This window comes from Sceloporus occidentalis, unplaced genomic scaffold (genome assembly GCF_023333645.1).
Source record: "Sceloporus occidentalis isolate IW3139 unplaced genomic scaffold, rSceOcc1.0.p SCAF_23, whole genome shotgun sequence".
Lineage (NCBI taxonomy): Eukaryota > Metazoa > Chordata > Lepidosauria > Squamata > Phrynosomatidae > Sceloporus > Sceloporus occidentalis.
Window position 1 is genome coordinate 198,727 of NW_028317003.1, and position 72,089 is coordinate 270,815.

At 39.4% G+C, this 72,089-nt stretch overlaps 1 protein-coding gene and 1 pseudogene across 1 annotated transcript; one reads left to right on the plus strand and one right to left on the minus strand.

Annotated features, from left to right (window-relative positions):
* Positions 1–6,702: 6,702 nt before the first annotated feature.
* On the minus strand, positions 6,703–12,101 carry LOC149300651 (outer dense fiber protein 2-like). Its single transcript, XM_089484737.1, has 8 exons — positions 12,006–12,101; positions 11,035–11,138; positions 10,817–10,952; positions 10,356–10,466; positions 9,923–10,012; positions 9,503–9,631; positions 6,969–7,069; positions 6,703–6,784 (listed from the first exon to the last, which is right to left on the minus strand). The coding sequence occupies exons 1-8, from the start codon at positions 12,099–12,101 to the stop codon at positions 6,703–6,705; spliced, it is 849 nt and encodes a 282-aa protein (XP_089340863.1).
* A 16,059-nt stretch (positions 12,102–28,160) lies between these two features.
* LOC149300652 (outer dense fiber protein 2-like) lies at positions 28,161–37,419 on the plus strand (annotated as a pseudogene).
* Positions 37,420–72,089: the final 34,670 nt, after the last annotated feature.

The following is a 72,089-nucleotide window of genomic DNA, read 5'->3' on the forward strand; positions in this document are numbered from 1 at the left end:
CCAAAAAAAACCCTGCTGAGCTAGCGACTGGCAGTGAATAGATCATGTGGGCATGGTCAACATGTACGCGCTTTGTCATTAAGGGGTTAAAAGTAGCACCGTGCCTTTAAGACACAGAGCCCTGGGATATGACATCCTAGCTCTCCATTTCTTAAAGATACTGAATGTCCTGATCGCCCAAGAGAGTGATTTTCCTCCCTAGGCCTGCCACAATACATCACTGGGTAGCACATGAAAATGTAAAGACACCTCTAAAGTTATAATATGTATGGCTGGGGTGTACCTTTAACAATTGTCACACCAAACAGCATTTGTTAGTAGCAAAAGGTACATCAATCACAAAACACATTTAGAGGCATTAAAGCAAGGTAAACACTAGAAGCAAATGCTTGGAGATTGTTTTTGGAGTTTGTAGCTGTTTGGTTACTCAGTATGTTACCACAATTTAAAACTTAGATATGTTCAATTTTGTTATTATGACCTAAGGGCTAATGGACACTTGAGGTTTAGATAAAAAAATCTTGGGATCACTACATCCATTAAGCAAGATAAATCAATATGAATACACTATATAATATTAAAATTAACTGTTTTTTTTTTTGCATAAATAATACTCTTTGGAATTGTGTATGGATTCTCTGTCTAGGGCTGTGGCATTTCCCTTGCTAAAAACTACTTTGACTCCACAGACACTTTTACTCTTAGGTGATTGCAGTAAAGATACAGGCTTTCACCATCTCACATCATACACTCATACTAACCCTCTGCTAATTTCAGTAACTGGTGAGACACTTAAAATATAAAATGAAATTATGATATAAATATAATTAATTATAATATAACAAATATCACTGTACATGTGTAGTTGGGCTGTGGTTCTCTTGTCACACCAGCAGTTATAGAAATCTTTATGAAACGAATTGGTTATTCTAATTTTTGAAGAGAGGGCAAGCAGCCAGTTCCATTCTGAAGAGGTCCACAACACGTTCCTAATCACAGTTCCCTTTTGGAAATCACTTCCTTCAAACGTTGGTTAGAAAACTACAAGCTTCAAATTGAATTTGGAAGATAGAAAATAAAATTATCTTTTTTTTAGTTTTTGGTGCAACGAATCGCTGGGTTTTTTATCAGCTTTAGCCAGAGTTATCTACAAAACATCTATTATGGTCTGACACTGCCAGATCATTTTTATTTTTAATATGGCAATATCTGTGTGTACAAGGCTATTATTTTTTTTTAAATGGTACTTTCTGGTGTCAGGCAAAATAAGTAAACATTTTTTTTTTTTTTAAATGACATTAAGGAAAATAGTTAATAAAATTGTTTACCTCATTATATAATCAAATTGACCTTGGAGGAGCTATATTAATTTGCAGGTACCATAAAGTACATAAAAACGTTACCAATCCTTTTGGCCGACCAATAATATCCGACATCCAATCCACTTCATCTGATTTCTCACGAATATATAGATCAGTAATCACAACCTATAGCCGTCTCTATGAAAGCTTATTTAAGAGACACAAGAGATGTTTTAAAGTTATTGAATGATTTTATATGGAATAGAAGGATATATGTTAGTTACGTGTGACGTCAGTTCACTTTATATTATTAAACTATTAAAGGTCACTCTAAAGGGATAGAGACGGATCCCCAAATAACATTTGTTACTGATGGTAGCTAAATAATGTCCCAAAAATCAATTCTGCAGAATTATAATGAACTCCCTAAATAATACCCCAAGTTTGGGTAACGAATACTAAATAAAGGACACTATTAAAATAGTAACACTTTATTACAAATAAAAATAGGATATTATCTCCATACATATGCTAAACAAAGTGCTACAGTATGTTAGCAATGATTAACCCCATACATAAAAGGATACTTCTATTTTTTTAGTAATGTTTAAATAAGTGAGTGTTTAAGTAGGACTAAAATATTTTATAAATAGAACTAAAATTATTTATAAAGTGCTGCTTAAATAAATAAAGTGCCTATTTTTAATATAAATAAATAAATACATTGTATGAATACATTTCTGAACTTATTTATAAATATATAAATAAATAAATACCATATTGGCTCGATTATAGGCCGTACCCTTAAAGTTTGCTGCTCTTTTAAAGAAAAATTTATTTTTCGAGAAAAAAATGCATGCGTGGAATGGTAAAGCAGTATTTTATCTAATTAATACCGGAAAGGTAATGTCACGCCGGTGCTCCACCATAGAACCCCTGGCGGAAGTGCCGGCAGCGGAGGTTGTCTACTAAATCTTTAGTGAATAAATCTTCTTATAACAAATCAAACCCACAGAATACTATATACAGAACACCATATAAATATAAAAGATTATATAAATGTAGAAGATTAAATACAATTATTAACCTTTGCATAATTCTAATAGTGTATCACCTGATTACATTTGATGAAATGGTACCTAAGAAACTGATTGAATATATTATATATATATACGATGAAACCCCAATAATCGATCTAACAATTCTAAAGGGGAACAATAAAATACTGATGTCTTATTAAAGGAGAAGCAATCTGATGTCAGAAACTTTTTTCAACCATCTGGAAAGAGAAGATACAGTGTAAATAAATGTGTATCTACTGATTATCTTCAATGATACATGAATAACTGATCTTACAGATTTAATCATATTTGTAATTTCATGATAAAGAATAAAAAAGTGCACTTTGAGTGTCCTTGAGTTCCGGCCGATATATTGAATACCGCATTTGTATTCTAGTAAATAAACAGCATTATGGGATTTGCAATGAATAAAATGTCTTATTTTGTATTCTTTGCCGGTTATTGTGCATCTAAAAGTAGTGATCTTCTTATTTTGTAGACTACATATTTTGCACATTTTGCATCTGCCGCACCGATGAAAACCTGGGGTTTTCTTAGATAAAAAATGATCTTCCTTCATTGCGTCTAGATCTGGTAAAATACTTGGACCCACAGTTAGTGTCAAATTATTTTCTGCATTTCAGGGTGATAGTTTCCCAATATGTTATCTTGTCTAAAAATAGGCCAACGTTTATTTATCGCTTTCTTAATCTCACACGCATTTGTCATTGTATTTTGTTAAAAAAGGAAAAAACAAACCCCCTATTTTAATTTTAAATCTCTTTTTTTTTAGAAGATCTTCTCTATTAGTCTTCTTAATCTGTTCAAAAGTGTTTAAGAGTAACTCTTATGGGTAATGTCTTTCTTCAAACTTTTTTAATAGTTGTTGACTTTGATTAAAGAAGTCATTATCATTTGTGCAGTTTCTTCCAGTAGGCGCCACTTGTCCCTTCGGTGTGTCATGTAACCAATTGGTCCAAAAGATCTTTGGATCCTTCCCAAATAATTAGAATGTCATCTATCTAGCATTTCCAGAGCACCAGATTTGCACCAAACGGGTTGTTGGTCCAGATGGACTTGACTTGGCATAACTTGGTACAAACCTGGTGCCCATGGCTGTACCCCATAACTGCAAATAAAATTTGTGATTGAACCAAAAATAGTTTTGTTTCAAAATAAAACTAATGCAATCAAGAATAAATTTACTTTGTAATGGGTTTATGGTTGTGTCTCTTTGTAAAACTTCGCTGTGTATAAAGAGGAGACATCTATTGTCGCCCAAAGGTAATTAGATGTCTATTTTATGTCTTTTAAAATATTCAAAATGTGTTTTGTGTCTTGTACATACGAAGGAGAAAATGGGACATGTTACTGGTTAGTGAATTAATGCCACTTATAATGGGCCTACCGGGTGCATTTGTTAAACTTTTGTGGATCTTTGGCAAAAAATAAAAGACAGCTGTTTTAGGGAACTCAATATTATGAAAATTAAATTCATTTTTCTTTAAGATCACAGCATTTCTCCCTTCCTCTAATACATTTCTCAGTTTGCATCGAAACACTTTTGTTGGGTCTTCCCTTAACTTTTGGTATGTTGTGGTGTCACCCAGGATTTGATCTGCTTCATCAGATTATCTAAAAACTTCAATATACATAAGGAAACTAAAACATTATAAATATCCATGGAGATGGTTTATAAAGTCAAAATTGAATAGGTTGCTAGCATTCCATAAATTCGGCAACCTGGAGTCACACGTAAAGCCAATCCAGATCCCAACAGTGGCTTGTCTTGGAGACATAGGCAAAAATAAATAATAAAAAAAGCTTTTTCTAGAATTAAAAACACCAAAGGGAGATTAAAAATAATGAACAATTTAATAGAATTTTTTTAAGCATTTCTAGTTTTTGATTTAACAAGATTATCAAAAAACTACAATAACTACAGAAACTATCACAACAGTGGCTTGTCTCTGATGTTGTCTCTGATTTCTACTGTCAATGTTGTCAATTGGTTGATGCCAGAGGAGGACCCTGCAGGCGACCAATAAAGTCGTTCGCATGGCCCCTTAACCCCTGACGGCGAACCTACGGATTTCCGCTTCCGTCAACCCCTGTGATGCTGCATGGATAAGGTAGGCTAGATGGGCAGGGGACCAGGGAGATTAGTAGACGAAGACGAAGATTATTCGTTTTGTGCGTCTTCATCTTTGTGTACGTTTTACCGCCGCTTCTTCGTTTCTTCGGGACGAACATAAAAATGCACTCTTTGTGTTCGTTTTCATGTTCGCCTGAATACGAATGCACACGTCTAATCCCACCCACTGACTTGCTGATGGGTGAATAGATAGATAGATGTAATACCCAATAACTGAAAAAGAGAAAAATTGTTTAAGAAAAACATTGCTCTGGTCCTAGAGCATAAAAAAGCTGTCTTTAAGGGGTTAAATTAATAGTGTGCGTATATTAGAATGGTACATAATGAGTGTTGAAGGCAATGGAGAAAAATCATTTTTAAAATTTAGCGATTTAATGTTTCATCCCAGATTACCCTCAATCCAATACCATGCATTGGAACAATTAGTACAAATTAGCACCACCACAATCCTTTTACTCAGCACCACAAAATTTATTTTGTAAATGTCCGTAACAAATCACAATAAAAAATTAATTTCCAGTTTATTATAATAAAACATGAATCCACAGTACTGGTATAATTACATTTACCATACGATAAAAATTATTTATAAATCACACACTGTGAATTAGATTGTATCAAATTACAAAAACAAAAATTTAAAGAATTTAATCATTAGAACACGAAATATAAATATTAGATTTTCATACGTTTCTCTCTAGAAGATCTACATTAATTTTTAAAATTTTCTAGTTTTTGATTTAACAAGATTATCAAACAACTACAATAGCTACAAAAATCTCAACAGTGGCTTGTCATATATGATGTTATAGAGATATGGTGTTGTCTCTTAATTCCGGCGTTCTTCAAACTTTGGTTTATTTGGAAGAGTGACTTCCAAACCCTTTCTACATCAGAGATTGAGGGTGAATAAGAGTGCTGGAAAAGGCAGGCTCTCCGAATACATTAGAGTAAGAGGATTTCAGGAACTGAACGTAGGCCTGCATGCCGCGGTTGATGCTCTCGGACAGTTCCAATTTGTCTTTTAGATCCTGCAGGCAGCTCTAGAACCGGCATTCAGTCTGGTCGTGAAAAGAAAACCAAAATGAGTGGACAGCATTTGTTTAAATTAGTAGCTAGCAGTTAAAATAAAAAGTTGCATTGAGGTACACAAAAATAAATCACAAAAAACTAAATCATCTGCCAGAACTTTATCTACTGCAACATCCAGGGGAACAATGTATAGCAGAAAAGGGAGAAATGTGCATGAGGAATGAGTTCTGATATTAGCGCCACACAACTGTGTCAGACAGGACTTAAAATCGTTATGGACATTTCCTCATAGTCCCGATCTGTCACATGTTGCATGAGCCCATTCCAGATCTGGGGTGGTGACTGCAGTGTGACGATAGAGGTGTATAGGTAGGTCAAACAGGCATCTGCTAAGGATATAAAAAGACTCCTGCCCAAACAAATGCGCCTGGCAGATACTGCAAAGACCCACTTCTCCAAAAACAAGTTGGCATAGATATCCAACAAACTAGCACAACACTTAAATTTTTTTTTAAAAATCTATGCTTAGGCTTCCATAAACTCTTATTTTTAGATGACTTGGACCATATACTCACCTCTTCTTTGATGCAGAGGATTTCAATCAGTTCAGCTTTGGTTATGCTAAGCTGGGTCTCAAGATCCAGGATTTTAGACTGTCTTGCCCTTTCTTTACATGTCACACATTCTCTTGCTTGATTAACCTGCAAAAGTTTCAGATGCTTCCAATTTCCTGCTGTATTCCGGGGCAGCGGGTTGACGTCCACGCGATCCGCGTAGACAACTTCCGCTGCAGCCGGATGGAGGTGTGGCTAGCAGCGGGGGTTGTTTGCATCCATCGCGCAGACCTTCCCCGACTGTCAGAGATCAGAGTTCCCCTCATAGATACTGCAAAGACCCACTTCTGCAAAAACAAGTTGGCATAGATATCCAACATCCAGGATCCAGGATTTTAGACTGTGTTGCCCTTTCTTTACATGTCACACATTCTCTTGCTTGATTAACCTGCAAAAGTTTCAGATGTTAGGATGAAATTGCCTAAGGCGCTCTGTGACACTTTGGGTGTCCACCATATACATCCTACCTGTTCTGCAAAATAAGCATTCAGCTGGCGTGCCATAGCTGCGCAGTCACGATCCCTTCCTTCTAGCTTCCACTAGCTCTGCTGGAGAAAATCTTCTTGTTTGGCCACAATCTGCATAAGATCTTTCTGTTGGATTCCTGCATCATCCAGTTTGCTGGTAAAAAAAGAAGCCAATCAAGGATGCGTGGTCAGATTTTGTCCATCACCCACTTAGCAATAATTCAACACAAACACAAAGGAGAAAAGGAGAAAAATAGAAAGAAAGAATCGTTCTTCCAGAATAATAATCGTCATGATGTAAATCATTACTTAAGTGAAAAACATCCAGATCAACTTACCTTTCCAGATCTGCTAGTTTAGCAACTAAACAGTTGTTTTCTTCTAAAGCAGACTGGTACTTCTCTCTTGTTGACAAAACCTTTTCTTCTTGTTTCTCCATCTGCCAAAACAACATGTCTTAATATATATCATATACAAGAACAAGGAAGACATGAAAAACACAAACAAATAGAGGATATTAGTAGTCCAGTCCAATGCTCCATGATTTTGTATAAATAAATATGCCTTTAAAGGGTAACAAGACAAAACCCCTCTTTATTAACCTTTTATAGCCTGCAGTAACATCACACTAACTACTGGTCAACACCACATGACTGTCAGCCCCAGAAGAAGTGAAGCAGCTATGAATGTGTAAATAGAGCACACACGTTTTGAGATATGTTCAGGGATACAGAAAAAAAAAAAAAAGTTGGTTACTGTTCTACACACCCATAAAAACATTTAATTTGTTACTGGGGATTAAGTGGTTAGACAAAAGAAAAAAATACCCCCCCCCAAGAAAATCTATATATAAATAACAGACATATTTAACCCCTTCGTGACAAAGGCTGATTTTACTTTTTGTACCCTTCGTGACAATGGCCGTTTTAACATTTCTGCGCTGCTCGTGTTTAGCTATAATTTTCTTCTTCCCCGTTTACTGAACCCACACACATTAGATATTGTTTTTTTCAGGACAAGAAGGGCTTTCTTTAGATGACATTGTTTTGATTGTATCTTATTATTTACTATTAAAAAAAAGTATAAAATATGGTGAAAAATTTAGAAAAAAATTACTGTTTCTAACTTTTAGTTGAAAAATCTTTTACTCATCTAAAAAAGGTAATGAAAAAACCTGCTAAATAGATTCTACTATTTGTCCTGAGTTTAAAAATACCCAGTGTTTTTATGTTTTTTTGCTTTTTTCTACACATTATGGAGCAATAAGTACAAGTAGCGTTTTGCTATTTCAAAGCCATTTTTTCCAAATCTGGTAATTCTTCCTCCCATGTGCCATTTCGGGTATATTTGAAGCTGGCCCACGCAATTTACCCCATCAAATCATATATTTTTAAAAACTAGACAGCCCAGGGTATTCCAAATGCTAGTATTTTAACCCTTTCCAAGCACTAATTCTACCATCAGCCTTTGTCAAACTTTATGGTAGTAATTTTTTTTGCATTTGTTTTGTCACACACATTTTACTTCAGGTATGAATTAAAAGGTTCTCGTATATGTCACTATCACAAAACACCCCAATATGTGTTCAGCACAGAGATACCTCACATGAATGATTTTGCCTGGCTGTTTGGGGGCAAAAGGGCCACATTTGGGGCATGCGCATTTTTCAATGTTGAACTTTGGCATTTGGGGATCCACTGCCCATGCAGTGTTTGGTACATCTTTGAGCCGGGCCATTTCAGTGTGCCCAACAAAACCATATATTTTTGAAAAATAGACACCCCAGGGTATTTTAAATGCTGGTATTTTAACTCTTTGCATGCACACATTTTACCACCACACATTAAGTTTGCAGTAGTATTTTTTTGTGTGTATTTTTCCCCCACACACCTACTTTATGTATGAATTTACAGCTCCTGGTTTATGCCGCTGTCACACGACACCCCAATATGTGTTCAGCAACATCTCCTGAGTACAGTGATACTCCACATGCATGGGTTTGTCATTTTGTGGGGGAACTAAAAGGTCACATTTGGTACGTGTGCATTTTTCTAATTGGAAATTAGATGTGTGGCCATCCTTCCCCCCGTGTTATTTGGGACATTGTTGAACCCGGCCAATTCATTTTACCCCATCAAATCATACATTTTTTAAAAGTAGACACCCCATGGGCATTTAATATGCCAGTATTTTAACTCTTTCCATGCGAGAATTGTTTTAAGCTAATATGCTAATTTTAGGACTTGCTCACAAAAATATATTTTTTATATATATATTTTATTTTTTTTGCCTTTTTAAAAAAAAATTTAACATTTTTTTTTCAACTTGAAGGTTCCCCTGATAGTGACATCAGTGGGAAATTATTTTTACATTTTACTGTTTTTTTTACTATTTTTTTCTAATTATTATTAATTTTATTTTATTTTTTAATTTATTTTTACTAATCACACTGTGATTAGAAAGCTGGGCTCCATTGACTTGCATGGTTGAATGCAGTACCTGTATTTTCAACTTTTTCGTCTTTATTGTTTTTTACCCCACCATCTTGCTGATGGTGAAGATCACCGGCAGCGGCGGCTGTGACCGCTCTCCGGGGAGGGGCCAGAGATGGCCCCGAGTGACGATCGTGGCGTTGCTGAATGCCTCGAGGTCGAGGCATTACAGCAACACCGTTTGGGTGCAGAAAGCTAAAGTAGATCGCTTTCTGCACCCGTTTAAAGACGTGCTGGTCCTGGCATGTCAGTTGTCGTTAACGACTTGATTTTCCGTGACGTGCCCGGACCGGCAATTGTCATCAAGGGGTTTAAGGCAACAACAATGTCTTAGACCCAAATGCCTTGCTTGAAGAGTTATTGCTGTGCCAGTTCCTTACCCCAGTGCGCATGTCAAAGATGATACTGGTGAGCTCTATGTTCTTTCGCTCCTGATCCAGCAGCAGTTCTTGACAATCTTGAAGTTTCCTCTCTGATTGCTTTACCATCTCCACACATGCATGGTAACTCTAAAGTAAGATCAATGTTATACTCAGTTATGGAAGTGTCACTGGCTGAGTGCAGCTTAAATGAAGTATGGTAATAACATCCAGAACAAGTTTTAACTTTACTTACTTGAAGATGAAAAAGGAGGAGGAAAAATTATAGGAGATACAGTATAAAGCCATAAAAGGTGGGTTGCTCTATACCAGAGTCTCTCAGGTGCCCTGAACATCACAAGCTATGTCAACTCCCTTTGTCTTGTGATGGAACGGAAATGAAATCCCAAATCCAAGGAGGAAATAGGGTTAATATTTTACCTCTCCAACTTCCAGATCCTTTGGCGTTTTTTTGTCGCAATTTTCCAGCTGCTTGCAGACTTCACGAGCCTCCATCCGAGCCTTTTCAACCTGTAAGAGAATAGGGACTTCCATTTCAGGAGAGATTCTCATGCAAACTTATAAAGCATATTGTCTTTTCCATGTAAATGACCATCTCATTTAGCAGCAGAGGCCCTATTCTCTTTGTAATGTAATGTAAAATACCAACATGTTAGACACAAAGCTGGTGCAGATTTATTGATAACAAAATAGCAATTAGTGAAGACAATTACAAAGTTATTAGGTTGTATATGAAATGGCACAATTCAAATATTTTTCAGAACAGCAAAGGAGAAAACCCCAAGAAATGTAGATTGTGGCTAGAGGAAGCACAGTACTAGTGGTGTACCCGCAAAATATCCATATGACAAACCTGATCTTTGTAGGTATCAACCAGACCTTCATACTGATGCAGGGAACTCTGCAGCTGTTGTACTTCATTGTGAGAAAATGCCAGTTTCTCCTCCGCTGTGGCCAAAGTAGACTGCAAGTGACAGAAGGAGTGCTTTGTTTATTTAAACTGTTCACATACAAAATTCAGTGAGAGAGAGAGATTCACACAAGGCAAATTATTTTAGCCTCTTGCTTGGGCATCCATGGATATGTCCACCATGTTCTCACTTTAAAGGCACAGTCTAGCCACCATATGCACTTTAATCCACAATGGCCGATTAATCCCCCTTGCAAAAGCGTGGAGGCATTCTACAGAATCTCCCCATATGCATAGCAATCACAAGTAGTTTTAATCTTTTTTAAGAAAAGAAGATGTTTTTACTCATTTACAATAAATCACCCATATTGATCCCCTGCTGGTGAGAGGTACGAAGGACTAACCTTTAGTTTCTCATGCTCTTGTTTAAAAAAGGTGTTCTCTGTATTCTGCTGGTGAAGTTTCTCCATGAGTGATTCCTGATCTAGACGTGACATCTCCTCATTGGTCTGAATGTCTTCCAGCAGTTCTGTTATACGACTAGATAAGTGAGGAAGGACAATAGTAAAATTGTTCATGCATCATCCAAGGTTCCTGCTATGGACTTAGTGAATCCTCTTACTTGTTCAGTGTACCGATGACCTTCTCCATTTCACTCTTCTCATTCATATAGGCTCTGTGACGGCTTTTCCAGTTGTCGGACAGGGACCGATCCAGTTCTGCATTCTGCCAAAAAAACCAAATACATATGGAGCGGAATGAAAAACCAAAGAAAAACACAATTATTTTTATTTATTATACTTTTCTGTCTCTTCTTCTATCCCAAATTATTTGAATTCAGCAATAAAAGCTTCCCCAATATAACCTTTGAATGCTAAAGTACTACCCGATAAAAAAAATTACAAACATTCATTACTTTTTGGGGAAGGGCCAACTGATCTTTTAATAGTGTCAATTTTGTGACTGTTAAATAGCTATAGAGGATAATTACAGTAATAACATATACAACGCCTTACTACTGAAATATGTGCACGCCAAGTCATAGTGCCTACTTAGCACCTTGTGTTGACTTACTTTTTCTGCAAGCTGTGCGTTCAGTGTTTGCACCGTCTCCTCGCTGCGTTCTGCTCACTGTTTCAATGCTCTGGCGGATTTTTTGGTCTTCTCCATTTCTATCTTATTCTGGACTTCAGCACGCTCCAGATTCTGAAATACAACAAATGATCTAGAGTTAAAACGGACCAGGAAAGTTCTACATGCTAACAGGGCACCAACAAGGTAGATGGGAATGAAAAAGAATAATGATATACATATAATAAGATACATTCTGCGTCATGCAAAGAATCCTGAAAACAGATGAAAAATGAGGTGGATCAGACTATACCTTGAGCTGGACAGTTAGATGGTTGTTCTCTACCTCACAACTTCTGAGCTGCCCCTGCAAATGAGCTTTTGTTGCATCCAGAGACTTAGACAGTTCTGATGCTTTCTGAGCTTTATCCTAAAAAAAGCTAATTGTATCCAACATCAGTCACAATATAAGAAAATTCCTAACAAAACTGGCCTTGGAAGGCGAATGATGGATATCCAAACCTTTTCTGTCTGCAGTTGAAGAAGAAGGTCATCCACTTCATTCTCTTTCTCATAAAGCCTCAGCTGGAGATGCTGAATAGGAAGAAACGTTAACATGAATGAGAAAGGAAGCAGAGCCACAGTCAAAGAGAGGTCAGGGGAGCCCCGGGCGGAGGACCCCGGGCCCGGCTGCCTGCGGCGGAGGCGGCACGTGCGAGCCGGCTCCGGGCAACTTGAGCGGCTCCCCTAACAATCCGCCGGCGGGCCAGGGCGAAGGAGGGACTCCACCGGGAAAACCCGGCCCGTCAGTCCGAGGTCGACGGAGCCCGGGTCGGATGCGGCCAGCGAATCCGACCTCATTGACTTCCAGGGTTTTTCAAGCAACTTGGCATGCCAGAAACGGGGACTTGGCAAAAAACACGCCGGACGGCCGCGAGCAACTTGTGCGACGGGGAATGGGGACTCGGGCCGCAGCTGCGGGCGGCTCGCGGCTGGCCCGGAGGTGGGTTTGACGGCATGTGTGGCGCCCGGGGATTTTATTTATTTATTTATTTATTTTATTTTTTCTCAAGCAACTTGGCCGGCCAGAAACAGGGACCTGGAGCAACAACACCAGCCGGCCGCGAGCAACTTGCCGGGAACGGGGGAATATCCTCAGAAACACAGAAGTGTTGGTGAAAAAAGTGCACGAAATTAAAGCAATGGCTGACTTTGGCAGTGATTAGCGGCTAAATGGTTGCATGGAAATTGTCCAAATGCTCTTGATGAGATACTCTGGGTTTTCTGCTTTACAGAAATATATACTTTTATGGGGGTTTAGCGGCCCCAAATGAAACATAGGTCTACTAAAGCAAAATGTGAAAATTTCACGTTTGGAATCTATAACGCGCATGGTCCCGTTTGTGCCCTGTAAAGTCCAGAAAAACACAAAAAAACTAGGCATGTGGGGTATTTCCGTAATCAGGAGAGGTGGATGAACAATTTAGGATAGATTTCCCTGCCGTAAACACATACCCTGTACAAAAAATCCTAAGAATACTACAAAATACTAAGACGCGTTGGTGAAAAAAGTGCAGGAACTAATTTCTGTGGCCACCTTTGACAGTGATTGGTGGCCAAATACCTGCATGTAGAGTGCCCAAATACCCCTGATAGGATAGCCTGGATTGTCTGCTTTACAGAAATATATACCTTTGTGGGTGTTTTTGTTTTATTTGTTTCAAATTAGAGTTGCAGTCCCATCATACCTAATGTAAAAATTTGTATAAAGTAATGTACACCTTATAGTATGTTGCCTATATGTGCTGGGAAAATATGGAAAATCTATATAAATTAGGTATTTCTGAAATCAGGACACCTAAATTGATAAATCTGGATGGAATTTTCTGTCTCTTTACCTAATTTTGTGAGGATTCAGAGGGAAAATGAAAAAAAACTTAGATGTTTTTTTCTAATTTTTGCTAGCTTTTACTAAATTTCTAATTCAAAATTTTCAGCTAATCATCCAACTATGGTATCAAAAGAAAGCTCTATCTCTCCTTGAAAAAACAATATATAGTTTACAGGAAAAGAGAATCATCGCTGAACCGACATAGCGCAAAAATTGCAAAATTGCTCCAGGCTTTGAGGTACCAAAAACCCCTGGAATTGAAGGGGTTAAACTATTTCTCCTTTCTAAACAATCACAATATATCACAATATGGCATTATTAATTCATAGCAGGTGGCTCTTTGATAGGGGCGACAACGGGGCAATTGTCAGTCCCAACACCTGGACTTCTTTATCTATTGAATTTTTAGGCGTAGGTAGGGTCGAGCGAGATCACTTAGTGTAATTGCATGACCCTGCAAGAGTAGATGAGCTGCATTAAACACCTGTGAAAATATGTGTATTTTTAGCCTTAGCCCAATGTATACATACATTTAATATTCTTAGTCTGATTGCTATTTCTATGTTTAATTGAACAATTTTACCATGTACAGAAAACCTTGCATCCTCTATTTGATGCCATATTATAGGAACATTTGATGCTCCATAAAGAGTCTCAACATTTGTTCACACATGTATTGGTTTAATTACCACAGTATAATATTTTTCCTACTGGGATATTGAGTTCTAGAATTGACCATAATTGAAGAACTGGAATTATCACAAAAATAAGGGGAATTATTGTGTTACTCTTCTGTCTTAATTGATGTGCACTACTATCTTCCTTTTTTGTTGATCTGCTGAGGCTGTACACAGTTTTTTTGTGTCTGAGTATGTTAATGTCTGTCTGGGTATGTTAGTGTTTTTCTGTCTGTATGGGGGTGTCTGTATGGGTATATTTGTGTGTATGGGTATATTTGTATGTTAGTGTGTCTGGGTACTTTTGTGTGTCTGTCTGGGTATGTTAGTGTGTGTCTAGGTGTGTTAGCTTGTGTCTGGGTGTATTTGTATGTGTGTGGGGGAATGTCAATGTGTAAACATGTGTCTGTCTGGGTATGTATGTGTGTGTGTCTGAGTAGGTTTGTGTGTGTCCGTATGTTAGTGTGTGGGGGTATTATAGTGAACCTGTGTCTTTGTGTATGTTAGTCTGTGTGTCTGGGTATATATAGTGGAGTGTGTGTTTGGTATATCAGTGTATGTGTCTGGGTATGTTAGCATGGCTGTCTGAGTATGTAAGTGAAAGTGTGTGTGGGTATGTCAATGTGTTCACATGTGTCTTTGGGTATGTTAATGTGTGCCTGGGTATTTTAGTGAAACGATGTGTCTGGGTATGTTAGTATGGAAACATGTATCTTTGAGTATGTTAGTGTATGAGTATTCTAGTGTTTTTGGTATGTTAGTTGGTAGTGTGTATGTGAGTGTGTGAGGGGGAATAAAGAAGATAGAAGAACAAGAATCACCAAGGGAATAAGCAGAGCTGTGGTAAAGTAGATAGTGTAGAAGGTAGGAAGACATCGAATGAGTGAGAGTGTGAGAGAGCATGAGGGTGGTTTTGGTGTTTGTGGGGGGCAGTATTTCATGCTTGTTGTGATACCTGCCGTGTCCGCCGCGGTCCCTCGCCGGTCTGCCGCTGGTGGGCGGCGCTTGCGCGCTGACGCGCTCCCATCCTCTCGGTGTGACGTGCCCGCGGCACGTACACTGAGAGGACGTGCCGCGCGCACGTCTTCTCGGTGTACTGTGCGCGCGGCACGAGCACAGACGGAGGGGCGCGTCGATGTGGCGCATCCACGACGGACGCATGATAACATGCGAGCCGCCGTGGCACGCCCACGACGCACCAGTCGTCATGAGCGAGCCGCCGCGACGAGTGCATCTGCCGGTGTGGCACACCCGCGGCGCTCGCGGGTGTAGCACATGTAGATGCCGGTTTGTTTATTGTTTTTTCGCGCCGACGCCATTAGTGTGCGCCGGTCGCGATGACGTCATCCTAATTGTTTCTTTTTGGTTGCTATGGTGTTTCCCGCCCTTCTTCCTATTTAAACCTCCTGTCCCATTAGTGCATTGCCCGTTCAAAGAGTCGCTGTTGTGTATCTCTGGGTTCGTGAGTTATTCTGATTGATCTACGTGTACCTGACCTTGGCTTTGTTTTCTGACTTCGATTCTGTGCCGCCTGCCCCGACCTTGGCTTGTTCCTCATCTCGTGATCCTGTGCTGCCTGCCCCGACTTTTGGCTTGTATACTGACCGTGATCCTGTGCTGCCTGCCTTGACCGTGGAACTTCCTAGACCCGTTGTGCTGTGCTACGCTACCGTCTCTGCATTGTGGGTGCATAATCCGTGTTGTCCTAGGTCCCGCATAACACTTGTGCCCAGGCAGCACAATGTCTTGGGCTGGTCCTGCACCCATGTAGGAAATATCTCAAATGAGATTTGAAACAGAAATCAATGTAAATGGTGCTTTACAAAGGACTTTGACAAGAGACTTGAGTAATACCGTATTTGCTCGATTATAAGACAAGGTTTTTTTCAGAGCAAATGCTCTGAAAAATACCCCTCGTCTTCTAATTGGGGTTGTCTTCTAATCAGACCTCAAATAGAGGTCTGATTATGAGACTAAGATCCAGATCCCCCGCACCGCTGCAGGGGACCAGGATCCTCCTGTCTACCCCCCCCACACACACACTTACCGGTGCTTCCTGCTGTATTGCCGGGGCAGCGGGTAGTGCTGTCCGGATCATGAACGAATCGTTCATTTGATCCGGTTCTTTTAAGTGATCCGGATGAATCGGTTCAGTAGACTGAACGATTCATTTGTAGGTTCAGTCTGTGAATCATGCAGCTGTAACCTGATTCTAGAGCTGTGAGTCATCTGCAGAGCACTCAGACACAGACTCTGGGGTCAGGTTACAGCTCATTAATTCACAGAGGAACGATGACTCATAGAGTCAGAGAGTCGTTCAAAGAGTCGAATGATCCGAAGAGTCGAATGATCCGAAGAGTCGAATGATCCGAAGAGTCGAATGATTCCAATGATTCGAATCTTACAGGGATCCGGATCTTACAAGGATCCGAATCTTACAGAGATTCGAATCATTCAGAGAATATTACTGATACCATACTTTTATAAATAAATACATTAATAATGTTCACACTGCCCCCAGGATTTAGATTCCCCTGAGTTTGCCCCCTTTTACCTATAACTGCACCTACAGTTAACTTTATTAAATTAATTAAATTAACCCTCAGTCATCAGCATAAAATTAACCCTTATACCCCATCAACCATAACTGCCCCTGAAATTAATCGTAAAGATCCCATTAACCATAACGGCCCCTGAAATTAACCCTAAAGACCCCATTAACCATAACGGCCCCTGAAATTAACCCTAAATACTCCATTAACCATAACTGCCCCTAAATTAATTGCATGTACTCCAGATAAATTACCTAATAAATTGGTATGGTTGATGGGGTCTTTAGTGTTAATTTAGGGGCAGTTATGCTTAATGGGGTGTTTAGGGATAATTTAGGGGCAGTTATGCTTAATGGGGTCTTTAGTGTTAATTTAGGGGCAGTTATGCTTAATGAGGTGTTTAGGGTTAATTTGGGGGCAGTTATGCTTAATGGGGTCTTTAGTGTTAATTTAGGGGCAGTTATGCTTAATGAGGTGTTTAGGGTTAATTTGGGGCAGTTATGCTTAATGGGGTCTTTAGTGTTAATTTAGGGGCATTTATGCTTAATGAGGTGTTAAGGGTTAATTTTGGGGCAGTTATGCTTAATGGGGTGTTTAGGGTTAATTTGGGGGCAGTTATGCTTAATGGGGTCTTTAGTGTTAATTTGGGGGCTGTTATGCTTAATGGGGTGTTTAGGGTTAATTTGGGGGCAGTTATGCTTAATGGGGTCTTCAGTGTTAATTTAGGGGCAGTTATGCTTAATGGGGTCTTCAGTGTTAATTTGTGGACAGTTATGCTTAATGGGGTGTTTAGGGTTAATTTGGGGGCAGTTATGCTTCATGGGTGTTAAGGGTTAATTTTAGGGGCAGTCATGGTTGATGGGGTGTTAAGGGTTAATTTTAGGGGCAGACATGGTTGATGGGGTGTTTAGGGTTAATTTAATGGTGAGGGTTAATTTAATTAATTTAATAAAGTTAGCTTAAGGTGCAGTTGCAGGTAAAGGGCAATGTAAATCCTGGGGGCAGTGATTATTAATGTATTATTTATAACAGTATGGTGATATTCTCTGAATGATTAGAATCCCAATGAAGGCAGAGAGTCGTTCAAAGATCCGGATCTTACAATGATCCGGATCTTACAGTGATCCGGATCTTACAGTGATCCGGATCACTGTAAGATTCGGATCCCTGTAAGATCCGAATCTTTGAACGATTCTCTGCCTTCATTGACATCACTGGAGGCAGGGGGGAGGATTCATAATGAAAGGGGCAGGGCCAATCGTTAGTGTGCCTGCACGGAGTTACTGGAAAACAGTAACTCCTGTGAGTCACACTGAGTGAGCCGAAGATTCGGATCATGAATCGGATCATTTCAGTGAACGAATCGAAATTATCCGATTCACTTTAATGATCCGAACTTCCCATCACTAGCAGCGGGTTGACGTCTACGCAATCCGCGTAGACAACGTCCGCTGCAGCCGGAAGGAGGTGTGGCTAGCAGCGGGGGTTGTCTGCGTCCGTCGCGGATACCTTCCCCGACTGTCAGAGATCAGAACTCTGATCTCTGACAGCCGGGGAAGGTATCCGCGATGGACGCAGACAAACCCCCGCTGCCAACTCCACCTCCTTCTGGCTGCAGCGGAAGGAGACGTCAACCCGCTGCCCCGGCAATACAGCAGGAAATTGGAAGCACTGGTAAGTGTGTGTGTGTGTGCGTGTGTGTTAAATGGGGGCATAGGGCATTTCTGGAATGCCTTATACCCCTATATGCCACTCTGGCACTTAGGGGGTTAAAAGGCATATTATGGGGCAGAGTGGCATATAGGGAGGTATAAGGCATTTCAGGAGGCAGAGTGGCGTTAAGGGGGCATTTAATAGAGCACTCTGCCTCCTGAAATGCCTTATACCTCCCTATATGCCACTCTGCCCCATAATATGCCTTTTAACCCCCTAAATGCCAGAGTGGCATATAGGGGTATAAGGCATTTCTGGAGGCAGAGTGCTCTATACAATGCCTTTTAACTCCCTTAATGCCACTCTGCCTCCTGGAATGCCTTATGCCTCCCTATATGCAACTCTGCCCCATAATATGCATTTTAACCCCCTAAATGCCAGAATGGGATATAGGGGTATAAGGCATTTCTGGAGGCAGAGTGGCACATAGGGGGTCAAAAGGAATACCATGGGGCACAGTGGCATATAGAGGGTTAAAAGGCATATCATGGGCCACAGTGCCATATTGGTGTGGCAAGCCTGGGGGCAGATGTGCGTAACTGGGGAACAGGTTGGAAAATACAAGGAAATAAAAACAAAAAAAATATTTTTCTCAATCATAGCTTTTATTTAAAAAAATAGTTTACATGAATTAACATTTACTGGTAAAACTTTTTTCCTTTAGGGTCGTCTTATATTCAGGCTTTTTCTTTTTTTCCTACGTTAATATTCAGATTTTGGGGGGTCGTCTTATAATCGAGCAAATACGCTACATAACAGCAATTATGACTTTTAAAATATATTTAAATGTATTAAGATATATTTACATGAATAGGATATAATAAACCCAGACATGGGTGTGTTAAGACAAGTAACAATCTATATTTTTCAAGTTCAAAGGGTCCTGTCAAGACAACAAAAGTAAGATAGAAAAAGTTATTATGGCGATTTTATTGAAGTTATTTCAGGAAATCTATAGTAAATTTAAGACATTTTCTTTTATATAACTGTCCTTTCTTTGTGGTCAACTGGGCGATTTCATTTTAGAATATGCTCTGATATTTTCCAAAAGGGGAGTACCCAATCAGTAGCTTTACAGCTATTAATTAACAACAACTCCCATGGTGTTTTTCATAATGTGACCTGCTATTTGTGCAGTCGGGTCTCTGTGCATGTGCTTGCTTTCATATACATTGGAACCGCAGGTTTACATACATACTACCGATGCATGTTCCCATAGTTTAACTGTAAACCGAGCAATGGATATGTTGCCTACTAGACAGGCTAACATGGATGGGAAAGATAAGGGGCTTAGTCATTCTGAAAAATGTTTTATATATATAAACCATCTGTTGGGCACAGGGATGCTGAGGAGGAATTACATTTTCATTTAAAAGGAGCAATTGTGTAAATATTGTTACTCTCTCTTTATTAAATAACTGCTACACATAGAACCTATATTCAGTTTCCTTGTTTAGGTCCAAGGGCAACATTTATTGCTTTCTCTGCTTTGTGATATTTATGACTAAGTGTAAATGGAAAATATCTTCACTGTATACAGCATTTAAAAGTATTGTGAAATAAAATACAGTGCTGTCACAGAGCCAAATGAGGTTAACCTCGCTAAAATTGTCCCGTGTCCAGCGAATTGCTTTTTAAAATTATATTTTCGGTCATAATTGTATATTTCTCATTGAAATACAAAGAACAAACCCTGTCATCATGAAAAGGCATTATCTCATAATACACAACAGGAAGAGTTTGATGACAGCTTTGATACAGGACTTTGGACACAGAACCAGAAGGATCAGTGTTATAACCACTACATATTGGATCAGCCCTAAACAAGGAGAATGTGAGGTGTGCTCAACACTTTTCAATTTTTTTAGTGGGCCATTCCCATCTTTAGCCTTTTTCAGTAAGCATGAATTAAATTGGTAAATAGATGGCTTCAGTCTATCATCACAACAAAATTTGAAAACTTTGTTAATCAGTAAGAATAGCTGAAAACCAGGAGGGATCACTGTTGTGGACATGGATTGCATCGTCCATTATTAGTGATTCGCGTCACAGACGCAATATCTGTATCTCCCTTTGGATAAACCACTCCTCTAACTGTGGCATACATTACAATACCAATTAGTTCTATTGTTTAAGAAGTGCATTACCTCTACCACCAGGTAGCACTAGAGAGTGAGTGATGTGTACATCTATTGTTTATCTAAGACCATAGATAATGGCTACCTACATGAAAAGCCATGTGGGCTATGCCAGGAACAATGGGATATCAGGAACAGAGGAGACTGGAAGGACAGGAAGGAAGCAGCATGGCAGAAGCTAAGGGAGCTGTAAAAGTTTGCCAGAGAAAAGTATGAAATAGAAAGCTGCTCTTCCATCTTGGGCTAGTTAAGTGCCAAGAAGCTAGGACTAGTTACGTGCCTAGTATTGTAACTAAGAATTAGGAAACAACTACTGAAAGAATCCTTTAAAGTCTTCTATATGATCCTGGTATCTAGAGCCATTTTGGAAACTGAACACCAAAGGAGTCATTTGATATGCTGATACTCTCTGAAGTTAAGTACATATGTTATTACAATGTTATTAGAATATAATTGTTGACTGTCTGTAACTTTGTTATGGTAACCTTTTTCGATATATTGTTTTTACCGCTAGAGGTATTAATAAAGTATATCATTATACATCATAACATCTGTTGGTATTCGTCTTTACATAATTTAACTGTATTCCTGAATCAAATTTATTGTTGTATTGTTAGATGTGTTTTGTCTAAATTGTGTATTTAAATATTAGCATAATTTTGCATAAAACAGGCCACGACCACAACAATTGGCGTAGTCGGCAGGATACAGTAAAGATTATTAATGAGAATACCGTGTATTTACTCTGCATTTATCGCATAAAGTTACAGATTTGTATGTTTACGCTCTAGTGCTCTAAAGCCATGTGTTTGTGTGTTTAAACTCTAGTGCATAACCCCTATATTACAGTAGAGAGTCTAGTGCATTGAACTCGCTTGTAATAGTGTGTAAAGATGTTCAGAACACTCAAACAGAAAGCAGCTGTAGCAGGGCAAGGAAGATCAAAATATGGAACAATTCCTGTATGGGCAGAATTTGGTAGTTGGAAAGCCATTGCTGAGGAACTGATAAAATATGCAGCTCCAGTCTATCCTGATGCTGGTACTGAACTTGGTGTGCAGGCATTACGTTTAGACCTAGGAGTTTACTCCAAGAAAGAGCGGAAAGCCGCTGCCACCACAGGCTGGATAGTTGTGCAGGCCCTTAGCCGCGAGGTGCAGAGAAATGAAGCATTGAAGACAGAGTTGCAGGAAGTCAAAGATTCTTTAGTTATGACCAAAGAATGTATGCGTAGTAATGCGTGCCATTTGGCTGCTCTAGAAGAGAAATGTACTAACTTAATGGTAAGCAAGATCAAGCACAGGAGGTTGCAGAGATGTAGAAAACTAGAGCCTGTAAGTAAGGTGCGAGCAATGGTGGCAGATCCCACATGGGATCCTGCAGAGACTCTCCGGTCATCCGATGATGCTTATGTGTCCTTTTCTGAAGATGATAATGAACTGGACCGACGACAGGCCTGTCCTATCATTATACAACAGCAGAAAAGGAGAAATGGTGCACGTGATGAGATGAAGGAAGTGGTAAAGAGTTACACACATATGGAGCTCATTGAGCTGGCTAAGACACATAAACAGCAAGTGGGTGAAAATGTGGGCGAGTGGTTACTACGCATGTGGGATGGAGGAGCTGACAGTGTGCTGTTGAGTGCAAGGGAAGCCATAAGTATGGGGCAGCTGACACTGAATCTGCAGCTCATGCAGGCATTACGGAGGGTGAGAGAGATTAGGGGGAACTTTTCATTGGTAGACATGGTTCGCCATGCTTTATTACAAGTTTATCCATCACACTCAGATATTGAGCCATCGACCCCATGCGTAACAATTAAAGATGCCATAAATCATGTAAGGATTATGGGTTGTGTTGCAGGATTGAACAAGGGTAATTGGGAAGGCCCTGATATGGAGGATTTTACAGCTAGCATGCGGTCAAAGCTTCTAAAGACTGCACCGCCATATCTAAAAGTTCCCCTGCTATCTCTGCTCTATGGAATGGGAAACAATAGAAAAATACACCATGTAACCACCCTATTGGCTGAGATAGAAGAGTTAAACATGGAAACCAAGGACACTAAGAGGGTTTATAAATCAGAAAAGGCTAGAGTGCAATTTTCAGCACAAAAGTCGGATGGGAATCCGAGTAGGATGACTAGAAGGCAAATGTGGCATGACTTGTTACAGAATGGTGTACCCAGAGAAGAGATAAATGGTATTTCTACTGCAGAGATGTTTAAAAAGTGGAAATCGGTAGTGAGAAGGCTTAGGCAGGTACACAAAGTTGCTTACAACCCTTGTAGTATTAGTGGGTCACTGACACTTCTCCACATTTAAACATACATACCAATGTACATTTAGAAGAGCCACCCCTACCTAATGATAAAGATGGCAGGACGATTAACAGGGCCATGACCTCCCCATTATTACAAGATGGTGTGCTCCCAGTGGTAAATGTGGCAACAGTATCAACTAGAGATCGGTGCCAACAGGTTGCTGGGGGGAGGGATAAGGCAAGGAAACAGAATGGGGTATGGATAAGGGGGGCAGAAACTAAAGAGGTGTTGCAGGACAGCCCTTTGACAATTGAAGTGCCTGCAGGTGTTTTAACTCTTTCCAAATTTGCAAGTCAGAAGTCAGGGTTTAATCATATGAAGCGGGACAGTACGGAAACTATTAGTGAGGGGTGTTTGTTTTCGTGCGTCCCTAGTAAAAACCACTTAAGGGAACATGTAAAACCTGTAAATGTTTCTTCCTCAGCCATGGCGGTTTGCCATGTGCAGAACCGACAGCCTGGAGGACAGAAAAGAGGTAGATATTCGACCAGCTGACAGCTCTATTAACACGTTTGTCTTGCCTGTTTTAAATGTCGGATGACTCTGGGTTGACTGCTGACGATCTGGATGTGGATGCAGCAGCACCATTAGTGAGTGCTGCGGTTCAGAGTAAGTCAATGCAGATGAATGTATATGTAAACAGGCAGACACGTGGCAGGCTGGGATTGAATAAGCGAATGCTCTCTTTAATTCTCATTGCACCAGTGGTGAACAAACAAGTTGGCTCTGCCTGGAAGAAGAAATTGTATACATACAGGTAGTGCATCAAGACACAGTGGACTGAGTATATTTGAGCATAATGCAAGAACAATTAACAGTGGCAGATTATAAAGATACAAAGAAGAAACATCGAGCAAGGTTGCCAGTCACAGAGTACATTGTAATTCCGTACTCCTGCAGCTGCAAACCTGTTAAAAAATGGCTCACAGAACATGTGAATTTACTCAGAGAAAGAGAATGAGTAGTTGATTCCTCATGAAGAGGGTGGCCACACAAAGTAGCCCTAAAGAAAAAAAGATGGGCAGATTACGCAGTTCAGCTGTGGAGACTGAAGACCTAGAGGTGGATTGAATTGCCAGAAGAGTTGTGGATCCAGCAAGAAGAGACTGTTAAAAGAATTCAAGGAAGAACCAAAAGAGATGAAAGTTTGCATATATGGACTTTTGTATTATCCAATTACCACTAACCATATAGTGGTCCCTTGCCTACCACCTAAAGCTACTAGGATGGTAGAGTGGTGCAAAGAGTTTTTAGGAGAGCTCATTCGAGTACTGTCCCCAGTAGTGATAGAGAGTGGGAAAGGGTTTGCAACCATAATTCTTTAGTAAAGTACTGACTACAAAATATTATAGTGTGGGAATTTGGGTTGAAGAGGATGTCAGAGTATGAAACATGAGGGGTTGATGTAAAGAAATGAAACATTGATGTTTGCTTTGTGGAAGAGGGTTGTATTGTTTTCAGAACCCCGGGAACTGAATTGGATTAGAAATCCATTTGGATATCCAAATCAGCCCTGGTAGTATAAGGATGACCGAGGGATAATGCTATTATAGGAAGATATTAATGGAGGTTACTAGGCTTTAGTCAGGAAGGCAGCAAATGTACTGTTGTGCATGATTTGTAGTGGAATGATAAGTGTGATGCTTCACCGTGTCTTATTTTCTCTCTAGCAGATTGGTGTCCTTTTTAAGAGATCCTGGCTTTCTATTGAGGATAAGACACTTCAGGGAGCATGGAGTTCCACTTCCAGGGATTTTATTGGAATTGCTGTCTTGACAGGATCAAGATCGATCAAGATCAAGAGGAGTGTCACGAGGGAAAGATTCAGTTGGACAATCTTTTGGGAATAACATTTAGGGTTATTATAACTGTTATATTTTTTTTGTGTGTATAGCTATTATACTGTTTAGTTTTTGGTTTAGATATATATATATATATATATATATATGGTTTCTTCAGCAATGTATGTCTAAAACATTTGATTGATGTTTGTTGTTTATTTTTAGTAAAGGTTTGTTTATACTTTCATTGAGATTTTGCCTTGTCTGTTTATTCAAGATATTCACTGATATTTATGTGATTGACCAGTATACGTATCTATATTTAAATTTGGGTATTTGCATAACTGTTTACATTTACATATTCCCATAACAATCACCAACAAAACAAATTAAAATGTTGTAGTACTTCTGCAACAGGGCATGATGTGAATTTACTACACAGGCCAAAATAATGCAGAAAGGTCCGCGGACAATAGAAGCGTTTCTAAACCTCTGTTTCTCCCCGCAAATTCATTTTCATTATTCTGTCACACAGGGACAGCCTCTCCCCCACTTCTCCAATCAAAGAGGAAGAGGCTCTGTGCTTTTGCGGAAGTGCTCCTGGAGGTCAGGTTAACAAAGCAGATGGAGAGGAAATGCAGACCAAGAAAGAAGACAGAAGAACAAAAAGAGGCAAGACAGGAAGCAGACCTGCGGAAAAGGAAACAGCAACATGGAAGCGGTTGACGGAGAAGGTAGGAAGACGTAAGGCGAGAGTGAATGTGGATGAGTGACAATTAATTTTCTCTGAATTTTGCCAAACTCAAAAGACAGGAAACAAAATTAGTTGTCTGAAAACATATAGGCCAAAAATTGAACAAAAATTGTTTTTGGTCCATGTGCACAAGTATAATAAATACTACATGTTGTTTACTTTATCTTCATATATGCACATTTTGGAAGGCTCATGTAGGTCCAGCCTGGAGTGCACGTTAACTCTGTATGGTCTGAAAGGTAGGCCACAATCTATTGTGGTTCCCTTTCAGCTTGCAATTATTGATCCATATAACTTGTCTGAAGCTTGTGCCTAACATTGTTTCAAAAATCCATAGAAGGAGACACATGCTGGTAAATTTTAACCAACTTTTAAAATATATGATGGCTTTTTTATTAAAAAGTGATGTATTATTGTTTGGTGTTACAAAATAATGCCCAATGCGTCATCCTTTGCCATCATGTAACATGTTTGCTTTCATTTAGAACTTTTATTAGCAATAAATCAGCAGACTGATATAGTATAATCACAGCTCTCAACACCTCGTCATTCATTAGATTGACAGGACAAGAACATTACAGTCTAAGCTCATTTTCAATATAAGTTAAGGGTGAGTTAATATCTAACAAATGAAGTGGGGACCCCAGTGTAGTAATTATCCATTTAAATTATTCCTTCATAAATGTCAAATGTACTATTAAATTAATAGTGAGGTGGTAATTTTCAATATGCAATTAATGTACTTAGGTACTCAGGATCTATAATAGTATTTAAGGTACAGTGATTTCAAGAATCATTCATAGCACGCTGGATACCTGATGCAGCCAATTTAACTGGAATAGTTATTTTACCCCATACATTGTCTGAAATGCTTTGTGTGAAAAGTCTAATAATGTGCAAGTCAGAATAGTTAAATATTATTAACCTATGTAAAATCTCTGGTATAGTGTTAATTTCCTTCTCAATATATCATATGAAAAACATGAGATAACATTAAGACCTCCTGTACTATTGGGTCTCAATTATAGTGTATGCTATTTCCCAAGTTCATATTCAGCGACGTTCGCTAGCGAGGCCAGATCTCCTTTTTTGGGCAATTAAGCCCACCAGTGTGCTGGAGCTCAATGGGCCAGTTACAGGGGAGATCTCTGTTCTACCTTACTGGCCCATTTATACTATAGAAGACACAGAGTGCGGATATATGACATCATATCTCAGTACTTTGTAATGAGGATGTCGGCTGGGGAGGAATTGGCTAAGGTCGCTGTGCCAGAGGTAAATACAGTTTTATGCATACCTCTAGCAATTATAAATGGACCTTTGTTTTTGGGGAGAGTAGTTAGAGGCATTTATGTAATTGAATATGGTATTTAGAAAAATGTTTGTTATTTACAGAGACGTAGCTAGCTCCCTAATGATGGGACAGTTAGAGGGGGATTGTTATCTCCCCAACCAACTCCTCTGTGTCGCTATTTTGTTGGGAGACATTATGATCACAGATCAGTTGGTAAGTGTTGCCATGACAACGGCTCTAATGATGCTGGCGAATCAAAGAACAGAAAACTAAGGGAGTTTTTTTTGAAACCACCAATGAAATTCCTTGGTAGTTGCGTCTAAGGAAGAGCGGTTAAACTGACAGAAATACCGTTGTTGTTTTATGGTGGACGGCTACGGCGAGTGAGGAGGCGTCCAGCCTGCCCATAGTGAGAGGTAATTCTGGGTCTTGCGCCTGCAGGGGGCGCTTTCTTTAATGCCCTTATTGGATAAACTGATTGAAACCCATTGTTATGTAGATGTGCCCCAGCCCAGGCCATTTTGCCCCCACCTCCGGGGCAACAGGTATCAGCTGGCGATAGAGATATGTTGTCCACTAAAAATTCTGTATGCACGAATGCAATAACCCCCAGAGCTGAATATAATTGCGCTATTAAAACACTATTTAGACCCATTCAGTTATTTTGTTAAAATTATAGCCACAGCAACAGCTTAATAACGTTTACTTTGGCGCCATTTACATTAAAGTCCTAGGGTAGGTTTGAAGAGGAAGAGGTTTAAATGGTTATTATTGTAAATAAATGGCAATAAATCAAAGCAGCCCTTATCGTTACTAAAGAATACATTTATTTTCATGATTTAAAAGTCTTATGCGGTTCTTGTCGTTACAGTTGTAAATGACAGTTGGAAGGGTCATCATGCACTTTATGAATGAATAGTATAGGCAAGTGACATCAAGGTGCTTTAAATAGTTGTATGAGACTCTTCTTTCATTTTCTTTTTAATACAGATGTTTGAGTTTAGTTTTTATTGCTTGATGATATGATGGTGACAGTTTGTAACACGGTGATTGCTAGGAAAGATACCTCTCCGTTCAAAAAAACTTAAGTTGTGTTATGAGCCTGATTTGTAAGAAGACAGTGAAATAGCTCAGTAATTTACCAAACTATTCCCATTTTTAATTACATTCTTTGACTTTGGTGATTTGGTTACGTTCGACTTTGGCCCACTTAAGGTAATTGCCTCCTAACTTAGACCCTTGGGTCTAAAAGCAACCATTACATGTTCACGGGGATGAAAATACTCCAGTCCATGTCAACATTGAGAAGGGTCATAAAGCCACCAATTACAGGTGGGGGAATGCTGATGGCCATCATGTTGTACCTTGGACCATTTCCTTTGGTCTTGGTACCTGATGCCAAAAAGCAGGTGGCTTAAAATGGGCTGTTTGAAAATGTAGCATTGCATTATTTCCAACAGGCCAGTTTGCAAAGACATTGACTGAATTTGACTGTGTATTTTTTTTTTTTTTCTTAATTAGATTTCTACGGAATAACCGTCAGAGAGCAAAATGAGAGGTGAGACTGCAAACCTGCGTCGCACCATGAAGATCAAATCAAAGGTCCCATGGATCCCACCCGGAAAAACATCTGCCTGTGGCAATGGCTTGAAGCAGGAGGTAAGGTGTCCACTCCTAAATGATATTTCCGCTGTTTGCTGCTTGCCTTTTAGCCGTGACGTGGCTCAGGAAGGAGTCATTTTTGAACAGCCATCCTTACAGATACTAATTAAATCAACAGCTTCAGAAGTTGTATGGCCCATCCTTTGGAATCTACGTGTAGACTTGTAAACTATAAGATGTTCTTGAGCAAAGAGACTTATGTATTCTATTCACATGGTATGTAGAGACCTATTGTACAGCGCCACACAATATGATAGCATTACATGAACCATAATATTATTTAATATGTGGGTTGGGGTCATGGTGATCCTTGCTAGTTTAATTGTTGGTCAAGCCCTATAAGTAAGAAGAACTGTAACTGTAAACATGGGCTGACTGAACTGAGTCCCAAATACTATCCTCACAGATACCCTCTGCTCCTGTCTAGAGGCAGCTGTTTGATCAGTGGGGAAAACCAAAATTTGCCTCACTGATCCCCAAAAAACATGAATGCACCTTGAAGTTGAATAATTTCTCAACCCTACTTCAAATAATATAATTTTGGAAAAACTCTTTTAGTGGGGATTCATTGACTTCCCTGATAGCAACCAACAGAGAACTCTTATTTCAGTGTCGTGGTGGTTTATGTTTATCATTTTATTTTTATTTTTTACTTTGATTCTGCAGGGTTTTACACATCGTTTGGATATCACACCTCCAGATACTAAGAAGATGGTCTCAGCCTTGAGTCTCGATGACCTTTCTACACCTACGAAAAGAAGATTGATTCCTTGATCAGCAAAGTTGATACCCTAAAGCATGAGGTGGAACTCAAGAAGAAAGACACGTCCTGGAGCTTTATGAGGGGAAATTGTCTGCTTCCAAAAAGCTTCTGGAGGAGCAGAAGGACAAACTAGCCAAAATGTCACTGGAACTGGAAGAGACTGAGCATGAAAATGCACATTTGAAAATGAGCATAGAGTGGAATAATGAAGAGAAGGACCTAAATCTGTATGTATTCTCAAAAAAAGATTGTTTAGTCATGCTACACTGCAAAATACATGCGTGTTAAAGGTGCTGTTCCATCTACTTTACTCTCAAAATGCAGCTTTAGGGACCTCATACTTAAGCAGGGACCCTTCAGGAAATAATTATGTAATCATGTAAAATTTAACTTTATTCACAATTTTAGCTGGGAATGCTTAATTGATATGTGACACAAAACCAGGCACTGATAGGTTGTTGCCATAGAAGTGTTTCTTTGAAGCTTCAGTGCTTATTGTACTAGAGATTAATGCAATTAATGTTTTACCTGAAACAGCACCATTGGGTCGATTTAGCTATATCAAGACAGGCAGATTTTAATACTGGGGGGGGGGGGGAGAAACTTGGACCTCACAGGCATCTTTAAAATTGGTGACTTATCTTAGCCTCTCACAAAACATTTACCTACATAAGCTTGCAACTGTAAAAAGGGTAAGGGTAGTTGGAACTTTTATTAAACGTTTTCCTTTTCAATGGCAGCAACCCATCATATTTATGGCAATGACAAACAAAATTATCGAATTATAGAAATATGTATATAAATGTGGAATGCAGGTCTTCATTGAATATGTTAATACAGGTTCCAGAAACATCAGCTGCAAGAAGAGAAGTGTCGTCTCCTTTCTAAACTGATGGAACCTGAGAGGGATGGTTCAGAGGCTGCCAAGCAAGTGGGGATCCTGCGTAATACCGTCGACAGGATGAAATATGTAAGTAACTTATACTTAAAGGGGCGCCATCATGACATTCATATTATCTGGTTTTAGGGGATGCAGGTTTACATTTTTACAACTGTACAAATGTGTTTTGCAGACTATTCCCAACCTAATTACTAAATGATCAGTTTTTTTTTAATGAATAAAACATGTCTATAAGCCAAACCACAACATCACAACAGATTAGTTCATTTTAATTATTTAAATTCTTTCTTTGCAAGGGATGCAAAGCTCCAATCCTAAAGGGCCACAAACAAGAGTCCGGAATTATGTGTATCCCTGCCTGAAAGTAGTTTAGTTATTTTTTCTTAATGTTCTCAAGCTGGGATATCCAAAAATTGTGGCCTGTTTGCAGTCCTCGAGTGACAATAACACAAGGCATAATTTTTTTGCGCACTAAGTAACACTGCTTCGTCTTAATCAACGGTAAACTTCTCTTAACAGGAAAAGAGAATGTCCTCCACTTATGTAAACCAGCTAACCAGGCAGAACGAGATCCTGCTTCAAAAACTGAGTACATGTGAAGGCACCAACAAGGCACTTCGGACACGGCTTAGTGAGCAGCATTTCAGAGAGGTAAGTAACTTATACTACTCTACAGCTTTCTAAATAGATGTAGGCTCCAGAAAGACCTAGAAGCAGGGCCAGGGTATTGGTTGGGGGTTCATCTTAGGTTACAGGAGGACACATGGGTCCAAAACTGGTACATGATGATCTGCCCCCACTGGAAGATGTTTGCATATTTGTTATTCATTTAAGGGAACGTCTTTAATTTTGTGCTTATGGAAAATCCTTGCTTTATAGTTGAAGCTTTTTTGTTTCACCCCCCTAGACAGAAAAACAACAACTGCTTATGAAGAAACTGTCCGACTCAGACACTGAGAAAAAAGTATGTTTTGCCTTACATCTGATGTCCAGTTATTATTCCTTAAAATAACCTCTTCTTTTTGTATGTCAAAATAGAGTGAGCATGCCAGTGCCATTCACACAATGTGTTAAAGTTCTTGGTCACCATTTGGTATTTGTTGATATGCCCACCTCAAAAACTGCTACTTACACCTAGTTTAAATTTTACGTTAAAAACAACTGAAATATTATTAGAAAGATAACGCAACTTATAGGTAGTCTTTCAGCTCTTCATTAATTAACGCGCCTGCATTGGTCACCAGAACCATTTTTTTTAGATTTTGATACCATTCACATACAGGTAGATACCATGATGTAATTTTGACTGTGGCTCTGCTTCCTTTCTCATTCATGTTAACGTTTCTTCCTATTCAGCATCTCCAGCTGAGGCTTTATGAGAAAGAGAATGAAGTGGATGACCTTCTTCTTCAACTGCAGACAGAAAAGGTTTGGATATCCATCATTCCCTTTCAAGGCCAGTTTTCTTAGGCATTTTCTTATATTGTGACTGATGATGGATACAATTAGCTTTTTTTTAGGATAAAGCTCAGAAAGCATCAGAACTGTCTAAGTCTCTGGATGCAACAAAAGCTCATTTGCAGGGGCAGCTCAGAAGTTGTGAGGTAGAGAACAACCATCTGACTGTCCAGCTCAAGGTATAGTCATTTTTCATCTGTTTTCAGGATTCTTTGCATGATGCAGAATGTATCTTATTATATGAATATCATTATTCTTTTTCATTCCCATCTACTTTGTTGGTGCCCTGTTAGCATGTAGAACTTTCCTGGTCCATTTTAACTCTAGATAATTTGTTGTATTTCAGAATCTGGAGCGTGCTGAAGTCCAGCATAAGATAGAAATGGAGAAGACCAAGGAACATTACAACGAAATGAAGCAAAAGTTGGACTCTGACAAAGATGCCTTGAAAAAATCCGCCAGAGCATTGAAACAGCGAGCAGAACGCAGCGAGGAGACGGTGCAAACACTGAACGCACAGCTTGCAGAAAAAGTAAGTCAACACAAGGTGCTAAGTAGGCACTATGACTTGGCGTGCACATATTTCAGTAGTAAGGCGTTGTATATGTTATTACTGTAATTATCCTCTATAGCTATTTAACAGTCACAAAATTGACACTATTAAAAGATCAGTTGGCCCTTCCCCAAAAAGTAATGAATGTTTGTAATTGTTTTTTATCGGGTACTACTTTAGCATTCAAAGGTTATATTGGGGAAGCTTTTATTGCTGAATTCAAATAATTTGGGATAGAAGAAGAGACAGAAAAGTATAATAAATAAAAATAATTGTGTTTTTCTTTGGTTTTTCATTCCGCTCCATATGTTTTTGTTTTTTTTTGGCAGAATGCAGAACTGAATAGGTCCCTGTCCGACATCGACAACTGGAAGAGCTGTCATAGCACCTATATGAATGAGAAGAGTGAAATGGAGAAGGTCATCGGTACACTGAACAAGTAAGAGGATTCACTAAGTCCATAGCAGGAACCTTGGATGATGCATGAACAATTTTACTATTGTCCTTCCTCACTTATCTAGTCATATAACAGAACTGCTGGAAGACATTCAGACCAATGAGGAGATGTCACGTCTAGATCAGGAATCACTCATGGAGAAACTTCACCAGCAGAATACAGAGAACACCTTTTTTAAACAAGAGCATGAGAAACTAAAGGTTAGTCCTTCGTACCTCTCACCAGCAGGGGATCAATATGGGTGATTTATTGTAAATGAGTAAAAACATCTTCTTTTTTAAAAAAAGATTAAAACTACATGTGATTGCTATGCATATGGGGAGATTCTGTAGAATGCCTCCACGCTTTTGCAAGGGGGATTAATCAGCCATTGTGGATTAAAGTGCATATGGTGGCTAGACTGTGCCTTTAAAGTGAGAACATGGTGGACATATCCATGGATGCCCAAGCAAGAGGCTAAAATAATTGCCTTGTGTGAATTTCTCTCTCACACTGAATCTTGTATGTGAACAGTTTAAATAAACAAAGCACTCCTTCTGTCACTTGCAGTCTACTTTGGCCACAGGGGAGGAGAAACTGGCATTTTCTCACAATGAAGTACAACAGTTGAAGAGTTCCCTGCATCAGTATGAAGGTCTGGTGGATACCTACAAAGATCAGGTATCTATCAATCTAGATTTCTTCAGTTTTTCTCCTTTGCTGTTCTGAAAAATATTTGAATTGTGCCATTTAATATACAACCTAATAACTTTGTAATTGTCTTCACTAATTGCTATTTTGTTATCAAAAAATCTGCACCAGCTTTGTGTCTAACATGTTGGTATTTTACATTACATTACAAAGAGAATAGGGCCTCTGCTGCTAAATGAGATGGTCATTTACATGGAAAAGACAATATGCTTTATAAGTTTGCATGAGAATCTCTCCTGAAATGGAAGTCCCTATTCCCTTACAGGTTGAAAAGGGTCGGATGGAGGCTCGTGAAGTCTGCAAGCAGCTGGAAAAGTGCGACAAAAAAACGCCAAAGGATCTGGAAGTCGGAGAGGTAAAATATTAACCCTATTTCCTCCTTGGATTTGGGATTTCATTTCCGTTCCATCAGAAGACAAAGGGAGTTGACTTCGTTAGCTTCTGATCTTCAGTGGTTATAGTGGCTGAGTGTTTTCTCAATGCACATAGGAGCATTTCTTGGTTTTATATATTAGTAGATCAGATTTATTAAATTGCTGCTTTTAAGTGTCCTTCTGTTTCCAAAATGTGTCTAGTCCAGTGTCCTCATCAATGCATTCTCTGTCTGTGGTAAATCTTACTTTATTGTCTTATAACATTTACCAGAGTTTCTTTACATTGTGTCATATCTTGAAAGTGCAGTCTTTACATTTTTATCTTAATCAGTATCATTGACTCCTCTTCAAGGACTAATGGGACAGTGGTGGCACAGTGGACCTTAAAGGAATAGACCTAACTGACCCTTTATTCATATTATCAGCAAATGTTCCTCTTTAAATGTAAACATGTTTCAGCTTTAGTTTTGGAGTGTTCTTGCTAGAAAACTAAAATGAACAGGCATTCGTTGACAGATTTTGCTATAATATGTTTTTTGCATGTGATATCCAAGGTGTCCTTCAGATGGACCGTATTAGACCTCAAAACCATGATGAAAATAGAATTGTTATTTTATAGGATCCAGAGAGGTAGTCCTCTCTTTAAATTTTGTCCAAGAGACATTTGCCAGCCGAAAAGCTGGATTTGTTTGAGCATTAAGAGGTGATTCTAGGACTCTCAGATCTTGACCCGATTCAGCTGTACATGAGGGTGACATCAATCTCCCATTTAAATGTTACCATAATCCAACTATTTAAATAACAACAAACTGATTGTACTGTACAGAGAATTGCACGTCTCCATCTAACAGTGGGATAATGCCCGGGTTGGCTTGATTTCAGAAGGGCTCAATAAACACACTGCACACACTGCACAGATTTTATGAGCAAATACAATCTGTTAAACAGAGATGACCAAAGAGACCGATAAAGGCGATGAAATAGTTTGTTCCTTTAAGCAAAACTAGAACATGGTTACCTTTCCCAGGAGTATGTGCAAGTTTTGGCATTTATTTATCGCCATATTTAATTATAATTGGCCAGATGGAGTTTAAAGCTGGAGCTTCATCTAATGATTACAGATAATTTGCTTGAGTTTGGAAGCATGGGAGGGCCATCAAAGTCCCTCAGGTGAGAACCATCCATTGATGGGTTTTCAGTCTCCAAAAACAACTTCATATTAAACTAGAGAATCCAACATCTGATTAAGTATTGTTTTATCTATCTGCCTCCCTGGTCTGATAACTAATCTTGGTCAATGTGTGCCAGGTCATAGCACATGTGTGGTAATCATGTGAACAGAAGGCAGTTTTATATTGATATCATGATCTGTTCAAAGATAACACTGTTTGGGGCACCTTGTGACCAACGCTAAGATACTCTGGTATAGAGCAACCCTTTATGGTATACTGTATCTCCTATCATTTTCCTCCTCCTTTTTCATCTTCAAGTAAGTAAAGTTAAAACTTTTTCTTGATGTTATTGCCATAGTTCATTTAAGCTGCACTCAGCCAGTGACACTTCCATACCTGAGTATAACATTGATCTTACTTTAGAGTTACCATGCATGTGTGGAGATGGTAAAGCACTGCTGCTGGATCAGGAGCGAAAGAACATAGAGCTTACCAGTATCATCTCTGACATGCGCACTGGGGTAAGGAACTGGCACAGCAATAGCTCTTCAAGCAAGGAATTTGGGTCTACCAGAAGACGAAGACATTGTTGTTGCATTTAAATATGTCTGTTTTTTATATATAGATTTTTTTGGGAGGGGTTATTTTTTTCTTTTGTCTAACACTAAATCCCCAGAAACAAATTAAATGTTTTTTTTTTTGTTTTTTTTTATTTATAATTTTTATTACTTTTCATATGCAAACAGTCATCTCAGCACTTCCATCAGCTGTAGATTAATTTCTTCAACAAATTTGAAAGGACATTCCATAAGAATATATGGCATAATATAAGATATTACATATATAGAAGTAATCTGTACACATTCATATCTTAGATGGCAACGTAATCAGCCCTAGATTTAAACAGAGCATTGAGGCTTTCAAGAGATATAAAAAGTTAGTAATAAATAGAGAGAAATTGCCAAGGAAAAGGAAATTTAAGTCGTATCAGAATAGATATTTCGCCAAGGTAGCCAAATATTATCATAGTTTTTTTAATTATTATGTATTCTAAAAAAATGTTTCTCCATTAGATGTTGATATTCAATTTGATTCATGATTTGTGACCAGGCTGGTACTACTTCTGATTTCCAGCTGCGAGCCATACAAATTTTTATTGCTGCTAATATATTAATGATTAGGTCCAAATTAAATTTGTTTTTATAAGGTATATCTATGTGGAATAGAAAGGCTTGTGGGGTTAACTCCCATTGTATAGATAGCAAACATCTTTTGGAACAATTCCATAACTTCAAATTTTAAATTTGTTAAATTGCTACAGTCCCACCAAATATGGGCCATTGAGCCCAGTTCTTGGTTAAATCTCCAACATAAATTAGAGATTGATCCCAACATTTTATGTAAGATTGTGGGCGTATAATACCATCTGTGAAGTATCTTAAAATATTGTTCCTGAAGGTTCATACAATGAATGACTTTCCTTGTTTTAGTCCAGGCAGAGTTACCAAACTTCTGTCGGATAAGAAATGTCTAGTTCAACCTCCCATTTCAGAATGGTATTAGATTTTTCCAATGTTGACTTATTTTCTAATAATATTCCTAATTTAGATATACATTTTTTTTAAAAATGGCCTTCAATAAATATATCTAAGGTAGTTGCTGGATTCAGAGTCTTAGCTTTAATAAAACTTCTGAGTCTTAGAAAGGAAAATTGTTCCCTATTTGGGAGAGAGAACTTAAATTGTATTTCTAAAAAGGACTTGGTTACCACTGGTGAGTAGATGTCTTCTATTTTTGTTATCCCATGAGCCTGCCAAATTTTAAAGTCTATATCTTTCATAAATAATTGTAGCGCTTCTATAGGCGTGCCAAGTGACCATGAATCTGTAGAACCAAATTTTTCTTTAAAGCTAAACATATTTTTTAAGATATTTAATATTAAGGGTTAGAGATATTTAATTTCTTTATAGCTTCTGGGTTAAGCCAGAAGAAATGGAATAGATCGAATTCATTACATTTCCATCTTTCATAATTATACCAAGGTAAATCTTGGTCACGTTTGATATCCCAGGCTATAAAATGACTGAACATGCAAATTTTATGTAGATTTTGAATATTGGGAAAGTTTACTCCAGCCTGAGCATGGCTTTTGCTTAATATAGAGCGTGAAACTCTTGACTTCTTATGTAGCCAAACAAATGATGAAAATATATTATCAAATTGATTTAGAATCTTAAAAGGCACTAATAGTGGAATGGTTCTAAATAGATAAATTAGCTTGGGTATTACATATGATTTAAGTGTGTTTAATCTACCCAGCCAAGAAATTTCTAAGCGTTGCCACTCACCCAGTTGGATTTTCAGGCACTCTAGTAGAGACATATTATTATAAGTTATTATGTGGTTAAGATTATTGTAAATTTTAATACCTAGATAATTAATATATTTTCCTCTCCCAAAAAAGGGAAACTTATCCTTCAAACTAATTAGATGGGAGGTATCCATATTAAAGTCAATAGTTTGTGTTTTGTCTATATTCAATTTGTAATTAGAGTATAAGCCATATTCTTTAATGAGTTCTATAGTTTCCGGAATCGAAATCTCTGGCTCAGTTAGAGTGAGCAGGATATCATCTGCATATAATGCAATTTTATGTTCAATTGGACCAGTTGTTACCCCTTTAATTTTAACCGATTGACGAATTGTAGCCGCAAGAGGTTCTATTGAGAGGATATACAGCAAGGGAGCTAATGGGCAACCTTGTCTTGTCCCGTTATTGATGTTAAGAATATCAGAATCTAAATTCATGCCTGAGATTTTAGCTTGAGGATTTTGATAAAGGGCTAATATGTTATATAGAAAGTCGCCATTCATGCCAAAGATCTTAAGAGTTTCTTCTAAAAATGACCAGTTAACCCGGTCAAACGCCTTTTCGGCGTCTAGGGCAATAAAGACCGCCGGGGATCTAGACTCATTTAATTCATATATAAGATTTAAAATTCTGCGAGAATTATCCTCACCATTCCTTTCTGTAAGAAAACCAGTTTGATCTGGGTGAATTAGAACCCGTATTACCTTTTTTAATCTCTCGGCTAGAATTTTTGAAAACATTTTGATGTCTAAATTTATCAAAGAAATAGGACGATAGTTTGTCACCTTACTTAAATCCTTCCCTAATTTAGGGATAGGAATTATCAAAGCCTGAAGCATTTCTGGTGGGAAACTTTTTTTTGATGGAATCTCTTTGAACATTTTCAACATTAATGGAGAAATAATCGAATTTAGCAATTGATAGAAGGGAGCCGAGAAACCATCTGGGCCGGGAGCTTTAGATTTTTTTTAATTACGAATAGTATTATTTATTTCAGAGAGCTGAATTGGAACACTTAAAGTGTCCAATTGTGTAGTAGACAATTTAGGGAGATTCAGTCTATTAAGAAAAGTTCTGATCTCTGATTTATCTTTACTTAAGTCTGGTAGATTGTATAATGAATTATAATACAACCGAAAACCCTCCCCTATTTGTTTTGGGGATAAATAGGATTTATCATTGAAAATGATTTTGTTAATTCTATTTTTACTGGTTCGGCTTTTGATCTTATTTGTTAATAATTTACTAGCTCTATTATTACTGTAATACCAGTCTTGTTTTAACCTTATTGTCGTACCTACCCGGCCGGCTGGGGTCCCTCGGCGTCCTTCGCGCCCGTCCTCCTCGTGTGTTGCCGTGCGTGCGGCGCGCACACGAGGGGGCGTGTGTATCGGGCAGGCACGCCTTCCTGCCACTGTCAGTCCTGATCGGGCTGCCGCTACATGTCAGCGGCGATCGAAGAGACGATCCGCGGCTACATGCTCGCGGCGCCCGACCAGTACCTCTTCTGCCTGTGCGGCGCCGCCGCGTCGCTCGCGGCGGCAGCACAGGCAGAGAGGAGATTGTGGTTAGCCGCCGCGGACATGTCGGCGGCGATCGAGTGTTCGATCGCCGCTGCCTGTCCACGGTTGCTGTCTCTTCCTCCCCTGCCTGTGTGGCGCTTCCGCGTCATTCGCGGAGGTACCACAGGCAGTAGGGTTTGTTTTGGTTCGTTGTCATCGCGACGACGCTTCTCTTGCGCCGGTCGCGATGACGTCATCGTACCTGCTTTCCCGCCATTGGTCCTATTTAAACTTCCTGGTCCTGTGTTTCCTTGCCCGTTCAACGAGTCCAAATCATTGTTCTCGGGGTGTTTGTTTCGCTTGTGCCTTTTGATTGCTATTCTTGTGTACCAGACCTTGGCTATTGTTCCTTGACTACGATCCTGCGCTGCCCGTCCCGACCTTGGCTATTGTTCTTTGACTACGATCCTGCGCTGCCCGTCCCGACCTTGGCTATTGTTGTTTGACTTCGCTCCTGTGCTGCCTGCCTCGATCCCGGCTTGTTTATTGGATTTGCTCGCCATTTCTGCATTGTGGGTCCATCACCTGCGGTGCCTGATTCTGTAACACATTGAACGGGCCATACCATGGACCCCGCGGATATGCCTAACGTCCTCTCCCGCCAGGACCTGCAGGAGCAGCTGCTTACGTCTCACTCCACGCAACTGCAGTCCTTATCCAGCAAAATGGACACTATGACTGACTTGCTACGGTCTCTGGCTGTCGCTCCCTCTGCTAGACCGCCTTTCATACCCAGGGATCCCAGCCCTGAGGACGGAGGCGCTGCCGCTCGCTTGCCTCTTCCGGACAAGTATGCTGGGGATCCCAAAGAATGCAGGGGATTCCTGAATCAATGTTTGCTACATTTCCGCAACCATCCACGGGCGTTTCGCACCTCCTCCAAACGGGTGTCCTTCATCATTTCATTGTTGAAGGGTGAGGCACTGCTGTGGGCCTCTCCCCTTATCGAGCAGGGATCCGACCTGATGGATGACTGTCCTGCTTTCATGGAGGCCTTACGATTGGTCTTTGATGTGCCAGGCCGCAAAGAAACAGCCGAAAACTCCTTGTTGGAGCTACAGCAGGGACATAAGACTCTAGCCCAATATACTGTGGAATTCCGTACTCTGGCATGTGAACTCCAGTGGGATCAGGGTTCCCTCCGAGCAGCTTATCGGAAGGGTCTCAATGAGAAGATCAAGGACGTGCTGTTGTTCCACGATCCCCCATCTGATCTAGAGGACTTTATTACCCTCTGTTTGCGTGTGGACAAGCGCATTCAGGAGAGAAACGCAGAGAAAGACAAAGGCAGGCGACATCGACCGCTTCCCTCCCATAGCGGTTCTCACACACCACCTACTGCACCCAGCCAACCTCCCGAGGAACCCATGGAGATTGGCACTATACGGCACCTCACGGAAGCAGAGAAAACGCGAAGGAGGACTCACGGTCTCTGTTTCTACTGCGGACAAGCGGATCACCTCCTACGTACATGTCCGTTACGTCCGGGAAACGAAAAAGCTTAGGGACCAAAGGAGGAGAACCCCTAAGCAGTAAGAACACATCTCCTCCCCATCGCATGTTGATCTCCGTCTCGCTTAGGTGGCTAGACCACTCTGTGGTCACCCAAGCTTTCATAGACTCCGGGGCGGCTGGAGTGTTTTTGGACGAACAATGGGCCGTACAACATGGGCTACCACTACGTCCCAAAGAGACTCCTTCTGTGGTGACCGCTGTTGACGGTAGCCTCTTAGGTCGGGGAGTGGTCACCCGAGAGATCTGTCCACTCTCTATGTTCATTGGGGCAACCCACAGAGAAACAATCACTTTCGAACTAATACAATCACCTCATGCCCCCTTGATACTGGGGTTCACCTGGCTAAGGCTTCACAATCCACGCATCGATTGGGACAAAGGCGAGATACTTGCATGGAGTCCTTCTTGTCACCGCCTTTGTTCCTTACCTTGCACAAGGGTGAATCTCGTTTTGGAACTCAAGCCTACAGACCCCAAGCTGCTAGTGCCGCAACAGTATTGGGCCTTCCTGGACGTGTTCTCCAAACGACAGGCAGAACGCCTACCTCCTCACAGATCCTATGACTGTGCCATAGACTTGTTACCAGGTACCACGCCTCCTCGGGGACGTACATATCCCCTATCTGAGCCAGAAAATGAAGCTCTGGAATTATACATCAAAGAGAGCCTGGAGAAGGGCTTCATCCGACCCTCCTCCTCACCAGCAGGGGCTGGATTCTTTTTTGTCTCCAAAAAGGAGGGCTCCCTTCGGCCATGCATAGATTATAGGGGACTAAATCGTATCACCGTAAAGAACCGGTATCCTCTTCCGTTAATCACGGAGATCTATGACAGGTTGAAGGGGGCTACGGTTTTCACCAAGCTCGACCTAAGAGGGGCTTACAACCTAGTACGCATTAAGGAAAACGATGAATGGAAGACCGCCTTCAATACGAGATTCGGTCATTATGAGTACCGGGTGATGCCCTTCGGACTATGTAACGCTCCTGCCGTGTTTCAAGCCTTCATCAATGACGTGTTCCGAGACATGTTGCTGTCACACGTGGTCGTCTACCTCGATGACATCCTTGTCTATTCACCGGACATCATAACACATCGACTGCATCTACGGTCAGTGCTGCAGAGACTGCGTGAGAACGGTCTCTATGCCAAAGCCGAAAAGTGCGACTTCGAAAAAAACAGCCTCCCGTTCCTCGGGTACATCATCTCCGCTAACGGTCTCGAAATGGACCCTAGCAAGTTGAAGGCCATCCTCGATTGGCCAATCCCCCATACCGTAAAGGCAGTACAACGCTTTTTGGGATTCGCCAATTATTATCGGCGCTTCATACGCAATTATGCCTCCATCGCAGCGCCTATCATCGCATTTACTAAAAAAGGGGATGATCACAAGTACTGGTCTGTGGAAGCTGTGAAAGCCTTCGAACGCCTCAAACATGCCTTCTGTTCAGCTCCCGTTCTGCAACGTCCAGATCCTGCTTTGCAATACCTGCTTGAAGTAGACGCATCAGAGACCGGTGCGGGGGTTGTGCTTTCTCAACGGAATCCGACAACCTCCAAGTACCACCCCTGTGCGTTCTTTTCCAAGGGTTTCTCGTCCGCCGAACGTAACTACGACGTAGGAAACAGAGAACTTCTCGCGGTCAAACTGGCCTTCGAGGAATGGCGTCACCTACTCGAAGGAACCAAACTGCCTGTTGTGGTCATGACAGACCACAAGAATCTACAATATGTAGAATCCGCTCGACGCCTGAACCCTCGACAGGCCAGATGGGCCTTGTTCTTCACCCGATTTAATTACGTCATGACATATCAGCCCGGAAGTAAAAACATCAAAGCAGATGCTCTCTCCCGTCAATTTGACAGCCATCGGGACGTCGCCCAAGAGGAACCCATCATTCCTCAGGCACGCATCATCTCTTCCTTATCGTCTTCCGTGATGCACCGGATTCGTATGCAACAGACGCACATCACAGCGTCCCAACGACCTCCTTCGGGAAGGCTCTATGTCTCCCAACAGTTTCGTGCTGTTCTCCACTGGGGTCATAACCCACCACTAGCCGGTCATCCTGGAGCCCGCAAGACCGAGTACCACATCCGGAAAACCTTCTGGTGGCCGTCCTTAACGCGTGACGTCAGCGCCTTTATTGCCACCTGTCCTCAATGTTCCCGTCACAAATCCATACATACTCGGCCTTCTGGTTTCCTATTGCCTCTTCCAGTCCCAAGAATCCCATGGACTCACATCGCTATGGACTTCATTGTCGACCTTCCTGTCTCTCAAGGGTTCACTACCATCCTTGTTGTGGTTGACAGGTTCACGAAGCAGGCCCACTTCATTGCCCTACGCAAGCTACCCACGGCATCCCAGTTGGCGGATGTGTTCATCAGAGACGTGGTACGCCTGCATGGTCTGCCTCTCCACGTGGTATCAGATAGGGGTCCCCAGTTTATATCCAAATACTGGAGAGCCCTTTGCTGCAAGTTAGGGATCCGGACGCATCTGTCCTCGGCTTATCACCCGCAATCTAACGGCCAGACTGAACGCACCAACCAGACCTTGAAACAATACCTACGCCTCCACGTCAATGAACGCCACGACAACTGGTCTTCCCTGTTACCCTTGGCCGAATATCCTACAACAACGCTGTCCATGAATCCTTGCGCCCGTCCTCCTCGTGTGTTGCCGTGCGTGCGGCGCGCACACGAGGGGGCGTGTGTATCGGGCAGGCACGCCTTCCTGCCACTGTCAGTCCTGATCGGGCTGCCGCTACATGTCAGCGGCGATCGAAGAGACGATCCGCCGCTACATGCTCGCGGCGCCCGACCAGTACCTCTTCTGCCTGTGCGGCGCCGCCGCGTCGCTCGCGGCGGCAGCACAGGCAGAGAGGAGATTGTGGTTAGCCGCCGCGGACATGTCGGCGGCGATCGAGTGTTCGATCGCCGCTGCCTGTCCATGGTTGCTGTCTCTTCCTCCCCTGCCTGTGTGGCGCTTCCGCGTCATTCGCGGAGGTACCACAGGCAGTAGGGTTTGTTTTGGTTCGTTGTCATCGCGACGACGCTTCTCTTGCGCCGGTCGCGATGACGTCATCGTACCTGCTTTCCCGCCATTGGTCCTATTTAAACTTCCTGGTCCTGTGTTTCCTTGCCCGTTCAACGAGTCCAAATCATTGTTCTCGGGGTGTTTGTTTCGCTTGTGCCTTTTGATTGCTATTCTTGTGTACCAGACCTTGGCTATTGTTCCTTGACTACGATCCTGCGCTGCCCGTCCCGACCTTGGCTATTGTTCTTTGACTATGATCCTGCGCTGCCCGTCCCGACCTTGGCTATTGTTATTTGACTTCGCTCCTGTGCTGCCTGCCTCGATCCCGGCTTGTTTATTGGATTTGCTCGCCATTTCTGCATTGTGGGTCCATCACCTGCGGTGCCTGATTCCGTAACACTTATTAAATTTCTATTAAACTTCTCCGTTAACTTGTTTTTTATTTCAAGTTGAATTGCATTTATTTCTCTAATTATCGATATGGAAGGATTTAATTTATTAATCGATTCGAGTTGTGCCAATTTAATATAGAGATCTGAGAGAATCAATCATTTAGCTTTCTTGATGACTGCCCATTGTTTTATAATAAAGCCCTGCATAGTACATTTAAACGCGCACCACAAAGTTGTGTCAGAGGTTTCTCCATTATCGTTATTTACTATGAAATCCTTGGCCGAATTGATAAGTTTTTCTTGAAATGGCAGGGATAGTAACAATGATTCATTAAGTCTCCATTTAGACCTAGATTTAAATTCTGCCTTATTTTTAATTTCTATCGTTACCGGAGCGTGGTCCGACCAAGTCCTAACTCCTATAGAGGCAGAGTTACAGATTTCTATTGTTTTACTATCAGACAAGACAGTATCTATTCTAGAATAGGTTTGGTGTACAGCGGAGTAGAATGTAAAATCTTTTGCAAAAGGGTTATTTGTCCTCCACATATCAAATAGATTATTCCTTGCAATGCATAATGAAAAGGATTTGGCCAGAGATTTCAGTTTTGTATCAGGATATTGCCCATGTTTCATGCTTTTATCCATCCTAACATCTTGAATTCATGTCACCCCCTATAACCAAATACTCCTTTGCTATTTCATACGTTCTATCAATTATCTTTTCGATATATTTCACCATCAATGTATTAGGGGCATATATATTAACAAGAGTATAAGTAACATCATTCACTTTGCATAAAAGGATCCCATATCTACCTTCTGAGTCGCACTCGTAATGGATTTTTTCAAATTTAATTTTTTCATTTATAAAAATTGCAACTCCTCTTTTCCTCTTATAATCCAGGCTAGATACGAAGATAGTTGAATATTTTTTATATTTCCATTGAAGGGGGGATCCTTTTATCCAATGAGTTTCTTGTGCAAAACAAATATCAATATTATCACGAATCAATAAATCATACAAAAAACTTCTTTTGTGAGGAGAATTTAAACCTTGGCAATTAATAGACATCAATCTAAGTGTCATTTAGATTGCTTGTCTTCCTCTCTATCAGCCTTTTATGCCGTCTAGTCTTACATACATATTCAAAAAAACATCCACTCATACAATTAATACATGTAAAGAATTCATGTATTCTTTGCCCCATCATTATAAAGGGCTAATCCGTGCGTAGGTACCGACCTGGATCTTAAATTATATGAAAGAAAAAAAAAAATAAGTTCTAGTATAACGACTTGTGCATAAGTATGAACGGAGAACACCTCAGTTCAGCACTTTAGGTGTGTGAAGATTGTGTGTAAAAGATTCTAATGCATTTTTCATAAATAAGAAAGAAAAAAAAATACTGCCTCAAATTAACTCGTTGTGTAAACGGGTATTGTGTTATGTGTGGTATGTGTGGTATGTGATCAATCTTCTACTTAGAAAGATAATCCCGCCTTAACTTGACTCTATATATATATATACTAATTGTGTACCAAAATAAATAAATAAATAAATAAAATAAAATCTAATACATTCATGTGTACGACCTCAAGTGAACTCAATTGTGTATATAGTGTGGCTGTAGATGTAGATGTCACACTACAGCTTAGGAAAGTAAATTCTAAAAAAAGCAAATCTAATATATTAATTAGTGAACTAATAAGGGCGGAAAACCGCCTCTAATCGGTTGTGTGTGTAAAATTGTGTAAAATTTATGTGGGAGGAAAAAAAAAAATGCGGACTATTTGCAGATATAGACTGATGTCTTCATGAGTCCATATAAACTAATGTCCGTATTATGCTGATCTCTTCATCCTACATTCGATAGTACAGAGGAAGATATACATTTCTTCGCTTCTACTGGATCAGAGAATGGAAAAAACTTTGCATCGTGAAAAATGAGAAACTTAAGAGGAGAGCCCCATTTGTATTTAACGTTAGCATCACGGAGCAGCTTAATACAGTCATTAAATTGCCTCCTAAAGGCTCTTGATGTAAATGAAATATCTGAAAGAAGAATTATGTCCTTGTATTTTTCTTGTCGTGGATTTTTCCTAAATTCTGATACAAATAGGCTTTTTCTATAAAAATTATTGAAGCAGACTATAACATCTCTTGGATCTTCTGAATTCTTTAGATCTTTAGGTTTGTTCATCCTTTAAAATTTTTCAAATGGGACAGTTCCTACTTTATCTTCTTTAACATAAAGCAATAAAAGTTCCATTAAATAGGGTGCTAAAAGTGAGCTTTTGATTTCTTCGGAGATTCCTCTTATTCTCAAATTTTTACTCCTAGATAAGTCTTCAAGATGAGTTAATTTGATTTCCATTGCTTGAATATTTAATCTAAGGTCATTATTTTCCTGTTTAAGGGACTCTATTTCGGATTGTAGCCCCTGCATTATCTTAGATTGAGCAGTAAGCTTATTTGAGATATCATCCATTCCTTGTTTCAAGGCGTCTGTGTTAGATTTCATCTCTTCGCTTAGCTTGGAATATAGCTCATTTATATTTAAGATTCTAGTATGTTGTGATGGCTCAAGTTGTAGAGACTCCAATTGAACTTCCATAGAGATATTATTTTGTAGGTCTAAAGGAGGTTCTTGCAGCAGTTTGGAAGTATTTTTCCCAGATTTTGGAGAATAATAATTAGTCAAAGTCTTAAGCTTATCGACGCTTAGCCGTTTTTCTTTTTCTCTCTCTTTTTCCCTCTCCCTGTCCTTCTTAGGCGCCATCTTTTTAATTAATAAGGTTAGTAAATTTCCAATTAACTATTATTCTTTCTTTCATGGGACTTATATGTATTTAGATGTTTCTCCTCTTCTCCTCTTAAATGCTTGGTATGTTAAAAAGTAAATCACTTCCAAACCAATAAACGTGTGAAAAACAACTGTAGGTCTATATTGGTCAGTATAAGATTTAGCAAAAATGATTGTTTACTTCTCACGATATTATATAGACCCATATAGCCCCATTAGCGATATCAATGAAGTAAATGTAATTAATAGGTTCAATAGGGTGTCTCTTCAATACTCCATACTTAGAGATATACAAACATCTTTGAAGGAAATATAAGATCCTTTTTATCTATAAATCTTAGTGAGTCTCAGCGTCCATATTTCCGTATTTCTTATCACTCATGCAAGCAAAAAATCTATTTTAGCAAAAGATTCAAATTGAAAGAGGAAGGAGAAATTCTGATAAAAAGATCAATAATTTAGCATCATGATAGACATCAGGTCATTAAAAGCTTTGATCATGCGTAGCTCATTGTAGTGTGGAGCGGCTCAGAATAAGAGTCTAAAGCTACTACCTGTAGCTCAGTGTAGTGTGACGCAGTGTGGAATATCCCAAATCCATGCCGCTTGAAGCGGTTCGGTGCAGTGTGGCGTAACCCGGTATGTCTGTCGCGGCAGATTCGGCATTCAATGCTGCTCGGTATAATGTGCCGGTAAGGCACTGCTCACCATGTAATAGCGGCGCTCGTTATGGTCGGACGCCGTCAAGGGATCTTCAAGCGGCTTTGCCACCGCTCGTTCTTGCAGCCGCGCTTGCCGCCCTTGCTACCCCTCCTGCAGCCTGCTTCACCCCTACAAGGGTCACACGAGCTCATGCAGGCTCAGCGTTGGCTCGCCATTAGTTCGCCGCATCCATCGCCTCGAGATCCAGATCGCCACCAGCCGCCGACGTATTACGCAGCTCGTAGCGTGCTACGTCACAACATCCATCCCATCCAAATTAAATGTTTTTATGGGTGTGTAGAACAGTAACCAACTTTTTTTTCTGTATCCCTGAACATATCTCAAAACGTGCGTGCTCTGTTTACACATTCATAGCTGCTTCACTTCTTCTGCGGCCAACAGTCATGTGGTGTTGTCAGGCTGGAGGAAGCGAGGAGAGGAACCCAGTACGCAGGCTACCTTCCAGGAGATGAGGGAAGGTTAAATGATAAGCAAATCAGAGACGGTCCAAAGGTCAGGGTAGGAGAGATCAGCGTAGTCCGAAAGACGAGCCAAAATTCAGGGTTGGAGAGATCAGGACAAACGAAGTACAAAGCCAAGGGTCAAACCAGAAATCACGAAATCGGGAGCGCAAACTAAATAGCTCTGTCTGGGAAAATAACTGAGCACTGAATGAAACTCAGTGCCAGTTTTTAAATCCTCCACTAGATGTCGCCCCTCCTCCTTGCGTGGTGCCGTTGACGTGCCTTCCCCAGGCTACGTCGTGCAGGAAACTAGAAGAGGCAGGAGGGGGCGCGCGCGCGCGCCTAACACAGTCAGAAGGAGCTGGTTCCGGGAAGATGGAGGATGCGGCGTGGGAGACAGCACCTGCTATCGGCGGGTACTCGGGTGAGTTGCTGCGGTGAGGATTCTCTTGCCGTGGACCCTGACAGGTGTTGACCAGTAGTTAGTGTGATGTTACTGCAGGCTATAAAAGGTTAATAAAGAGGGGTTTTGTCTTGTTACCCTTTAAAGGCATATTTATTTATACAAAATCATGGAGCATTGGACTGGACTACTGATATCCTCTATTTGTTTTTTTTTCATGTCTTCCTTGTTCTTGTATATGATATATATTAAGACATGTTGTTTTGGCAGATGGAGAAACAAGAAGAAAAAGTTTTGTCAACAAGAAAGATGTACCAGTCTGCTTTAGAAGAAAACAACTGTTTAGTTGCTAAACTAGCAGATCTGGAAAGGTAAGTTGATCTGGATGCTTTTCACTTAAGTAATGATTTACATCATGACGATTATTATTCTGGAAGAACGATTCTTTCTTTCTCTTTTTCTCCTTTTCTCCTTTGTGTTTGTGTTGAATTATTGCTAAGTGGGTGATGGACAAAATCTGACCACGCATCCTTGATTGGCTTCTTTTTTTACCAGCAAACTGGATGATGCAGGAATCCAACAGAAAGATCTTATGCAGATTGTGGCCAAACAAGAAGATTTTCTCCAGCAGAGCTAGTGGAAGCTAGAAGGAAGGGATCGTGACTGCGCAGCTATGGCACGCCAGCTGAATGCTTATTTTGCAGAACAGGTAGGATGTATATGGTGGACACCCAAAGTGTCACAGAGCGCCTTAGGCAATTTCAACCTAACATCTGAAACTTTTGCAGGTTAATCAAGCAAGAGAATGTGTGACATGTAAAGAAAGGGCAACACAGTCTAAAATCCTGGATCTTGAGACCCAGCTTAGCATAACCAAAGCTGAACTGAGGTGAGTATATGGTCCAAGTCATCTAAAAATAAGAGTTTATAAGTGTTGTGCTAGTTTGTTGGATATCTATGCCAACTTGTTTTTGCAGAAGTGGGTCTTTGCAGTATCTATGAGGGGAACTCTGATCTCTGACAGTCGGGGAAGGTCTGCGCGATGGATGCAAACAACCCCCGCTGCTAGCCACACCTCCATCCGGCTGCAGCGGAAGTTGTCTACGCGGATCGCGTGGACGGCAACCCGCTGCCCCGGAATACAGCAGGAAATTGGAAGCACCCGTAAGTGTGTGGGGGGGAGACAGAAGGATCCAGGTCCCCTGCAGCGGTGCAGGGGATCTGGATCTTAGTCTCATAGTCAGACCTCTATTTGAGGTCTGATTATAAGACGACCCCGATTAGAAGACCTTGGGACCTTGTCTTATAATCGAGCAAATACGGTATTTTTCTCTTTTTCAGTTATTGGGTATTACATCTATCTATCTATCTATCTATTCACCCATCAGCAAGTCAGTGGGTGGGATTAGACGTGTGCATTCATATTCAGGCGAACATGAAAACGAATACAAAGAGTGCATTTTTATGTTCGTCCCGAAGAAACAAAGAAGCAAAGATAGCAGCGGTAAAACGTTAAGGGGCAGTGCGAACGACTCTATTGGTCGTCTGCAGGGTCCTCCTCTGGCATCAACTAATTGGTCGATGCCAGAGGAGGACCCTGCAGGTGACCACTCGGTTCGCTAGGTTCGCTGTCAGGGGTTAACTTGGTGCAATTTGGCCGACAGAGACCACTGGTCTCCCTGCTCCAACAGTTAAAAGTCCATATGAATGACCAATAAGTGCTGCAGGGGACCTGTATCCTCCTCTCTGGCAGCTGGTGAGCATCTGTGTGATGTGCCGGCCAGCAGCAAAGGTTTATCTACGTGCATCGCGCAAGCGTTTACCGGCTGCCCCTGCTAGACACCACAGAGTATGGAGCACTGAGGGTATTTCCGTGGGGGGGAAACAGTGGCATATCAGGGGCACAGTGGCGTATAGGGGTATAAGGCATATTTGGTGGGCAGAGTGGCATATCTGGGGGTTATAAGGCATATCAGGGGGGCACAGTGGCATATCAGGGGGGGCATAGTGGCATATAGGGGTATAAGGCATATTTGGGGGTCAGAGTTGCATATCTTGGGTATAAGGCATTGCAAAGGGCACTATGGCATATAGGGGGTATAAGGCATATCTGGGGGCAGAGTGACATATCTAGGGGTATAAGTCATACTGGAGGTATAAGGCATATCAGCGCACAGAGTGGCATATCAGGGGGTATAAGGCTTATAGGCGATATAAGGCAAATTTGGGGGCAGAGTGGCATATCTGGGGTATAAGGCATATCAGAGGGCACTATGGCATGTAGGGGGGTATAAGACATATCTGGGGTGAAGTTTAAAATAAAATGATAAACTTAGTTACTATAAATGCCCAAGGTTTAAACACACCTGAAAAGAGGATGTACTTATATGAAACCTTAATTAGAGAAAAGATATCGATCTGCTTTGTGCAGGAGACACACTGGGATGATAAAGGTTCTACATATTGGAAATTTAAAAAGTACCCTATTATTTATTCATCTAATTTATCAACAAAAAAAAAAAGGGGTGCCGCGATAATTTTGGCTACTGAAATTAAGTTTGATTACATATTTCATGAGAGTGATCCGTTCGGGAGATATGTTATTCTGATATGTAAATTAAACGATATAATTTACACTCTGGTTAACGCCTATGCTCCCAATGATTATCCGGTGAAATTTTTGACGTCACTTATTAAAAGAATGGAGGAAGTTAAAAGAGGTATCTTATTATTTGGTGGAGATCTGAATTGCGTCCTGAATGTGGATTTAGATAAGAAATTAAGAGATAGTAGATCCGTTGACAGGGCCGCAGGGACTATGGCTCGGAAATTGTCTACACTTATTGAAAATTATAATTTATTTGATGTTTGGAGGATTCAACACCCCGCAGAAAAAGATTACACATTTTTTTCTAATAGACACCATTCTTACTCAAGGATTGATGCAGTTTATACTAATTTAGTAGCTTTAAAAAACTGTATTTCATCTCGAATCGGGAATATTTCCTGGTCTGACCATGCTCCAGTTTTTTTTTCTTTGAGTGATCAACTTAAATATAGCGTTAGATCGGGATGGAGATTGAACGAGTTCAATTTTAAATCTGACTTATATAAACAAAATCTTTTCAAAGAAGCCCAGCAATTTTTGCAGATAAATGACAATGGCTTGGTTCAAGATTCTACTTTATGGGGGGCATTTAAATGCACATTAAGAGGCTATTTAATAAAAACTGATGCCTTTATTAATAGGCAAAAAGGCAGAACTATGTCTGAACTTTACATAGCACTGGCAAAGGCCGAACGTACCAATAAATTAAACCCCACCTTGGATCTGACTAAGGAAATAACAATGATTCAGAGGGAGATTAAAATTAAATTGGATGAGAGATTAGAGCGAGCTATCTCGTATTCTAAACAGAGGTGGTACTATGATAATAATCGTCCAAATAAGTGGATAACTAATAAAATCAAGTCAGTAATTCAAAGACATAGAATAAAAAAATTAATAGTTAATAATAATGTACTGTTGGACCCCTCACAAATTGCAGAAGCTTTTAGAGGTTATTATAAATCCCTTTACAATCTTAGATCAAGAGATATCTCGCTTACTCGTATTGAATGTTTCCTGCGTAATCTTCCAATTCCAAAATTATCTAGAGAAAAAGCTGAATATATTAATAGACCTTTCTCATTACCTGAAATAAGAGAAGCTATTTTAAATTTAAAGAATGGGAAATCACCTGGCCCAGATGGGTATACAGCAATTTTTTATAAATCGTTAGATCCTTTGATTTCATCTCTTTTGTTGAGGGTCTTTAATAAGATTGGAGAAGATGGTGTAGCCTCTAAAGATTTTCTCCAAGCCTCTATCTGTCCAATCCCAAAGGCAGGGAAGGACCCCCGTTTTCTTTCAAATTATAGACCGATCTCTTTGATAAATGTAGATGCAAAGATCTATTCTAAAATTTTAGCAAAGAGATTAAGTAAAGTAATAATGGATCTGATTCATCCAGATCAATCTGGATTTATTAGTGGCAGAAACGGGGAAGATAATACTCGGAAATTATTAGACCTGATTGCGCAGGTTCATTATACTCGCACTCCTTCAGTGTTTCTCGCTCTAGATGCCGAGAAGGCGTTTGATAGAGTAAGCTGGAATTTTTTGAGTGCGACTCTGGATGCGGTAGGGATTAATGGTTTTTTTAAGTCAAGTACAATGGCTTTATATAGCAATCCTACCGCTAAAGTTACAGGCCCTGCTTTAAATTCTACATTTTTCGATATTGCTAACGGTACTAGACAGGGGTGTCCGCTGGCACCTCTGCTCTATGCGTTATCAATTGAACCTCTGGCGATTCAAATTAGGTCATTACAAGATATTGAAGGGATAAGAATTAAAGAACAATCCTTTAAAATAACATTATACGCTGATGATGTTATACTTACTTTGACAAATCCAGAAGTATCAGTCCCTGCGGCCCTGTCAGTCATCCGAGAATTCAGCTCATATTCGAATTATAAATTGAACTTTATTAAAACCCAGGCGATCTCAGCATATATCTCTTCTGCTCAAAAGACTTTTTTTGTGGATCAATATCATTTAGATTGTTCAAAGGAGTTGGTGGACTATCTTGGAATTAAATTAATGTTTGATCTAAAAAAATTAGTATTCCTGAACTATGAAATTGTATTGAATAATCTTGCCTCATCTATAGAAAAACTGAAATCAATAGAGCTATCATGGCTCGGCAGAATTAATATGGTAAAATCTTATCTAATCCCTAAAATTATATATCTATTTAGGACAATACCTCTTCGAGTCCCGGGTTATATCCTGGATAAATTTTCTAAAATGGCTCTTTCCTTTGTTTGGAAATCGGGTAAATCCAGAATAAGTCAGAAAATAATAAAAAGAAGTTATAGATATCTGGGCTTGGGATTCCCAGATATTAGAATGCTGCATGAAGCTGTAATGTTTACACATGTCCTATTTTGGGACATTAAAAAGGATACAAATTTGGGATGGCTCTATTGTGAACGTAGTCAGGCAAATGAGTATGATCTATTTAATCTTTTTTGGCTTAGCCCCTCTATTTCGAAAAAACTAAATTTTATGAATCCGATTATAACGGACGCAATAAAAACAAGCTATAAGTTTAGATCACTTGAAAGTATAGATGTGGAACTTACAATTCTAACTCCTTTGAAGGTTCTTAAATATTATATTCAGGATATTGAGTTACTAAATTGGATCTCAAATAATATTAATATTCTTGGAGACTTACAAGTGAATGATTCATTCCTTAGTTTTTCCGATTTACAAACTAAATTTAAGCTTCCTGACAAAGAATTATTTTCATATATTAGATTGAAGTATTTTTTGAATTCTAAGATGGTCCATTCTCCTTCAGAATTAGATCTATTAATTAATAAGCATCAGAAAAAAAAATTAATTTCTTTGATGTCAGCGTATCTGGATACGCAAAAGAACGACATAATACCTGCTTCTGTGGAAAAATGGCAAACTGATTGTGAGATCATACTACCTATTGAGAGTTGGGCTGATTCCTGGACACAAGTCAGGAATGCGGTGCATGCAATTAATATACAAGAGATGTTTTTTAAGTTGCTACATCGCTGGTATTTAGTTCCCTCCCGGCTAAGTAAATTCTCTAATGTAACCTCTAGCCTATGTTGGAGATGTGGCTATGAGGAGGGGACTCAATTCCATATTTGGTGGGCATGTTGTAAACTGGATAGTATTAAGTTAGAAGTTACTAAGCTTCTTTCATTTATCTTTAAATGCAACTTTGCTATCCACTCTTATACCTGGCTTTTTCATTTAGCTCTTCCTCCTTCAACTAGCGCATTTAAATTATTGGCAGTTAACATCTTATTAGCTATTAAAATATGCATTGCTAGAGCTTGGAGGAAAGCTGAATCCCCTACTTGGAAAGAAGTAATGGATCAAACTACCCACCAAGCTAAGATGGAGAAATATTTCTATCTGATGAATCAAAATCTGCTGAGATATAACCAGATATGGTCCCTGTGGTTTAATTATATTATGGATATTCATTCAAACGATTCTGTCTCTATCACATAGATATACTCTTTTGGGTACTAACCTTAATTCCCTTGAAAGACCCCAATGGGTATAGTGTCTTCGGAGTACATTATAGTTACCGATAACTCAACCTCTACCCTTCCCACCGCCAATCTCGCTTGTTTGCGTCTTGCGTGTATGTGTATGAATGTTGGGTAATATTAAGATTTATATACATCTTAGTACTGTTTAAGGATATTATTGTAGTTTATGTGAAGTGGACCAGAGTAGTTTATTTTTTCCTTAATGGTTTTGTATCAGTAAGAGTTGTAACTCTGGTTTACCAAAGAATTGTTGTGTATATTCTTCATATGCTCTGTATCTTTTTGATTTGTGTTTTATATATTTGAAAAATTCCAATAAATTATCTAAAAAAAAAAAGACATATCTGGGGGCAGAGGGGTATATCTGGGGGTATAAGGCATATCTGGGGAGGGCAGAGTGGCATATAAGGGGTATAAGACATATCAGAGGGCACAGTGGCATATCAGGGGGTATAAGGCATATAGGGGATATAAGGCATATCTGGGGAGGGCAGAGTGGCATATCAAGGGGTATAAGGCATATCGGGGGCAGAGTGGCATATCTGGGGTATAAGGCATATCTGGGGATATAAGTCATATCTGGGAGGCAGTGTGACAAGCCTGGGCTCAGATGTGCATAACTGGGGGTGGCAGGTTGGAAAATAAAAACAAACAAAAAAATTCTTAAAGTTTTTTTTCTGCTCTTTTAAGTAAACAAAAAAAATTATCGGCCAACTAATCAATTATTAAAATAATCCTTAGTTGCAGCCCTAATATATAGATAGATAGATAGATAGATAGATAGATAGATAGATAGATAGATTTATATGATTGATAACAGCAATCACACTCCTATCATGCCCAGGCATACCAAGATTCCAGCATATACTGGCTGATTTAGCATGATAGGAGTGTGATTGCAAAAAGCAACCACACTCCTATCATGCCCAGGTTCTAGCATGTACTGGTTGCAGGATCTGAAAGACAGATTGGAACTGTCCGAGAGCATCTTACTCTAATGTATTCGAAGAGCCTGCCTTTTCCAGCACTCCTATTCACTCTCAATCTCCGATGTAGAAAGGGTTTAGAAGTCACTCTTCCAAATAAACCAAAGTTTGAAGAACAGCAGAAATCAGAGACAACACCATATCTCCAAGACAAGCCACTGTTGTGATAGTTTTTGTAGTTATTGTAGTTTTTTGATAATCTTGTTAAATAAAAAACTAGAAATGCTTTAAAATCATTATTTTTAATCTCCCTTTGGTGTTTTTAATTCTAGAAAAAGCTTTTTTTTATTATTTATTTTTGTCCATGTCTCCAAGACAAGCCACTGTTGGGATCTGGAATGGCTTTACGTGTGACTCCAGGTTGCCGGATTTATGGAATGCTAGCAACCTATTCAATTTTGACTTTACAAACCATCTCCATGGAAAAATGACTTTCCATTTACACACGTACCTCTTTTCCATTAACAAAACTGTATTTATAATTTTTTAGTTTCCTTATGTATATTGTACTTTTTAGATAATCTGACAACATACCAAAAGTTAAGGGAAGACCCAACAAAAGTGTTTCGATGTAAACTGAGAAGAAATACTGTGACCTTAAATAAAAATGAATTTCATTTTCATAATATTGAGTTCCCTAAAACAGCTGTCTTTTATTTTTTGCCAAAGATCCCCATTAACAAATGCACCCGGTAGGCTCATTATAAGTGGAATTAATTCACTAACCAGTAACACCTCGCAGTATGTGGATTATTTCTTACAAAAATATGTCCCACTTGCACATTTTGAACATTTTAAAAGATATAAAATGGACATCTGATTACCTTTGGGCGACAATAGATGTCTCCTCTTTATATACCATGATTCCTCACGATAAAGGTGTGGAGGCTATCAGTTTTACAAAGAGACACAACCATAAACCCATTACAAAATAAATTTATTCTTGATTGCATTAGTTTTATTTTGAAACAAAACTATTTTTGGTTCAATCACAAATTTTATTTGCAGTTATGCGGTACAGCCATGGGCACCAGGTTTGCACCAAGTTATGCCAACATATATGTGGCGGATTGGGAAGCCAAGTCCATCTGGACCAATAAATCTGGTGCTCTGGAAAGACTAGATAGATGACATTCTAATTATTTGGGAAGGATCCAAAGATCTTTTGGACCAATTGGTTATATGACATACCGAAGGGGCAAGTGGCGCCTATTGGAAGAAACTGCACAAATGATAATAACAACTATTAAAGAAGTATGAAGAAAAACATTACCCATAAGAATTACTACAATATTGAACAGATTAAGAAGACTAATAGAGAAGATCTTCTAGAAAAATGAGATTTAAAATTAAAGTAGGGGTTTGATTTTTGCTTTTTTTAACGAAATACAATGACAAATGCGTTTGAGATTAAGAAAGCGATAAATAAACGTTGGCCAATTTTTAGACAAGATAACATATTGGGAAACTATCTACCTGAAAAGCCGAGAATCATTTATAAAAAAAATGAAAGTTTGACACTAACTCTGGCTCCAAGTATTTTACCAGATCTAGACGCAATGAAGGAAGATCATTTTTTATCTAAGAAAACCCCAGGTTTTCATCGGTGTGGCACATGCAAAATGTGCAAAATATATAGTCTACAAAAGAAGAAGATCACTACTTTTAGATGCACAATAACCGGCAAAGAATACAAAATAAGACATTTTATTCATTGCAAATCCCATAATGCTGTTTATTTACTAGAATACAAATGCGGTATTCAATATATCGGCCGGACCTCAAGGACACTCAAAGTGCACTTTTTTATTCTTTGTCATGAAATTACAGATATGATTAAATCTATAAGATCAGTTATTCATGTATCATTGAAGATAATCAGTAGATACACATATATTTACACTGTATCTTCTCTTTCCAGATGGTTGAAAAAAGTTTCTGACATCAGATTGCTTCTCCTTTAATAAGACATCAGTATTTTATTGTTCCCTTTTAGAATTGTTAGATCGATTATTGGGGTTTCATCGTATATATATATAATATATTCAATCAGTTTCTTAGGTTCCATTTCATCAAATGTAATCAGGTTATACACTATTAGGATTATGCAAGGGTTAATAATTGTATTTAATCTTCTAAATTGATATAATCTTTTATATTTATATGGTGTTCTGTGTACAGAATTCTGTGGGTTTGATTTGTTATAGGAAGACTTATTCACTAAAGATTAAGTAGACAACCTCCGCTGCCGGCACTTCCACCAGGGCTTCTATGGTGGAGCACTGGTGTGACATACTTTTCCGGTACTCATTAGATAAAATACTGCTTTACCATTCTACGCATGCATTTTTTCTCGAAAGCAAACTTTAAGGGAACGGCCTATAATCGAGCCAATATGGTATTTATTTATTTATATATTTATAAATAAGTTCAGAAATGTATTCATACAATTTATTTATTTATATTAAAAATAGGCACTTTATTTATTTAAGCGGCACTTTATAAATAATTTTAGTTCTATTTATAAAATATTTTAGTCCTACTTAAACACTCACTAATTTAAACATTACTAAAAAATAATATAGTGTTACTTATCTAGGGAGTTAATTATAATTCTGCAGAATTGATTTTTGGGACATTATTTAGCTACCATCAGTAACAAACGTTTTTTGGGGATCCAGTATTTTTGGCATTCAGTTCTCTCGGCCTCCATATTCACTTTGATTTATGCTGGTGTCCAAATCACCGTCATATTGTTAAGTAAGAGAATACAAAGAGCAATGTAAAGTTAATTTACATTAACTATTGTAAATACCCCTTCCCCTTTTTTTCTCTTTTTTTTCTGTATTCCTTTCTTAAAAGTTATACTTATCTGTTATATGAAAAAACTTTCAATAAAAATGAATTGAGAAAAAAAAAAAGAGCAATGTTTTTGTTCATTTGATGGAAAAGCACAATGGGACTGTATGATGGATACATGAGAAACTATAATCCCATGATAACCTCAGGACATTTAATGTCATTGATTGTGGATATGGAGTATTTTTATGTATTTGTGTTGATACATTTAGACCCACCGAATAGAGGATAACCCAGTCTATTCAAGCACTAAGCCGTATTTGGATTCCTAGAATATATCTTCAGGTCATCCTGTCTGAAATACATTTAAAACAAAATCTATGAAGTACAGCTTCTTCTATAGCCTTTTCTATAATTAAACTTTATCAAGAAAAAGAATCAATGATTTTGACATTATTTATATTAAAACTGCATTAATCCATAACTAGTGAAACACTATGGAGAACTCTTATCACAGGCATTTAATAAATATTTTCCTTGCATTTAAAATATCTTCTACTACCTCCACCTCTGCTGCTCATGAAATGTTGTCTATGATGTCACAGTGTTTTTCCCTATGATGTCACAAAGGCACTGATGACATAACAGCCCAGCACAAAACTGAGGTTCATTCTCACTTTGTTTCTTGAGACGAGTGAACCTATTTGGCTTTGCTTACTTTTCGAGGTGACTTTAGCATTGTTTCAAAACGATCGCAATTGTATTTTTTGCCGCTGGTGAAATCTATAAATAATGATGAATTTAAGAACCAGGATTGAGCCAGTGGTTGCTTTAACTAAGGTAGCCAGCTCTTTCTATGACATTGGGCTTCATATTGCTGCTGAGACCCACCAAAATACCTTGTCCAACAACTCCACTGAAAGCAAACCGAATTTCGACGTTGCTTACAGAACAGTTACAGTTTGCAGCTGCTCACTGACTACGTGTATCCTGGAACAAATTATTGAGAAAATCAACAGGAAAATCCCAATCTGTGTCCCATTGGTAGGAAGCCTAATCTCATCAATACTCCTGCTGCTCATCACAGTTTGGAACTGGCCGATAGAGGTGATGTTTGGCGCTGCCATTTTGAATGGCCTGAGCGGCTGGTTCTCCATATTCTGGTCCGCTGTTATAACCTGGGTGGCACACGGCTCCTCAGACAGCAGCAGGTCTCTCCAGCTAACTCTGATCCATATGGTGTTTGGACTGGCAGGTATCATCAGCACGTTTACAACTGCATGTGGACTCGACAGTTTAAACTTTACAGACTTTTACCAAGTAGTCACTGCTACCTGCTGTAGCATCACCTGCTACACATTTTGTGTCTTGTACATCATTTTTGTTTTGAGGACACCTGAGTCTGGAGTAGTACATGATGAAGAATCCAAAGAGAATTGCCCAATAGAAAGTAAAGCTCAAAACATCTGTCCCGAGGACGCAGAGGAAAGTGGAATGTTAGCACGCGAAGATGAAACACAGGACACTGCACCAAACTTCTTTCTGATTGCGGTTTTATCAGCTAGCGCTATCATTTACCACTTTGCTTTCACTGGAGCACATACTGTCATCGGGCTGTTTGCAACAGAGAAATTGTTCTTACGCTGCATTCCAGCTGAAGGCTGGGTATACGTGACCCATATTGCTAGCACCCTGGGAATTTTTATTTTCACTCGCTGTGCAAATGACTTGGGCTTTATTTTATTGGGAATGTGCTCATTCTGCGCCGGAATTCTCATAATGGACCTTCCTATATTACATTGTGTTGTGGTTGTGGCCTGATTCTAACTTTAAATTATTTAATTAAGGTAATCAGGGAACCTTAATAACAACAATAAATTTTATTAAATCTATATACACTCTGTATCTCTGTATCATACAAATGGTATATAATTAGTAGGTATTCCAGTCGATCATATGGTGAGAAATACTGAAATACTGTGGTGAATGGTAATTATACTTTAATGATCAGCAGAATTAAAATCACACACCAGTCTTAACAGATTGCAGTAAAATAAATAATAATACTTAGCTTCGGTAGATGGTCAGCTTACAGAGATGATGAAGAAACCCAGCAAAACAATATCAAGTGGAACTCCGTTGGTCATAACGACTACTTGATGAAACGTGGGAAGGATTCCGGTCTATAACCCAGGGGGCTTACAGACAGGTGAAGCCCTCTGGATCCAGGCAACGTCAAGCCCTGGATTGAAGTTCCAACTAGCACATGGTGTATGGTTCTTTTTTAGGTATTTTTTACTATAGTATTGATAGGTTGCTATGTAAATAGCAACCGTATCAATTGTAAACTAGTAACAGTTTTTTCAGTTGAAAGGTGCACAATATTTCGGTTGTAACCATGCAAACCAGAATCACCAACACATCCTATACCTACACACATGTGAATAAAACAAAATGTGCCTCTGCCTATATGTAACTAAGCAACCAATCACACAAGAACTGGCTGTTATCGCCTCAGGCTAGGATAGGTTGTATAGCAACTTTGTTGTTGTTGTTGTTGTTGTTGTTGGGATCCTAGGACAACTATTGACCAGTAGGTCAATAGTTCAGCCTTTATATTAAATTAATTCTGCTGTCATTCTGCTGTCTATGACGTAAATCACAAATTAGGAAAATCATTTTCATAACACATTGGTAAGTAACAATTCTTTAATGGATTCCAAATGTTAGAATATTGTTATATTATATATATATATATATATATATATATGCCACTTTACCTAATGTCAGTAGAACTATTTAACATGTAAAACAATAAAGAATGTAAAAGATACATTTAATACTAACTGTAGTTTGGGGTAGCCGTATTAGTCCAGTGTATAAGAATGCAAAAAAACCAGAATGTTTCAGAATCTTGTAATACCTTTTTTATTGGACTAACAGTATTTAAAATAGTAGACGAGCTTTTGACCATGCTTTTGACTTGATAAAGGGAGGACTCCCGAAAGCTCGTCTATTATTTTAAATACTGTTAGTCCAATAAAAAAGGTATTACAAGATTCTGCAACATTCTGTTTTTTTGCATTTAATACTAATAATCAATAAGGCTGCATATTTCTAGTCTTGCTTTCCCGTGAAAATATAATCCTTTGGTGTAACACTATTGCTAGTGCAAGTATGATGAATGAACCTTTACACGATTAACACTTCATTCTCTTGCTCACTATTAAGGAATGATAGAGATTTTTCAAATAGTTGCATACATTTGTATAAGTGGATTTTGTTAGTTGCAGCATCTTCAGACTTAATTAACAGTTGAGGTCACTTGTATATCAAACTGCTCCTCACCAACAGCTGCTTTTACTTTTTTGGGGTTCTGCATATATAGAACATTTATTATGATACAATTTGAATATTGAAATTAAAAATTAAGTGTTATTCTATTAGGTTTCTGGGTGGGCCATTTAGTTTTTTATGGGTGATTTAATGATAAGGGTGACCTCCTAAATCTTTCCCAAATTACATAGAGACGTATTGTGTAGGGAGTTAAATAAGAGGGATATTTATAACGCTAAACGTTAGTGTTAATTGCCCCAAAGCCTGTATGGTGTATACCATGCGTTTACTGGACTTTATATTTATTTTACCCTCATATATGTATGCCCTTTTTCTTCGCCCTTCAATTTACTCCCAAAGCCTTGCTTGCTTCCTTGCCACCACAGATGACCCCCAAGCAGCACTGCTGGTTTAGGGAAAATGAAATGGGGCGAAGAGAGACCCCTTTCTCTTGTCTTTGGACACCCTTGGTGCTGGTAGTTCTTAAAGTTAGCTCTTGTTGCTCTGAGAATTCAGAATAAATATTTTCTCTCACATAATGTTACATTCCAGACTGCTGAACCCTGTAATTAACCCCTCTACCAATATAACAATAAGAAATGGCAGGCATTCTTGAATTGCATCCATGAAAAGAAATGAAAAGATAAAACTGGTATTTTCATACTGATGTATTTAAATAAAGTATGAATTAAACAATTCTCTTTTTTTTCCCCCAGCTCAAGCAGTGATGATGTTTTCACTAATGCCGATACCGACGATCATTTCAGTGATTTCCAAACAAGTTCCGGGAGCATCATTCCGTAAGATTATCAAACAGTTCTTATACTTTATCATTACCTACAATGCAAGCAATACCAGAGGCAATAACACGGCAGTATAAAGTCTTACTGTAGGATTTTCCAACCACCCATTTACCAATCCTGAACACGTGGAAACATTCATTGCCTCCACTAACTAAAAGTGGCAAATACATATTAGCCAAGCCTCTGCAATTCAGTTCAGGAGTTCAGTGTGTTTGTTTCTGTTCGTAGGGTGATCATCCCTAATAAGAACATAGTTAGATTATATTACATGTTAAATGTATTTCATAAGTGCTTTAATATATATATTCTTGAAGCTGAATACCAATGAAGGCACTTGCCTTTAGGAGAAGTTGTAGTTCCAGTTAAGTTATATTCCTCATCTGCGTTATATCTGAAATATTCATCGCCGGGGAGGGCGGGCACCTTTTGGCCCAGGGGGATGGCAAAGCCAAGTTGGCCCCATTTGATCCCTGAAACATATACATTCGCACATATTTTGCACACTCTCACACTAATACATGCACACTCATTTTACAAACATATGCACACTAAAAAAACTCTCAGACACACATCTACACACTCATGTTAACACACAGGCATTCACATGCACTCGTGGTAGCATAGACATCCACACACCGACAGATACACTAATACGTAAACTTACACATATCCACTAATGCAAATACACAGACACACACGTGCTAATACACACTCTTACACATAGTGTGAGTAGTGTACTCTACTGGACAGAAAGTTTTCTAATCCTAAACTTTATTTCAGTCATTTGTCCATAGATTACAAATATTGTGTGATTTTTTTATGCTACATGAAGCTGATTTGAATTGTTTTATGTTTCTGTTCTTTTAAATTGTCTTGCAAGTACAAGTGCTGAAACGTATAACTTGATTGCACCCTTTTTCTTAAACTGACTGTAATATGAGTAATCGCCCTATTTAACGAGTGATTTCTTTTTCCTGTCTAGGTAAAGTATTTCCTGCACTACAAGTTGGAATGGAAATCATAGGGGTCGCTTCATCAACAGGATTTACCAAGGTGTATGAGGCTATGGCTCACGGGCACACTCTATTCTGCTGTATTGTGTCCTTGTTTTGTTTTGTATCCTTCTGATAAGGTAAGAGTATAAAGAGTTTAATGTCTTAGCAGGGGCGATGGGTTTGGGATTTTTCCCGGTAAAAGGGAAATCTGGTTGCCCATGAAAAACAATCTAAAAAAAATAATAAGACAAATGAAAGGTCTGCCATCTGATCTCATCATTGTTTTCCCTTTTTTCAGTGTCTCCGCCTACAAGAACCGTCCGCATAATCAGCGCCAAGGAAAAGAAGAGTCAGAGATATGTTCACATTGTTTCTGCGACCAGTAGAATGTGCCTGCATCATAAAAATATTTGCTATATTTACCCTTTCTTCACCGAGTGTATTGTGAAGCCAAAATCCTAGAGTTTGTGCAGGCTTGTTGAACAATGATTCCCCTTATTTGACTTGGGGGAATTGCTTGTTCACGTGTGTGATATAGGTTTTGATTAACTCTTTACCTTCAATAAATTAAATGATCAGTCGAAGGCTGCATTTTGTGTTTACTCACGTTGTCTTTTATTCAAATTATTTGGATGATCTACAACATTTAAATGTGGCGAACAAGGAAATATAGAAGAATTTCTTTATTCACAGAACTGTCTAAAACAGCACATAGCCTGGCCTCTGTATAACAAAAGAAACTATGACCTTTATATTACACGCAATCTCTGTATAACAACACATAGTCGGATGTGTGTATAACAGTGTCACCTCTGTATAACAGCACACCGCCTAACCTCAGAATAACCTCTGTTTGACTAATGTAGCCTCAACTTTTGGGCTTGGCATACCCCACATCAACGTCCGCCATACACTTTATGGCGGCGGACGCCCACTTTAAAAAAGTTAAGGAGGCGATCAATGAAAACAGAGCCTGAATTCTGTATAGCACAGCCTGACCTATAGGCAACGCCATCAAGGTTGACCTTTGTAGAAGTAGAGTAACATAAACTCTGTATAACACATCCTGACGTCTGTATAACACAGCATGTTCTCTGTATAAGAATACACAATCTGATCTTTTTTATTAAATCACACAGCCTGACCTCAATATAAGAGTGTGACTGCTGTGGGAATGGGTCACCTCTGTATACCACCACACTACCTGACCTCACTTTAAAACAATCTGCCTTCTGTATCACAATATACAGCCTGACCTCCGTTTCACACAGCCTTACCTCTGTATAAAACATAAAGCCAGACCCCTGAGTAAAAGCGCACAGCATGATCTCTATATAAGACAGCATGTCCTATGAATAACACGCAATCTCATTTCTGTAAGAAAAAAGAAGACGGCATGGCCTCTGTATAACAAAGCATGGCCTGATCTCAGCGTGACAGCGTGACCTTGACAGCTATACAAACACACACAACCTGACCTCTGTATAACACAACTGACCTGTTTATAACAATACATAGCCTGGCCCATGTATAACAGCACATAACCTGACCTTTGTATAACACAATTTGCGCCTCTGTACACGCTTTCACAAACACGGTATTCCCTGATAACTTTTACAGGTTCTGACAAAACTAGAACAGACAGTCTGAGAAGAACCAGAGGGCTGGCTCAAAACTCAAAAGCTTACAATCTAGAAAAACAAATGGTTTTATTGTAGCATGACTTTTTCTGTATGATCAGTGCGTGTATGGAAATATCTTTCCACCCCGGAGAAGGATAATCTTGGATCACAGACAAGTTTAAAATCACATCAGGATGAAGAAAGGAATAAACTGAGACATCATATATCCAATGAGTGTTTAATTTTGTCTCTTTTTGTCTGTTTCCTTCCTATATCTTGCTACTATCAGAAATTTGCTATAAAAAAATACATTACAGCCAGCTAATTAAAAAAAACAGTTATTTTGTATTTATTCCATTCAACTGTTTAGTGTAAAGCTGGCAAGTTTCGCCTCGACACAATGCTCAATAATGCAGACTGTTAGTCATGAAAATCCTAAAACCTACGTGTGGTTTTGGTTTCGGTCCCCCAAGTCTGAAGCCCATCGCTTAGTACCTAGACGTCTGATACATTTTCGTTGATTATCTTCTGTACTTCTGGGCTGTTCCTCACATCTATTCTCTTGTCGTTAAGCTCCAAGGAGGCCTTGGGACAACAAGTACAGCTTAAGGAAGAACATAAGAGCAGAGCAAAGGTAACAATCCTACAGTTATATATTATAAAAAAACCCACTATATATTTTAATATGTAATTACACCGGCCAATCAAAAGTAATATAGTACAAACACATCCAATAGCTAACTCCACATAGGGATGCTTTAGTCAGCCTGGTGCCTGTTGTCGGCAGATTGTTATCAGATCATTTGCCGGGCTGGAAGTTGTGGAGTAGAATGCTGGACCATATTTATCAAATACATCCTGCCCTTGTGTAACGTTTCATCTGGCTTATATTCAAGCAATCAATGTTAAGACCTTGGTCTTGGTAAAGGGAGTTCTTCTAAAAAGTGACCTGCAACACATATATCGATCAAGCATAATAATCTTCCATCTCCAGCTTTTGAGCTTAAAACTACAGGAAGCTGAGCAGCAGCGCCAACAGGAATTAGAACGTGTCCATCAATACCCCTTTGGGGTTAAAAACGATCAGAATCCGGGATGTACATAAAAGATAAAAGAAACAAATAAAGTGCAACCTGTGTGCAACACAAATTAATGCAATAAAAGTAATGGGCTAGAACATTCACACGAGTAGAAACAATATGACTGGCTCCAATTGGAATCGCTATGTGTGATTTGGGATCACAGACCCATCTGTTGGTGAAGATCTAATCCAGAGCCCCCACCCGGGCGCTGGTGTGGATTACGCTGTGCTGACTGAGGGCAACACTTCCCCTTTAACCCCTTCGTGACAAAGGCTGATTTTACTTTTTGTACCCTTCGTGACAATGGCCTTTTTAACATTTCTGCGCTGCTTGTGTTTAGCTGTAATTTTCTTCTTTCCCGTTTACTGAACCCACACACATTAGATATTGTTTTTTTCAGGACAAGAAGGGCTTTCTTTAGATGCCATTGTTTTGATTGTATCATATTATTTACTACTAAAAAAAGTATAAAATATGGTGAAACATTTAGAAAAAAATGACTGTTTCTAACTTTTAGTTGAAAAATCTTTTACTCATCTATAAAAGGTAATGAAAAAACCTGCTAAATAGATTCTACTATTTGTCCTGAGTTTAGAAATACCCAATGTTTTTATGTTTTTTTGCTTTTTTCTACCCATTATGGGGCAATAAGTACAGGTAGCGTTTTGCTATTTCAAAGCCATTTTTTCCAAATCTGGTAATTCTTCCCCCCATGTGCCATTTCGGGTATCTTTGAACCCGGCCAATGCAATTTACCCCATCAAATCATATATTTTTGAAAACTAGACAGCCCAGGGTATTCCAAATGCTAGTATTTTAACTATTTCCATGCACCATATCTACCACCAGTTTTTGTCAAACTTTGTGGTAGTCATTTTTTTGCATTTGTTTTTTCACACACATTTTACTTCAGGTATGAATTAAAAGGTTCTCGTTTATGTCACTATCACAAAACACCCCAATATGTGTTCAGCAACATCTCCTGAGTACAGCGATACCTCACATGAATGATTTTGCCTGGCTGTTTGGGGGCAAAAGGGCCACATTTGGGGCATGCGCATTTTTCAATGTTGAACTTTGGCATTTGGGGATCCACTGCCTATGCCCTATTTGGTACATCTTTGAGTCGGGCCATTTCAGTGTGCCCAATAAACCCATATATTTTTGAAAACTAGACACCCCAGGGTATTTCAAATGCTAGTATTTTAACTCTTTCCATGCACCATATCTACCACCAGTCTTTGCCAAACTTTGTGGTAGTAATTTTTTTGCATTTGGTTTTCCACACACATTTTACTTCAGGTATGAATTAAAAAGTTCTCGTATATGTCACTATCACAAAACACCCCAATATGTATTCAGCAACATCTCCTGAGTACAGCGATACCTCACATGAATGATTTTGCCTGGCCGTTTGGGGGCAAAAGGGCCACATTTGGGGCATGCGCATTTTTCAATGTTGAACTTTGGCATTTGGGGATCCACTGCCCATGCCCTATTTGGTACATCTTTGAGCCGGGCCATTTCAGTGTGCCCAACAAAACCATATATTTTTCAAAACTAGACACCCCAGGGTATTTTAAATGCTGGTATTTTAACTCTTTGCATGCACACATTTTACCACCAGCATGTTTTCAAAGTTTGCAGTAGTATTTTTGTGTGTGTATTTTTCCCACACACACCTACTTTATGTATGAATTTACAGCTCCTGGTATATGCCGCTGTCACACGACACCCCATAATGTGTTCAGCAACATCTCCTGAGCGCAGTGATACCCCACATGCATGGGTGTGTCATTTTTGTGGGAACTAAAAGGCCACATTTGGTACGTGTGCATTTTTCTAATTGGAAATTAGGTGTGTGGCCATCCTTCCCCCGGTGTTAATTGGGACGTTGTTGAACCTGGCCAATTCAATTTACCCCATCAAATCATACCTTTTTTAAAAGTAGACACCCCACGGGCATTTAATATGCCAGTATTTTAACTCTTTCCATGCGAGAATTGTTTTAAGCTAATATGCTAATTTTAGGACTTGCTCACAAAAATATATTTTTTATATATATATATATTTCTTTTGTCTTTTAAAAAAAAAAAAATTTAACATTTTTTTTCAACTTGGAGGTTCCCCTGATAGTGACATCAGTGGGAAATGATTTTTACATTTTACTAGTTTTTTACTATTTTTTTTTCTAATTATTATTAATTTTATTTTATTTTTTAATTTATTTTTACTAATCACACTGTGATTAGAAAGCTGGGTTCCATTGACTTGCATGGTGAATGCAGTACCTGTATTCAACCTGCAAGTGGAGCCAAAGTTCTCTAGATGGTCTGGACCATCTAGCGAACTTTTAAAATTTGTTGGTTCCTGTTACAGGGCAGCGGCCATCTTGCTTGATGGCGAAGATCATCGGCAGCTGCGGCTGTGACTGCTCTCCGGAGCGGTCACAGCCCATCGAAAGGTAAGTGTTTGGTGTCGCTGGATGCCTCCTGATCGAGGCATTCCAGCGACACCATTTAAGTTTAGGAGGCGATCGTTGATCGCCTCCTAAACGCTTTTAAAACGGGCGTCCGCCGCCATACAAAGTATGGCGGATGTTGACGCCCCGTGGAGGGGCCAGAGATGGCCCCTTCGTTCCGATCGCGGCGTTGCTGAATGCCTCGAGGTCGAGGCATTCAGCAACGTTTTTTGGGTGCAGAAAGCGAAAACAGATCGCTTTCTGCACCCGTTTAAAGACGTGCCGGTCCTGGCACGTCAATTGTCGTAAAGCATATGCTTTTCCGTGTCGTGCCAGGACCGGCAATTGTCGTTAAGGGGTTAAACACCAGCATGAGTCTTTAAATGGTACTGTGCAAAACTGAGCAATATGTGCAGAGGATGCACTATGTGCCAGTAATGCCAAATGTGCAAAATATGCAAACTGCAGTATTTATTTTAAACACAATATAATAAATAAAAACACATAATCCAAATGCAATACTCAAGTGAAAAATAGTCCCCCCCTGTGATCCTCCAATAACACGTTTTGCCTTGTGAAGCAAAAGATACACTCCAGCACTAGAGTAAATATGTTGCAGCGGTTGAAGCTGTTCAAGTTGGGGGGGAAATTTTGCACCAGGGCCCTGTGGTTTCTAGTTACGCCCCTGGCGTAATTCTTTGACATTGAATCTCAAAAGGCGCATTAGCAGTCATTGGCTTCAAAGTTGGGCCTTGCCCAGATCAATGTGGAATTCTTGGATGAATACTAGCAAAAACATAATAGTCAGGGATAGAATTATGGGGAAACTGATTGCCATTCTGGGGTCAAGAAGGAATTTTGTCCCCTTGTTTGTGCAAAATTGCAAAGAGCCACAAGTGGGTTTTTTTGCCTTTTTTGGATCAACAGCAAGAAATAAACAGATATAGGAAAGGCTGAACTTGATGGATGCATGTCAGCCTATGTAACTATGTAACTATGTAATGGAGTTATTCATAAGCAGCAGGGGCTTGTGATCTGTTTCCAGGCTGAAGCAATCCAGGCCAACAAATATCATTCAAATTGCTTGCAGGCCCACACATCTGCCAGACACTCCTTCTCAATTTGTGTTTCCGGGTCCATTAGTGATATGTGAACAGAAGGCACATTTCTCCACTTTGTACCTGTAGCAGTGTGGCCCCCAGCCCATAACAACTTCCATCACCACATACCACTGTTTTCGTGGTAGAGTCATAGAACTTTAATACTGGTACCAAGGTCTTCTTCACCTGAGCCAGAGCATTCTCTTGGGGGTCACCCCAGGGCCAGGCAGCATAATTTTTCAACAGATCAGTCATTGGGTATAAAATGATCGATAGATCTGGCAGGATCTAGCACCAACATAGAGCTTTTCATTTTAGTGATAGCCATGTGTCTTGACAGCTGACAAGATGTCCAAAATACTGTAATACAAATTTCTTAAATCAACATTTATCTTTGTTTAGCTTAAGTCCATACTTTCTGTGGCACTTTGTGAAAAAGGTGAAAAATAAATGCACTTTTTTGCACAAGCTTCTAGTTGCCCAACGGTTCATTTACTGTTGGTGTGGAGTCAGATCTTAGGGCTAGTCTGTATGTTTCTTTTGTATCTTTGTTTTGTTACTTGCTTGTCCGTATCCTTGTCCTCTGCTCCTGTTTGCTATGCCTGCTTATCACCTGGTTACAAACTTCTACCATCAGACCAGAGCTGAAGACAGATTCTACAGGTACTGTATGGCTTACATTTATGCCTGTCTCTCCTGTGTACCCCTCTGGATACTGGACTCGCTCTCATAACACCAGATACCCCAATCTGGTTGTGACAATATGCCTGCTATTCTATCAAAGTATAATTTGAAAAGACATACAATTAAATGCCTTAGACTTAGGTCTAAGTTTTTATCTGTAAAGAAATGCACTTTATACAACTGCTCTCCATCTGTATTTCCATCTGCCAACATCTTCTGTTAATCAGAACATGCAGGAGTAGAAACCACAACTATCCCACATACTCTCCTAGAAGCTCTTCTTTAGTGAACAGACACCATAAGGTCCTAGTGGCTTGAGTAGTCTTTGTCCCAAACGTTCCTTGACGGTGACATTATAGAATTTACTTTCTACCACATAACATATTGAAATAATAAAATTTGCGAGATGTCTGTAAGAAACTTTTTTTTTATGCAAACTATTTGTGAATCCTATTCCAGAAAAAAACCAAAACATGTTAATACAAATATATAAAAAAAATCAGTTCAAGTAAGATATTAAACAATGTTGCCTCATTCAGCTGCTTTTGTCTACAAAGTTTACAAAACCAGGATGTCCACTAACATTAAGACCTAAAAGGTATCCAATAAAAGTAACTAGGTATTTTACAAAGATACCAAAAAAAATAATTCTACAAAAATTGTTTATCAATGTAAAACAGTTCAAGATGTTCCTCAAATCCTCCACCTAGCACTTCCAATAAGAATTCCAGTGGTTGCAAGGGTCAATCTGTCTAACATATGCTTGCTAATGTTTTATTTTGCAGGGATTTTCTGTGAGAAATTAGAACATTTTAAGTTCTAATGTGAAAATTCCAATCAACCTGTCTGTAGCAATGGATCTCTGAAGATTCTCCCCCAGTTAAGTGGCTGTCTTAGCATCGCAGAATTGAATATGTTCATTAAAGACAGAAGCATGGGAATAATACTTCACAGGAGTTTCATCATTTACCCCTCCTATATACTTATTTGTATATTAATACCTCCCCTGACGAAAACATTGTAAATTTTATCCACATCTTAAAGATACATAAGGGAGAAGTAACCTTTACTGAGAAAATGGGTATGACATATAAAATAATTAATACTGAAAATTAAAATATTTGTAATGCCACTAGATTTTATTACATTTGTTTTCTTTAACTAGTGTTGCCACATGATTGTGAAACTAATTGTAATTTTTAAAATAAGTCTGGTAGTGTTGCTGAGAGTTTAGTGGTGTTTTTTGTTTACAAGTGCATGAGAAAGAAATTAAGGGTTCCTAAATAAAATCTGATAGATGTAGTTAGTATAAATTTGTGGTTTATACATTCATGGAGCCAGGAAAATACAATCATGTGACCACTAGGTGGTGCATGTGGAATGCAATCTTTGGAACACAGTTTTTGAGATTTGGCTGGTGCAGAAAGAAATGATCTCAGATTGTTTTCGATGGGGACAATATTTCATAATTAGTTAGTAAGACTCAAAGGACTGGTAATAATTATCATATATGGAGAGCATTTCCAAATTATTAAGATTTATAATGTCTTATCAGGTTTTTTTGTCTAAATGGAACACATATTTTAACATTTTATTTGCTACAGGAAGGGTGCACAATGATGTACTTTATTTTAAAGGAATCAATTTAACTGTTTGAAAGATTATGAAAGGTTAGCCATGTTTTGAAACCAATTCCTTTACATGTTGATATGTATAAGACCTCATTATTTTACATGGGCTTGTTTGATTTTGTGCCCATTACCCATATTTTTGGGCAGTTTCATTAGTAATTTTAGCCTTAATTGTGTCCTAATTATAACATCATAGGCATACCTGGGAACGCCCATCGACATCAGCGGGAACACCCACCAACGTCAGCGGGAATGCCCACCGACATCAGGGGACCTCCTACCGATGTCAGGAAACCTCCCACCGATGTCAGGGGACCTCCCACCGACATCAGGGGGACCTCCCACCAACGTCACGGGACCGCCCGCTGACGTCAGTGGGCAGTCCTGGTCGCGTCCTGCAAGGGAAGGCGCCGGGTAGCCGGAGCCTAGAACTTCCCAGGTATGGGCATAATAGAATCTTACATGTAGCCCACCTGCTGCTTATGAGATCTTTGATCTCCTCAACTGGCCTATTTATGCTATGGAGGCTGTAGCGGCTCAGC

Excerpts from the sequence above, each read along its gene's own strand:
- LOC149300651 (XM_089484737.1), bottom strand. The coding sequence starts at position 12,101 with ATGTTAACGTTTCTTCCTATTCAGCATCTCCAGCTGAGGCTTTATGAG. Across the intron at positions 11,139-12,005 it reads TTCAACTGCAGACAGAAAAG|AATGCAGAACTGGATCGGTC; the intron begins GTTTGGATATCC and ends TTTTTTTGGCAG. Across the intron at positions 10,013-10,355 it reads TTGATACCTACAAAGATCAG|GTTGAAAAGGCTCGGATGGA; the intron begins GTTTGTCATATG and ends ATTCTCTTACAG.